The sequence below is a fragment of the Pan paniscus genome, chromosome 17, assembly GCF_029289425.2.
Source record: "Pan paniscus chromosome 17, NHGRI_mPanPan1-v2.0_pri, whole genome shotgun sequence".
Classification (NCBI taxonomy): Eukaryota; Metazoa; Chordata; class Mammalia; order Primates; family Hominidae; genus Pan; species Pan paniscus.
The window spans coordinates 98030588-98102267 of NC_073266.2; the positions used below are offsets into that span (position 1 = coordinate 98030588).

The window sequence follows — 71680 nt, forward strand, 5'->3', positions numbered from 1 at the left end:
ATTTAAATAATTACCATAAAGAAAGAGCTCTTATTAGTTGAAAGAAAATGTAGATTCATGTTTCCTTGGAGACTAGTCTAGTTTCCAAGGATAGACGGCAGTGAGGAGTTGGGCATCTAGATGGAATTTCTGTTGGTTTGGATTCCAGCTCTGCTGCTTACCAGCTTTGTGACCTCAGGCAAACAACTTAACCTCTCCAAGCCTCAATTTCCCCATCTATCTAATGGTGATATTTATAAGTTTCGCCTTATAGGGCCATGGTGGGGATTCCATGAAATAGTGAATGTGAAGTGCTTAGCACAGTGCCTGGCACATACTCAATGCTCTATGCATGTCAGCTAGTACTTAATGATGCTAATAGACATGTTATGTTCCGAAGCACGGGCGGGATCTTGCCTGACGTCCTTCTCTCTGCGTCCTGGTCAGTCTTCACATGGTGGGCATCCTTTATTTCCGGTCACACACGGGTGGTACACAGAACATGCTGTTTCTTTCCTGCCAGAAGGTTCCTGCTGCAGCTCTCCTGCTAGTTTAGCTTAGCCTTCTGGTTTGAGGGATGAGTCACATGTACCATCACTTCCCAGGACCAACAGGACCTTTGAGGAAAGCTATCCCTGCTTACACAGAGAATTGCCCTTGCCTAACACTGAAGCCTGGCAGAGTAACATGAAGTAACCACAGCAATTCTAAAATTAGAATTAGCATGCCTAGAATAACAGGTAGAAGCTTCTCTTGTACTTTATCACTTGCTTCATTTCTGCTCAGCCTAATTTTCACTTGATGTGTAGATTTATTTTTTGTTCACCCATCCAGAAAATGTTGACTGAGGAATTACTCTGTGTTAGGTGCTGTTGTAGGAGCAAGGGATACAATGATGATCAAGGCAGATGCAGCCCTTACCTTCAGGTTGTGGAGTCCGGATACAGACTGGAGGCAGGCAGCTGTAAGATGTGCGACAAATGCTGCGCTGGATCAGCCCATGGTATTAGGAGAGCAGGTAAGGAAGGGTGGGGATGGGAGCGGACAACCTGGAGGAAGAGGCACCTAAGCAGAGTCCGGAAGGCTGAGGAGGAGTCAGCAAGTAAAAGAGAGGGGAATCATGACATGCCATCTCAACTGTAGGGCACGGCTAGCTGGCTGACTTAGCTGCTGTAACACCGGATTTTTGCAAGACTCCCTGAGTATTTCTCGTGGACTTGCGAACAAATCTGAGCAAGAAAACCACGTAATTTCTTTTATGCCCTGCCCAAGAAAGCCACCTGGAGGGGCAAGGGGACCTTAGCAGAAAGAAGCTGGAGGTGGGGGGAGAGCAGGGTGATATTACTCTCCATATGGTGGGGGGTGGACACCTCCCTGTCATATGGCTCGTAATATCCAGCGGGGGAGAGGGGGTTGACTTTCCCCTACGTTATTGGTAATATCACCCCCCTCTCTCCCGCTAAATATTAAGTACAATATCACAGGTGGGGTGTACACCCCCGGCGATGTTTGAAGTAATATCAACTTCTCCCCCTCTGGATGTTAGAAACAATATCACGGGGGTGTACATCCCCCTGCGATCCTGGGAGTAACATCATCCTCTTTCCCCCGGATATTAGGAACAATATCATGGGGAGGGGGGTGCACACCCCCTGCGATATTGAAAGTCATATCATCTTCTTTCTCCCTGGATATTAGGAACAATATCACAGAAGGTGTTTACAACTTTTGCAATGTTGGGAGTAATACCATCCTCTCTCACCCTAGATATTCAGAACAACATGACATGGGAATTGTACCCTTCTGTTTATTGAGAGTAATATCATCCTCTCCCTTTCTGTATATTAGAAACAATATCACAGAGGGCTGTGTACACCCCCAGGAATGTTTTGAGTAATATTATCCTCTCTCTGCCTGGATATTTGGAACAATATGATAGGAGTTGTGTACACCCACTGTGATATTCGGTTTAATATCAACTTCTATCCCCTGGATATTGGGAGTAATATCTATTTTTAGCCCCTGGATACTAGGGACAATATCACAGGAGGGGTGTATACACACGGCGCTATTGGGAGTAATATCATTTTCTCCACCCCTTGATATTAGGTACAATATAACAGTGGGGACGTGTACCCCCTGGGATATTGGGAGTAATATTAATCTCTTCCCCTGTGGATGTTAGGAACAATATCACAGAAGGTGTGTATACCCCCAGCGATATTGGGAGTAAGATCATCCTCTCCCAACTTGGATATTAGGAACAATATCACAGAAGGTGTGTATACCCCCAGCAGATATTGGGAGTAATATCATCCTCTCCCAAAATGGAGATTAGGAACAATATCACAGGAAAGGTGTACACCTCTTCTGATATTTGTGGTAATATCATCTCCTCCCCTCATTGATATTAGGAATGATATCACAAGGTGTGTACAGCCCCTGCGATATTGGGAGTAATATTATTCTCTCTTCCCCTGGATATTAGAAATAATATCACAGGCGGAGTGTACAGCCAACCCCCTGTGATATTGGGGGTAATGTCATCCTCTTTTAACCTGGATATTAGGAACAATATCACAGGGGGCTTGGACATTTCTTTCGATACTGGGAGTAATATCATCCTCTCCACAAGTAAATAGTAGGAAAAATATCAAAGGTGTGTACACCGCTTGTGATATTGGGAGTAATATCATCCTACCTCACCTGGATATTAGAAAAAATATCGGGGGGCATTTACACCACCTGCGATATTGGGAATAATATAATTTTCTACCCCAGTGGATATTTAGAACAATATCACAGGGGCAGTGTACACCCTCTGAGATATTGCGAGTAATATCATTCTCACTCCGCCGCCCCCACCCCAGATATTAGGAACAATATAACAGGCAGATTATACACCTGCTGCAACATTGAAAGTAATATCATCCTTTTCCCCCTGGATATTAGGAACAATATCTTATGGGGGGTTTACAGCCCATTCCATTTTGGGAGTAATATCAACTTCTTCATTGCTGGAAATAAGAAACAATATAGCAGTTCTGGTGTACACACCCTGTGATATGGGCAGTAATATCATAGACTCTCCCCCGGCATACTAGGAACAATATCAAAAAGGGGTGTATACCCACAGCGATTTTGGGATTAATATCATACTCTCCCCCCTGGATATTAGGAGCCATATCAAAGAAGGAGTGTCTACCCCTTGCGATAGTGACAGTAATATCATCCTCTCCCTCCCTGGATATTAAGAACAATACCACAGAATTGGTGTACACCCACTACGATCATGGGAGTAACGTCATCCTCTAACCCCTGGATATGAAAAACAATATCACAGAGGAGGTGTACACCCCTCGCAATATGGCCAGTAATATCATCGTCTCCTCCACTGCGTATTAGGAACAATATCAAAAGGGGTGTGTACACCTCCTGCGCTATTGGGAGTAATGTCATTCTCTTTTCCCCTGAATATGAGGAATAATATCACTGATGGGGTGTACAACTCCTACGATATAGGCAGTAATATCATCCTCTCCCAACCTGGATATTAGGAACAAAATAACAGGACATGTACACCCCCTGCGATACTGGGAATAATATCATCCTCTCTCCCACTTAATATTAGAAACCGTATCCCAGGAAGAGTGTAAACCCTCTGAGATATTGAGAGTAATATCATCCACTCCCTACCTAAATATTAAAAACAATGTCACGGGAGGGGTGTACACCCCTACAATATTGGGAGTAATATCATCCTCTCCCTCCCTAGTTATTAGAAACAATATAAAAGGGGTCACGTACACCCCCTGTGATATTGGGAGTAATATCATTCTAATCCCCCCTGGATATTAGGAAGAATATTATACAGGGGATGTACACCCCTTGACATATTGTGAGTCATATCATTTATCTTCCCTTGGACGTTAGGGACAACATCACGGGGCGGGGGGTGTCCCCTGTTATATTGAAATTATTATCATCCTCTCCCAAACTGAATATTAAAAACAACATCACGGGGGTGTTGTGACCCCAGCAATATGGACAGTGCTATCATTGTCTCCCTCTCTAAATATTAAGAACAGTATCACAAGAGGGGTGTACCCCCCCTGCGATATGGCCAGTAATATCATCGTCTCTACCTTTGGATACTAGGAACAACATCACAGAGGGTGTGTACACCCCCTGCGATATTGGGCGTAATGTTAGCCTCTCTTCCCCTGGATATGAGGAACAATATCCCTGGTCGGGGGAGGTGGAGTACATTAAGAACAATATCTGAAGGAGGTGGGTGTACACCCCCTGAGATATTGGGTGTAGTATCACCCTCTCTTTCCTAGGATATTAAGAACAATATCACAGGAGGGGTGTACAGCCCCTGCGATATTGTGAATAATATCACCCTACCCCCCTCTCGATATAAGGAACAATATCCCGGGGTGGGTGTACATCCCCTGTGATATTGGGCATAATGTCATCATCTCCCAACGTGGATATTGGGAATAATGTCACAGGGGGGTGTACACCTTCTTCGATATTGGGAGTAGTATCGTCCTCTCCCCTCGGGATTGTAGGCAAAATATGGAAGGGGTTTTACAACTCATGCGATATGGGCAGTAATATCATCCTCTCTCCACCTAGATATTAGGAACTATATCACAGGCGGCTGTACACTTGTTACGATATTGGGAGTAATATCATCCTCTCCCATCATGGATATTAAGAACAATATTCCAAAGGAGGTGTACACCCCCTGCGATACTGACAGTAATATTTGGCTCTCCCCTTCGGGATATTAGGAACAATATCGCAGGAGGTGTGTACAACCCCTGTGATATTGGGAGTAATATCGTCTTCTCCCCCGAATATAAGGAACAATGTCACAGGAGGATGTACACCCCCTGGGATATTGGGAGTAATATCATTTTCTCCCCCTCGAGATATTCGGAACAATATCACAGTGGGTGTGTACAGCCGCTGCGACATTGCCACGGGTATCATCCTCTCCCTCACAGGATATAAGGAACAATGTCACAAGGGGTGTACACCCCCTGCGATATTGGGGGTAATATCTTCCCCTCCCCCGCTGGCTATTAGGAACAGTGTCACAGAAGGGGTGTCCACTCCCTGCTATATTGGGAGTGAGATCATCCTCTCTGTCCCCGGATATTAGGAACAATATCCCTAGGGAGTGTACACCTCCTGCAATATTGAGACTAACATCATCCTCTCGCCCCCTGGATATTAGGATCAATATCACAGGGGTGGTGTACATCCCCTGCGAAACTGGAAGAAATATCATCCTCTCCACCTTTGGATGATAGGGACAATATCACGGGGGAAGTCTACGCCCCCTGCGATATTGGGAGTCATATCATCCTCTCCCACCCAGGATATTCGGAAAAAAGATGACCGAAGGGATGTATACCCACTGCGATATTTTTCATAATGTCATCCTCTACTCCCTGGCAATTAGGAATAACATCATAGAGGGGTGTACACTTTCTGTGATATTGGGAGTAACATCCTCTACCCCTCGGATATCGGGAACAATTATATTAAGTATTAATATTCATAAATATAACAATTAATAGAAATCATCGATATAAATAATTACTATAAAGATAGTAAAAGTTAATACGGATTAAAAATATTAATGGTTACTATTAATAATTAATAGCAACCTCACAATAATAACATAATGATATCGGTAATTAATGTTACTTAATTAAATCAATACGTGATGTTGGTAATAAAACAATTAAGATTAATAACTAATATTGAAAAATGACAATACTAATAATTAATTTTAATCATGCATAAACATATTTAAAATAATCATTAATGATTAATAACGTTATACTATTAATTAATATTACCATTGATAATTATTAAGACATGTTTAACAATAATATTATTAAGATTGATGCTTAATAATTAATCGTATTATTTCTCCTAATACCGCAGGGGGTGTACACCTACCCGAGATATTGTTCCTAATATCCAGGGATGGAGAGCATGATATTAGTTTTAATATCTCAGTAGGTGTACACTCACCCTGTGACACTGATCCTAATATCCAGGGGATAGAGTATGACATGACTCCCAACATAGCAATGAATGTACAGCCACCCGGTGATATTGCTCCTAATATTCACGGAAGAAGCGTAGGATATTACTCCCAATATCGCAGGGAGTGTACACCTCTTCTGTGACATTGTTCCTGGTATCCCGCGGGGGAGAGGATGATAATAATTAAAGTATCGCAGGCTGTGTTCACTCACCCTGTGATATTGTTATAAATATCCTGAAAGGGAGAGGATGATATTACTCCCCGTAATAGATAGATATTACTCCCCATAACAGAGCAGGAGGTGTACACCCACCGTGTGATACTGTTCCTAATATTCAGAGGCAGAGAGGTCGATATTACTCTCAATATCGCAGGAAGTGTACACCCCCGTGTGAGATGGTCCTTAATAATATTCCAAGGCAGAGGGGTTGATATTACTACATTTATCGCAGAAAGTGTACACCCCCCCAGGGATGTTGTTCCCATGATCCTGGAGAGAAGAGGATGATATTAGTTTAAATATGACAGAAGGTGTACACGCCCTCACTGATATTGTTTCTAATTTCAGTGTGGGAGAGGAGGATATGACACCCAATATCACAGGGAGTAGAAACACAGCTGTGATACGGTTCTTAATATTCAGGGTGGAAGAGGATATTACTCCCAATACAGACGGGTGTACAACCTCTGCACACCGAGGGTGTACACCCATCTGTCAAACAGCACATAATTTCCAGAGGGGGAGATATTACCCCCAATATAGTAAACAGGCTGTGAGTCCACCGTGGATCGTAATAACTCGGGGGGGAGAGGAGGTGGCTCTTACTCCCCATATCGCGGGGGGTGCCTCACCCCACTGCGAGGTGGATCATAATAGCGAGGGGGGGGAGAAGGGGTGGCTGTTACTCCCCATATCGCGGAGGGTGCCTCACCCCCCTGACATGTGGATCGTAATAAATAGCCGGGGGGGGGGGGAAAGGGGGTGGCTCTTACTCCCCATATCTCAGGGGGTGCCTCACACCCCTGCAATGTGGATCATAATAAATAGCTGGGGGGGAAAGGGGGTGGCCCTTACTCCCCATACCGCGGGAGGTGCCTCACCCCCTGCGATGTGACCTGTGTCCATTGTGAGCATTCTCTTTTTTCCTGCTATTAGGAACAACTTCACAGAGTGTGTGTACACAGCCTGCGATATGAAAACTAATATCCTCTGCACCTCCGCATGTACGGACCATATCACACAATGGGTGCACACTTTTTGCTGGATTTGGGGTCATGTCATCCTGTGTTTCCCTAAATAGTCGGGGAAATATCACAGGCCTATTCGGAGGCACATCCTACTTTTGCTACTGGAAATTAGGAGTAATGTCACAGATGGGGTGTAAAGCCGCTGTCATATTTGAAGTAATATCATGCTCTCCCCCACTAGTTGTGACGCACAGTATCACAGGGGGTATATACCTTCTGCGGTATTGGGAGTAATATCATCATCTCTTCCTTTACATGATAGGAACAACATCAGAGACGGGGTGTACACCCCGTGTGTTTTTGAAAGCAATGTCATTCACTCTTCTTCTAGATTTTACGATTCATATCACAGGCGGGGTGTGCACCCCTTCTTATATTGGGAGTCATCGGATCCTTTTTCAAGCTGTATATTTAGAACAATATCCCATGGGGCTGTACATGTCTTCGATACTGGTCGTAATATCATCTTGTCCTTTCCTGGATACAAGAAAAAATATCACAGACGAGGTGTACACCCCTTGTAATATTGGGAGTAATATCACCTCTCCCCATGTGGTTATTGAGGACAAAATCACAGGGTGGTGTACAGTTCCTACTTTATTGAGAGTAATATCATCCACTCACCCCCCGGATATCAGGAGCCACATCACAGAAGAGTTGTACACCCCTTCGATATTGTCAGCAATATCACCGTCTTCCCACCTAGATATTAGGAACAATACCCCGGGGGGCTTGGGGGTGTACACCCACTGCGAGATCCAGAGTAATATCAGCCTTTTCCCGCTGGATATTAGGAAGTATATCACAGGTGTGTGTGCACCTTCTGCGATATTGGGAGTAATATCAGCCTCTACCCCGCTGCATATTAGGAACAATATACGGGGGGCGTGGGGGTTACGCTCCCTGCGATATTGAGAGTAATGTTATTCTCTTCTCCCTGTACGTTAGGAACTATATCACGGGGTCTGTACACCTTCTGCCATGTTGGGATTAATGTAATCCTCTCCCCCCATTGAATATCAAAAACAATATCACAGAAGGGCGTACACCCTCTGCGATATGGCCAGTAATACCATCGTCTCTACCTTTGGATACTAGGAACAACATCACAGAGGGTGTGTACACCCCCTGCGATATTGGGCGTAATGTTAGCCTCTCTTCCCCTGGATATGAGGAACAATATCCCTGGTCGGGGGAGGTGGAGTACATTAAGAACAATATCTGAAGGAGGTGGGTGTACACCCCCTGAGATATTGGGTGTAGTATCACCCTCTCTTTCCTAGGATATTAAGAACAATATCACAGGAGGGGTGTACAGCCCCTGCGATATTGGGAGTAATATCATCCCCTCCCCCTCTCTATATAAGGAACAATATCCCGGGGTGGGTGTACATCCCCTGCGATACTGGGCGTAATGTCATCATCTCCCAACGTGGATATTGGGAATAATGTCCCAGGGGGGTGTACACCTTCTTCGATATTGGGAGTAGTATCATCCTCTCCCCTCGGGATTGTAGGCAAAATATGGAAGGGGTTTTACAGCTCATGCGATGTGGGCAGTAATATCATCCTCTCTCCACCTAGATATTAGGAACTATATCACAGGCGGCTGTACACTTGTTACGATATTGGGAGTAATATCATCCTCTCCCATCATGGATATTAAGAACAATATTACCAAAGAGGTGTACACCCCCTGCGATATTGACAGTAATATTTGGCTCTCCCCTTCGGGTTATTAGGAACAATGTTGCAGGAGGTGTGCACAACCCCTGCGATATTGGGAGTCATATCATCTTCTCCCCCTGAATATAAGAAACAATATCACAGTGGGTGTGTACAGCCGCTGCGACGTTGCCACCAGTATCATCCTCTCCCTCCCAGGATATAAGGAACAATGTCACAAGGGGGCGCACACCCCCTGCGATATTGGGGGTAATATCTTCCTCTGCCCCGCTGGCTATTAGGAACAATGTCACAGAAGGGGTGTCCACTCCCTGCTATATTGGGAGTGAGATCTTCCTCTCCATCCCTGAATATTAGGAACAATATCCCTAGGGAGTGTACACCTCCTGCAATAGTGAGACTAAGATCATCCTCTCGCCCCCTGGATATTAGGATCAATATCATAGGGGTGGTGTACACCCCCTGCAAAATTGGAAGAAATATCATCCTCTCCACCTTTGGACGTTAGGGACAGTATCACGGGGGAGGTCTACGCCCCCTGGGATATTGGGAGTCATATCATCCGCTCCCACCCAGGACATTAGGAACAAGATGACTGAACGGAGGTACACCCACAGCGATATTTTCAATCATGTCATCCTCTACGCCCTGGCAATTAGGAGAAACATCATAGAGGGGTGTACACTTTCAGCGACATCGGGAGTAATATCCTCTCCCCCACAGATATCGGGAACAGTTATATTAATTATTAATATTAATAAATATATTAATTAATAGTAATCATCGATATTAATAATTGCAATAGAGATAGTAAAAGTTAATACGGATTAAAAATATTAACAATTACTATTAATAATAACAATATCACTATTAATAATAAAATAATGATATTAATCAATGTTACATAAATCAGTCATAAGTGATGTTGGTAATAAAACAATATTAAGATTAATAACTAATATTGAAAAATGACATTAATACAGATAATTTTAATCATGCAATCGTACATTTAAAATAATCATTAATGATTAATAACGTTATACTATTAATTAATATTACCATTGATAATTATTAAGACTGATGTTTAACAATTAATATTATTAAGATTGGTGCTTAATAATTAATCGTATTATTTCTCCTAATACCGCAGGGGGTGTACACCTACCCGAGATATTGTTCCTAATATCCAGGGATGGAGAGCATGATATTAGTTTTAATATCTCAGTAGGTGTACACTCACCCTGTGACACTGATCCTAATATCCAGGGAGTAGAGTATGACATGACTCCCAACATAGCAATGAATGTACAGCCACCCGGTGATATTGCTCCTAATATTCATGGAAGAAGCATAGGATATTACTTCCAAAATCGCAGGGAGTGTACACCTCTTCTGTGACATTGTTCCTGGTATCCCGAGGGGGAGAGGATGATAATAATTCCAGTATCGCAGGCTGTGATCACCCACCCTGTGATATTGTTATTAACATCCTGAAAGGGAGAGGATGATATTACTCCCCGTAATAGATAGATATTACTCCCCATAACAGAGCAGGAGGTGTACACCCACCCTGTGATATTGTTCCTAATATTCAGAGGCTGAGAGGTCGATATTACTCCCAATATGGCAGGAAGTGTACACCCCCGTGTGAGATGGTCCTTAATAATATTCCAAGGTGGAGGGGGAGATATTACTCCCAATATCGCAGAAAGTGTACCCCCCCAGGGATATTGTTCTCATGATCCTGGAGGGAAGAGGATGATGTCACTTTAAATATCACAGAAGGTGTGCACGCCCCCACTGATATCGGTTCTAATTTCCATGTGGGAGAGGAGGATGTGACGCCCAATCACACCTGCAGTAGAAACACAGCTATGATACTGTTCTTAATATTCAGGGAGGAAGACAATGATATTACTCCCAAAACAGACGACTGTACACCCTCTGCACACCAAGGGTGTACCCCCATCTGTGAAATAGTTTATAATTTCCAGAGGGGGAGATGATATCACTCCGAATACCGTAAACAGGCTGTGAGTCCACCGCGGATCCTAAAAACCAGGGAGGGAAGAGGGGCTGGCAATTACTCCCCGCATCGCGGGGGGTGTCTCACCCCCTTGCGATGGGGGTCCTAAGAGCCAGTGGGGGATGAGGGGCTGGCTCTCAGTCACTGCCTTGCGGGTGGTCCTTCCCCCCCTGCGATGGGGGTCCTAAGAGCCAGGGGGGAAGAGGGGCTGGCTCTTACACCCCGCATCAAGGGGGGTCCCGGCGATGGGGGTCCTAAGAGCCACGGGGGAAGAGGGGCTGCCTCTCAGTCCCCGCCTTGTGGGGGGTGCCTCCTCCCCCTGCGATGGGGGTCCTAAGAGCCAGGGGGGGAAAGGAGCTGGCTGTCAGTCCCTGTCTCGCGGGGGTGCCTCCCCGCTCCGGGATGGGGGTCCTAAGAGCCAGTGGGGGATGAGGGGCTGCTTCTCAGTCCCAGCCTCGCGGGGGTGCCTCCCCACCAGGCGATGGGGATCCAAAGAGCCAGGGGGGTAAGAGGGGCAGGCTCTCATTCCCCGCCTCGCGGGGGGTGGCTACCTCCCCTGCGATGGGGGTCCTTAGAGCAAGGAAGGGAAGAGGGGCTGGCTCTCAGTCCCCACCTCGCCAGGGGTGCCTCTCCCCCCCTGCGATAGGTGTCCTAATAGCCAGGGGGGAAGAGGGGCTGGCTCTCAGTCCCCGGCTCACGGGGGATGCCTCCCCGTGCTGCAATGGGGGTCCTAAAAGCCAGGGGGTGAAGAGTGGCTGGCTCTCAGTCCCTGCCTCGCGGGTGGTCTTTCCCCCGCTGCGATGGGGGTCCTAAGAGCAAGTGGGGGAAGTGGGGCTGGCTCTCTGTCCCCGCCTCGCGGGGAGTGCCTCGCACCCTTGCGATGGGGGTCCTAAGAGCCAGGGGGGGAAGCGGGGCTGGCTCTCAGTCACCACAGCATGGGGGGCCTTTCTGTTCTGGTTTTGCCCAAGAGTAAGCTTATTTGCATCTGGTTCTAGCAGGGCAGTTGCTGTGAAGGCCCTCAAAAAGGGGGGCCATCCTTTAGAAACCCTGTCTAGCTGTTTAGAGAGGTAGGCCACCGGCCTCAGCCAGGGCCCCACAGTTTGGGTTTAAAGTCCAGCTGCCATCTTTTCTCTGACGCATACAGTGGAAAAGGCTTTGTGAGATCCGCTAGCCCCTGGGCTGGGGCTTTCAGAAGTTTTTCCTTTAAGTCACGAAAGACTTGCTGTTGTTGGAATCCCCATTCCAAATGTTCCCGGTCCCCGCCCCCTTTGTGACATCATACAAAGGCGTGGCTAATACTGCAAAGTTGGGCTCCACAGTCTACAAAACCCCACAGCTCCTAGGAATTCTCTCACCAGCCTTCTGCCCTTAGGCTCCGGAAGATTGCGAATGACCTGCTTTCTTTCGGATCCCGGGCTGCTTTCGGACACCTGTCGAATAGTAAATCCCAAGTAAGCTACCTGCGGTCGTCGGCAGATCTGAGTTTTCTTCTTGGACACCTAATACCCACAGCCCTCCAGGTCGGTCCTAAGGGTCTTAGAATCCTCGATGGGGGTCATAAGCCAGGGGGGGAAGAGGGAGTGGCTCTCAGTCCCCGCCTCGTGGGGTGTGCCTCCCCCGTGTGATGGGGATCCTCAGAGTTGGGCGAGGAAGAAGGGCTGGCTCTCAGTCACCGCCTCACGGGGGGTGCCTCCTCCCCCTGCCACGGGGGTCCTAAAGGCCAGTGGGGGAAGAGGGGCTGGCTCTGAGACCATGCCTCGCTGGGGGTGCCTCCACTCACTGCGATGGGGGTCCTAAGAGCCAGGGGGGGAAGAGGGGCTGGCTCTCAGTCCCCGCCTCGTGGAGGGTGCCTCCCCCCCTTTCGATGGGGGTCCTAAGAGCCAGGAGCGGAACAGGGGCTGGCTTAGTGTACCCGCCTCGCGCGGGGTGCCTCCCTGCCCTGTGATGGGGGTCTTAAGAGCCAGAAGGCTTAGAGGGGCTGGCTCTTAGTACCCGCCTCACGGGGGGGTGCCTTCTCCCCCTGCGATGGGGGTCCTCAGAGCCAGAGGGGGAAGAGGGGTTGGCTCTCAGTCCCCGCCTCGCCGGGGGTGCCTCCTCCCCCTGCGATGGGGGTCCTAAGGGCCCAGGAGGAAGAGGGGCTGTCTCTCAGTCCCCCGCTTGCGGGGGGTGCCTCCCCTCACTGCGATGGGGGTCCTAAGAGCCAGGGGGGAAAGAGCGGCTGGCTCTCAGTCCCCTCCTCGTGGGGGGCGCCTCGCCCCCCTGCGATGGGGGTCCTGAGAGCCAGGGGCAAAAGAGCGGCTGGCTCTCAGTACACGCCTCGCAGGGGGTGCCTCCCCCTCCTGCGATGGGGGTCCTAAGAGCCTCGGGGGTAAGAGGGTCTGGATCTCAGTCCCCGCCTCGCGGGGAGTGCCATGCTACCCTGCGATGGGGGTTTGAAGAGCCAGGCAGGGAAGAGGGGTTGGCTCCCAGTCCCCGCCGCACCGGGGGTGCATCCCCCCCACAGCGATGGGGGTCCTAAGAGCCATGGGGGGAAGAGGGGATGGCTTTCAGTCCCGGCCGCGCAGGGGGTGCCTCCCCCCCTCGCGATACAGATCCTAAGAGCCAGGGGGGGAACAGGGGCTGGCTCAGTGCCCGCCTCGCGGGTGGTGGCTCGCTCCCCTGAGATGGGCATCCTAAGAGCCAGGGGAGGAAGAGGGGGAGAGGATGATGATAATTTCAGCATCGCAGGCTGTGTTCACCCAGCCTGTTAAATTGTTATTAGTATCCTGAAAGGGAGAGGATGATATTACTCCCCATAACAGACAGATATGACTCCCCATCGTAGAGCACGAGGTGTACACCCGCCCTGTGATTTTCTTCCTCATATTCACAGACCGAGAGGTTGATGTCACTCCCAATATCGGAGGAAGTATACACCCCCGTGTGAGATGTTCCTTAATGATATTCCACGGCGGAGGGGGTGATATGACTACATACATGGCAGAAAGTGGAAACCCCCCAGGGATATTATTCCCACGATACTGGAGGGAAGAAGATGATGTTACTTTCAATATGACAAAAGGTGGATGAAGTGGTGGACTGCCCCTCCACACCTGTGAGTATTTCTAGTTGGGTGGGACGAGAGACTGAGAAAAGAAATAAGACACAGAGAGAAAGTGTAAAGATACAACAGTGGGTCCAGGGGACCGGCGCTCAGCACACCAAGGACCTGCACCGGCACCAGCCTCTGAGTTCCCTCAGTTTCTATTGATTATGATTTTCATGATTTTAGCAGAAAGGAATGTAGTAGGAGAGCAGGGTGATGATAAGGAGAGAGTCAGCAGAAGACATGTGAGCAAAAGAATCCATGTCATAATTAGGTTCAAGGGAAGGTACTATGACTGGACGTGCACGTAAGCCAGATTTGTTTCTCTCCACCCAAACATCTCAGTGGAGTAAAGAAGAACAAGGCAGTGTTACTGCAAACATGTCTCGCCTCCCGCCACAGGGCAGCTTTTCTCCTATCTCAGAGTTGAACGAATGTACAATCGGGTTTTACACCGAGACATTCAGTTCCCAGGGGCAAGCAGGAGACAGTGGCCTTCCTCCATCTCAGCTGCAAGAGGCTTTCCTCTTTTACTAATCCACCTCAGCACAGACCCATTACGGGTGTCGGGCTGGGGGACAGTCAGGTCTTTCTCATCCCATGAGGCTATATTTCAGACTATCAGATGGGGAGAGAGCTTGGACCATACCCTGCTTTCAAGGGCAGAGGTCCCTGCGGCTTTCCACAGTGCATTGTGTCCCCGGTTTATTGAGACTAGAGAATGGCGATGACTTTTACCAAGTATACTGCTGGTAAACATTTCGTTAACAAGGCACGTCCTGCACAGCCCTACATCCCTTGAACTTTGATTTTATACAACACATGTTTTTGTGAGCTCCAGGTTGGGTCAAAGTGGCTGGGGCCAAGCGGCTAGGGCAAAGCTACAAATTAACAACATCTCAGCAAAGCAATTGTTTAAAGGACAGGTCTTTTTCAAAATGGAGTCTCTTATGTCTTTCCTTTCTACATGGACACAGTGACAGTCTGATCTCTCTTTCTTTTCCCTACAGGTGGACACGCCCCCACTGATATTCCTTCTAATTGCAACGTGGGAGAGGAGGATATGACACGCGATATCGCAGGGAGTAGAAACACCCCTGTGATACTGTTCTTCATATTCAGGGAGGAAGAGGATGATATTACTCCCAATACAGACGGGTGTACACCCTCTGTACACCGAGGGTGTACACCCGTCTGTGAAAGAGTTCTTAATCTCCAGAGGGGGAGATGATATTACTCACAATATGGTAAAGAGGCTGTGAGTCCACGGAGGATCCTCAGAGCCAGCGGGGGAAGAGGGGCTGGCTCTCAGTCCCCGCCTCGCGGGGGTGCCTCCCCCCACTGCGATGGGGGTCCTAAGAGCCAGTGGGGGAAGAGGGGCTGGCTCTGAGACCCCGCCTCGCGGGGGGTGCCTCCCCCCCCTGCGATGGGGGTCCTAAGGGCCAGCGGGGGAAGAGGGGCTGGCTCTGAGACCCCGCCTCGCGGGGGGTGCCTCCCCCCCCTGCGATGGGGGTCCTAAGAGCCAGCGGGGGAAGAGGGGCTGGCTCTGAGACCCCGCCTCGCGGGGGGTGCCTCCCCCCCCTGCGACGGGGGTCCTAAGGGCCAGCGGGGGAAGAGGGGCTGGCTCTGAGACCCCGCCTCACGGGGGGTGCCTCCCCCCCCTGCGACGGGGGTCCTAAGGGCCAGTGGGGGAAGAGGGGCTGGCTCTGAGACCCCGCCTCACGGGGGGTGCCTCCCCCCCTGCGATGGGGGTCCTAAGGGCCAGTGGGGGAAGAGGGGCTGGCTCTGAGACCCCGCCTCGTGGGGGTTGCCTCCCCCCCCTGCGATGGGGGTCCTAAGGGCCAGTGGGGAAGAGGGGCTGGCTCTCTGTACCCGCCTCGCGGGGGGTGCCTCCCCCCCCTGTGATGGGGGTCCTTAGAGCCAGGAGCAGAAGAGGGCCTGGCTCTCTGTACCCGCCTCGCGGGGGGTGCCTCCCCCCCCGCGATGGGGGTCCGAAGAGCCAGAAGGCTTAGAGGGGCTGGCTCTGAGTCCCCGCCTCGTGGGGGGTGCCTCCTCTCCCTGCGACGGGGTTCCTAAAGGCCAGTGGGGGAAGAGGGTCTGGCTCTGAGACCACGCCTCGCTGGGGTGCCTCCCCCCACTGCGATGGGGGTCCTAAGGGCCAGTGGGGGAAGAGGGGCTGGCTCTGAGACCCCGCCTCGCTGGGGGTGCCTCCTCCCCCTGCGACGGGGGTCCTAAGAGCCAGGGGGGGAAGAGGGGCTGGCTCTCAGTCCCCGCCTCGCGGGGAGTGCCTCCCCTTCCTGCGATGGGGGTCCTAAGAGCCAGGTGGGGAAGAGGGGCTGGCTTTCAGTCACCACAGCTTGGGGGGCCTTTATGTTCTGGTTTTACCCAAGAGTCAGCTGATTTGCTTCTTGTACTAGCAGGGCAGTTGCTGCCAAGGCCCTCAAACAGGGGGGCCATCCTTTAGAAACCCTGTCTAGCTGTTTAGAGAGGTAGGCCACCGGCCTCAGCCAGGGCCCCACAGTTTGGGTTTAAAGTCCAGCTGCCATCTTTTCTCTGACGCATACAGTGGAAAAGGCTTTGTGAGATCCGCTAGCCCCTGGGCTGGGGCTTTCAGAAGTTTTTCCTTTAAGTCATGAAAGACTTGCTGTTGTTGGAATCCCCATTCCAAAAGTTGCCGGTCCCCGCCCCCCTTTGTGACGTCATACAAAGGCGTGGCTAAGACTGCAAAGTTGGGCTCCGCAGTCTACAAAACCCCACAGCTCCTAGGAATTCTCTCACCAGCCTTCCGCCCTTAGGCTCCGGAAGATTGCGAATGACCTGCTTTCTTTCGGATCCCGGGCTGCTTTCGGACACCTGTCGAATAGTAAATCCCAAGTAAGCTACCTGCGGTCGTCGGCAGATCTGAGTTTTCTTCTTGGACACCTAATACCCACAGCCCTCCAGGTCAGTCCTAAGGATCTTAGAATCCTCGATGGGGGTCATAAGCCGGGGGGGAAGAGGGACTGGCTCTCAGTCCCCGCCTCACGGGGTGTGCCTCCCCCGTGTGATGGGGATCCTGAGAGTTGGGCGAGGAAGAAGGGCTGGCTGTCAGTCACCGCCTCGCGGGGGGTGCCTCCCCTCCCTGCGATGGGGGTCCTAAGAGCCAGGGGGGAAAGAGCGGCTGGCTCTCAGTCCCCGCCTCGCGGGGGGTGCCTCCCCCCCTGCGATGGGGGTCCTAAGAGAAATGGAGGGAAGAGGGGCTGGCTCTCAGTCCCCGCCACGAGGGGGTGCCTCCCCCCCTGCGATGGGGGTCCCAAGAGCCAGGGGGGGCAGAGCGGCTGGCTCTAAGTCCGCGCCTCGCCAAGGGTGCATCCCCCCACTGCGATGGGGTTCCTAAGAGCCAGGGGGGGAAGAAGGGCTGACTCTCAGTCCCCGCCTCGCGGGGCGTGCCTTGCTACCCTGCGATGGGGGTCCTAAGAGCCAGGCAGGGAAGAGGGGTTGGCTCCCAGTCCCCGCCGCGCGGGGGGTGCCTCCCCCCCACAGCGATGGGGGTCCTAAGAGCCGTGGGGGGAAGAGGGGCTGGCTCTCAGTCCCCGCCGCGCGGGGGGTGCCTCCCCCCCTCGCGATACGGATCCTAAGGGCCAGGGGGGGAACAGGGGCTGGCTCAGTCCCCGCCTCGCGGGGGGTGGCTCGCTCCGCTGAGATGGGCATCCTAAGAGCCAGGGGAGGAAGAGGGGGAGAGGATGATAATAATTTCAGCATCGCAGGCTGTGTTCACCCAGCCTGTTAAACTGTTATTAGTATCCTGAAAGGGAGAGGATGATATTACTCCCCATAACAGACAGATATGACTCCCCATCGTAGAGCACGAGGTGTACACCCGCCCTGTGATTTTCTTCCTCATATTCAGAGACCGAGAGGTTGATGTCACTCCCAATATCGGAGGAAGTATACACCCCCGTGTGAGATGTTCCTTAATGATATTCCACGGCGGAGGGGGTGATATGACTACATACATGGCAGAAAGTGGAAACCCCCCAGGGATATTATTCCCACGATCCTGGAGGGAAGAAGATGATGTTACTTTCAATATGACAGAAGGTGGATGAAGTGGTGGACTGCCCCTCCACACCTGTGAGTATTTCTAGTTGGGTGGGACGAGAGACTGAGAAAAGAAATAAGACACAGAGAGAAAGTGTAAAGATACAACAGTGGGTCCAGGGGACCGGCGCTCAGCACACCAAGGACCTGCACCCGCACCAGCCTCTGAGTTCCCTCAGTTGTTATTGATTATGATTTTCATGATTTTAGCAGAAAGGAATGTAGTAGGAGAGCAGGGTGATGATAAGGAGAGAGTCAGCAGAAGACACGTGAGCAAAAGAATCTATGTCATAATTAGGTTCAAGGGAAGGTACTATGACTGGACGTGCACGTAAGCCAGATTTGTTTCTCTGCACCCAAACATCTCAGTGGAGTAAAGAAGAACAAGGCAGTGTTACTGCAAACATGTCTCGCCTCCCGCCACAGGGCAGCTTTTCTCCTATCTCAGAGTTGAACGAATGTACAATCGGGTTTTACACCGAGACATTCAGTTCCCAGGGGCAAGCAGGAGACAGTGGCCTTCCTCCATCTCAGCTGCAAGAGGCTTTCCTCTTTTACTAATCCACCTCAGCACAGACCCATTACGGGTGTCGGGCTGGGGGACAGTCAGGTCTTTCTCATCCCATGAGGCTATATTTCAGACTATCAGATGGGGAGAGAGCTTGGACCATACCCTGCTTTCAAGGGCAGAGGTCCCTGCGGCTTTCCACAGTGCATTGTGTCCCCGGTTTATTGAGACTAGAGAATGGCGATGACTTTTACCAAGTATACTGCTGGTAAACATTTCGTTAACAAGGCACGTCCTGCACAGCCCTACATCCCTTGAACTTTGATTTTATACAACACATGTTTTTGTGAGCTCCAGGTTGGGTCAAAGTGGCTGGGGCCAAGCGGCTAGGGCAAAGCTACAAATTAACAACATCTCAGCAAAGCAATTGTTTAAAGGACAGGTCTTTTTCAAAATGGAGTCTCTTATGTCTTTCCTTTCTACATGGACACAGTGACAGTCTGATCTCTCTTTCTTTTCCCTACAGGTGGACACGCCCCCACTGATATTCCTTCTAATTGCAACGTGGGAGAGGAGGATATGACACGCGATATCGCAGGGAGTAGAAACACCCCTGTGATACTGTTCTTCATATTCAGGGAGGAAGAGGATGATATTACTCCCAATACAGACGGGTGTACACCCTCTGTACACCGAGGGTGTACACCCGTCTGTGAAAGAGTTCTTAATCTCCAGAGGGGGAGATGATATTACTCACAATATGGTAAAGAGGCTGTGAGTCCACGGAGGATCCTCAGAGCCAGCGGGGGAAGAGGGGCTGGCTCTCAGTCCCCGCCTCGCGGGGGTGCCTCCCCCCACTGCGATGGGGGTCCTAAGAGCCAGTGGGGGAAGAGGGGCTGGCTCTGAGACCCCGCCTCGCGGGGGGTGCCTCCCCCCCCTGCGATGGGGGTCCTAAGGGCCAGCGGGGGAAGAGGGGCTGGCTCTGAGACCCCGCCTCGCGGGGGGTGCCTCCCCCCCCTGCGATGGGGGTCCTAAGAGCCAGCGGGGGAAGAGGGGCTGGCTCTGAGACCCCGCCTCGCGGGGGGTGCCTCCCCCCCCTGCGACGGGGGTCCTAAGGGCCAGCGGGGGAAGAGGGGCTGGCTCTGAGACCCCGCCTCACGGGGGGTGCCTCCCCCCCCTGCGACGGGGGTCCTAAGGGCCAGTGGGGGAAGAGGGGCTGGCTCTGAGACCCCGCCTCACGGGGGGTGCCTCCCCCCCTGCGATGGGGGTCCTAAGGGCCAGTGGGGGAAGAGGGGCTGGCTCTGAGACCCCGCCTCGTGGGGGTTGCCTCCCCCCCCTGCGATGGGGGTCCTAAGGGCCAGTGGGGAAGAGGGGCTGGCTCTCTGTACCCGCCTCGCGGGGGGTGCCTCCCCCCCCTGTGATGGGGGTCCTTAGAGCCAGGAGCAGAAGAGGGCCTGGCTCTCTGTACCCGCCTCGCGGGGGGTGCCTCCCCCCCCGCGATGGGGGTCCGAAGAGCCAGAAGGCTTAGAGGGGCTGGCTCTGAGTCCCCGCCTCGTGGGGGGTGCCTCCTCTCCCTGCGACGGGGTTCCTAAAGGCCAGTGGGGGAAGAGGGTCTGGCTCTGAGACCACGCCTCGCTGGGGTGCCTCCCCCCACTGCGATGGGGGTCCTAAGGGCCAGTGGGGGAAGAGGGGCTGGCTCTGAGACCCCGCCTCGCTGGGGGTGCCTCCTCCCCCTGCGACGGGGGTCCTAAGAGCCAGGGGGGGAAGAGGGGCTGGCTCTCAGTCCCCGCCTCGCGGGGAGTGCCTCCCCTTCCTGCGATGGGGGTCCTAAGAGCCAGGTGGGGAAGAGGGGCTGGCTTTCAGTCACCACAGCTTGGGGGGCCTTTATGTTCTGGTTTTACCCAAGAGTCAGCTGATTTGCTTCTTGTACTAGCAGGGCAGTTGCTGCCAAGGCCCTCAAACAGGGGGGCCATCCTTTAGAAACCCTGTCTAGCTGTTTAGAGAGGTAGGCCACCGGCCTCAGCCAGGGCCCCACAGTTTGGGTTTAAAGTCCAGCTGCCATCTTTTCTCTGACGCATACAGTGGAAAAGGCTTTGTGAGATCCGCTAGCCCCTGGGCTGGGGCTTTCAGAAGTTTTTCCTTTAAGTCATGAAAGACTTGCTGTTGTTGGAATCCCCATTCCAAAAGTTGCCGGTCCCCGCCCCCCTTTGTGACGTCATACAAAGGCGTGGCTAAGACTGCAAAGTTGGGCTCCGCAGTCTACAAAACCCCACAGCTCCTAGGAATTCTCTCACCAGCCTTCTGCCCTTAGGCTCCGGAAGATTGCGAATGACCTGCTTTCTTTCGGATCCCGGGCTGCTTTCGGACACCTGTCGAATAGTAAATCCCAAGTAAGCTACCTGCGGTCGTCGGCAGATCTGAGTTTTCTTCTTGGACACCTAATACCCACAGCCCTCCAGGTCAGTCCTAAGGATCTTAGAATCCTCGATGGGGGTCATAAGCCGGGGGGGAAGAGGGACTGGCTCTCAGTCCCCGCCTCACGGGGTGTGCCTCCCCCGTGTGATGGGGATCCTGAGAGTTGGGCGAGGAAGAAGGGCTGGCTGTCAGTCACCGCCTCGCGGGGGGTGCCTCCCCTCCCTGCGATGGGGGTCCTAAGAGCCAGGGGGGAAAGAGCGGCTGGCTGTCAGTCCCCGCCTCGCGGGGGGTGCCTCCCCCCCTGCGATGGGGGTCCTAAGAGAAATGGAGGGAAGAGGGGCTGGCTCTCAGTCCCCGCCACGAGGGGGTGCCTCCCCCCCTGCGATGGGGGTCCCAAGAGCCAGGGGGGGCAGAGCGGCTGGCTCTAAGTCCGCGCCTCGCCAAGGGTGCATCCCCCCACTGCGATGGGGTTCCTAAGAGCCAGGGGGGGAAGAAGGGCTGACTCTCAGTCCCCGCCTCGCGGGGCGTGCCTTGCTACCCTGCGATGGGGGTCCTAAGAGCCAGGCAGGGAAGAGGGGTTGGCTCCCAGTCCCCGCCGCGCGGGGGGTGCCTCCCCCCCACAGCGATGGGGGTCCTAAGAGCCGTGGGGGGAAGAGGGGCTGGCTCTCAGTCCCCGCCGCGCGGGGGGTGCCTCCCCCCCTCGCGATACGGATCCTAAGGGCCAGGGGGGGAACAGGGGCTGGCTCAGTCCCCGCCTCGCGGGGGGTGGCTCGCTCCGCTGAGATGGGCATCCTAAGAGCCAGGGGAGGAAGAGGGGGAGAGGATGATAATAATTTCAGCATCGCAGGCTGTGTTCACCCAGCCTGTTAAACTGTTATTAGTATCCTGAAAGGGAGAGGATGATACTACTCCCCATAACAGACAGATATGACTCCCCATCGTAGAGCACGAGGTGTACACCCGCCCTGTGATTTTCTTCCTCATATTCAGAGACCGAGAGGTTGATGTCACTCCCAATATCGGAGGAAGTATACACCCCCGTGTGAGATGTTCCTTAATGATATTCCACGGCGGAGGGGGTGATATGACTACATACATGGCAGAAAGTGGAAACCCCCCAGGGATATTATTCCCACGATCCTGGAGGGAAGAAGATGATGTTACTTTCAATATGACAGAAGGTGGATGAAGTGGTGGACTGCCCCTCCACACCTGTGAGTATTTCTAGTTGGGTGGGACGAGAGACTGAGAAAAGAAATAAGACACAGAGACAAAGTGTAAAGATACAACAGTGGGTCCAGGGGACCGGCGCTCAGCACACCAAGGACCTGCACCCGCACCAGCCTCTGAGTTCCCTCAGTTGTTATTGATTATGATTTTCATGATTTTAGCAGAAAGGAATGTAGTAGGAGAGCAGGGTGATGATAAGGAGAGAGTCAGCAGAAGACACGTGAGCAAAAGAATCTATGTCATAATTAGGTTCAAGGGAAGGTACTATGACTGGACGTGCACGTAAGCCAGATTTGTTTCTCTCCACCCAAACATCTCAGTGGAGTAAAGAAGAACAAGGCAGTGTTACTGCAAACATGTCTCGCCTCCCGCCACAGGGCAGCTTTTCTCCTATCTCAGAGTTGAACGAATGTACAATCGGGTTTTACACCGAGACATTCAGTTCCCAGGGGCAAGCAGGAGACAGTGGCCTTCCTCCATCTCAGCTGCAAGAGGCTTTCCTCTTTTACTAATCCACCTCAGCACAGACCCATTACGGGTGTCGGGCTGGGGGACAGTCAGGTCTTTCTCATCCCATGAGGCTATATTTCAGACTATCAGATGGGGAGAGAGCTTGGACCATACCCTGCTTTCAAGGGCAGAGGTCCCTGCGGCTTTCCACAGTGCATTGTGTCCCCGGTTTATTGAGACTAGAGAATGGCGATGACTTTTACCAAGTATACTGCTGGTAAACATTTCGTTAACAAGGCACGTCCTGCACAGCCCTACATCCCTTGAACTTTGATTTTATACAACACATGTTTTTGTGAGCTCCAGGTTGGGTCAAAGTGGCTGGGGCCAAGCGGCTAGGGCAAAGCTACAAATTAACAACATCTCAGCAAAGCAATTGTTTAAAGGACAGGTCTTTTTCAAAATGGAGTCTCTTATGTCTTTCCTTTCTACATGGACACAGTGACAGTCTGATCTCTCTTTCTTTTCCCTACAGGTGGACACGCCCCCACTGATATTCCTTCTAATTGCAACGTGGGAGAGGAGGATATGACACGCGATATCGCAGGGAGTAGAAACACCCCTGTGATACTGTTCTTCATATTCAGGGAGGAAGAGGATGATATTACTCCCAATACAGACGGGTGTACACCCTCTGTACACCGAGGGTGTACACCCGTCTGTGAAAGAGTTCTTAATCTCCAGAGGGGGAGATGATATTACTCACAATATGGTAAAGAGGCTGTGAGTCCACGGAGGATCCTCAGAGCCAGCGGGGGAAGAGGGGCTGGCTCTCAGTCCCCGCCTCGCGGGGGTGCCTCCCCCCACTGCGATGGGGGTCCTAAGAGCCAGTGGGGGAAGAGGGGCTGGCTCTGAGACCCCGCCTCGCGGGGGGTGCCTCCCCCCCCTGCGATGGGGGTCCTAAGGGCCAGCGGGGGAAGAGGGGCTGGCTCTGAGACCCCGCCTCGCGGGGGGTGCCTCCCCCCCCTGCGATGGGGGTCCTAAGAGCCAGCGGGGGAAGAGGGGCTGGCTCTGAGACCCCGCCTCGCGGGGGGTGCCTCCCCCCCCTGCGACGGGGGTCCTAAGGGCCAGCGGGGGAAGAGGGGCTGGCTCTGAGACCCCGCCTCACGGGGGGTGCCTCCCCCCCCTGCGACGGGGGTCCTAAGGGCCAGTGGGGGAAGAGGGGCTGGCTCTGAGACCCCGCCTCACGGGGGGTGCCTCCCCCCCTGCGATGGGGGTCCTAAGGGCCAGTGGGGGAAGAGGGGCTGGCTCTGAGACCCCGCCTCGTGGGGGTTGCCTCCCCCCCCTGCGATGGGGGTCCTAAGGGCCAGTGGGGAAGAGGGGCTGGCTCTCTGTACCCGCCTCGCGGGGGGTGCCTCCCCCCCCTGTGATGGGGGTCCTTAGAGCCAGGAGCAGAAGAGGGCCTGGCTCTCTGTACCCGCCTCGCGGGGGGTGCCTCCCCCCCCGCGATGGGGGTCCGAAGAGCCAGAAGGCTTAGAGGGGCTGGCTCTGAGTCCCCGCCTCGTGGGGGGTGCCTCCTCTCCCTGCGACGGGGTTCCTAAAGGCCAGTGGGGGAAGAGGGTCTGGCTCTGAGACCACGCCTCGCTGGGGTGCCTCCCCCCACTGCGATGGGGGTCCTAAGGGCCAGTGGGGGAAGAGGGGCTGGCTCTGAGACCCCGCCTCGCTGGGGGTGCCTCCTCCCCCTGCGACGGGGGTCCTAAGAGCCAGGGGGGGAAGAGGGGCTGGCTCTCAGTCCCCGCCTCGCGGGGAGTGCCTCCCCTTCCTGCGATGGGGGTCCTAAGAGCCAGGTGGGGAAGAGGGGCTGGCTTTCAGTCACCACAGCTTGGGGGGCCTTTATGTTCTGGTTTTACCCAAGAGTCAGCTGATTTGCTTCTTGTACTAGCAGGGCAGTTGCTGCCAAGGCCCTCAAACAGGGGGGCCATCCTTTAGAAACCCTGTCTAGCTGTTTAGAGAGGTAGGCCACCGGCCTCAGCCAGGGCCCCACAGTTTGGGTTTAAAGTCCAGCTGCCATCTTTTCTCTGACGCATACAGTGGAAAAGGCTTTGTGAGATCCGCTAGCCCCTGGGCTGGGGCTTTCAGAAGTTTTTCCTTTAAGTCATGAAAGACTTGCTGTTGTTGGAATCCCCATTCCAAAAGTTGCCGGTCCCCGCCCCCCTTTGTGACGTCATACAAAGGCGTGGCTAAGACTGCAAAGTTGGGCTCCGCAGTCTACAAAACCCCACAGCTCCTAGGAATTCTCTCACCAGCCTTCTGCCCTTAGGCTCCGGAAGATTGCGAATGACCTGCTTTCTTTCGGATCCCGGGCTGCTTTCGGACACCTGTCGAATAGTAAATCCCAAGTAAGCTACCTGCGGTCGTCGGCAGATCTGAGTTTTCTTCTTGGACACCTAATACCCACAGCCCTCCAGGTCAGTCCTAAGGATCTTAGAATCCTCGATGGGGGTCATAAGCCGGGGGGGAAGAGGGACTGGCTCTCAGTCCCCGCCTCACGGGGTGTGCCTCCCCCGTGTGATGGGGATCCTGAGAGTTGGGCGAGGAAGAAGGGCTGGCTGTCAGTCACCGCCTCGCGGGGGGTGCCTCCCCTCCCTGCGATGGGGGTCCTAAGAGCCAGGGGGGAAAGAGCGGCTGGCTGTCAGTCCCCGCCTCGCGGGGGGTGCCTCCCCCCCTGCGATGGGGGTCCTAAGAGAAATGGAGGGAAGAGGGGCTGGCTCTCAGTCCCCGCCACGAGGGGGTGCCTCCCCCCCTGCGATGGGGGTCCCAAGAGCCAGGGGGGGCAGAGCGGCTGGCTCTAAGTCCGCGCCTCGCCAAGGGTGCATCCCCCCACTGCGATGGGGTTCCTAAGAGCCAGGGGGGGAAGAAGGGCTGACTCTCAGTCCCCGCCTCGCGGGGCGTGCCTTGCTACCCTGCGATGGGGGTCCTAAGAGCCAGGCAGGGAAGAGGGGTTGGCTCCCAGTCCCCGCCGCGCAGGGGGTGCCTCCCCCCCACAGCGATGGGGGTCCTAAGAGCCGTGGGGGGAAGAGGGGCTGGCTCTCAGTCCCCGCCGCGCGGGGGGTGCCTCCCCCCCTCGCGATACGGATCCTAAGGGCCAGGGGGGGAACAGGGGCTGGCTCAGTCCCCACCTCGCGGGGGGTGGCTCGCTCCGCTGAGATGGGCACCCTAAGAGCCAGGGGAGGAAGAGGGGGAGAGGATGATAATAATTTCAGCATCGCAGGCTGTGTTCACCCAGCCTGTTAAACTGTTATTAGTATCCTGAAAGGGAGAGGATGATATTACTCCCCATAACAGACAGATATGACTCCCCATCGTAGAGCACGAGGTGTACACCCGCCCTGTGATTTTCTTCCTCATATTCAGAGACCGAGAGGTTGATGTCACTCCCAATATCGGAGGAAGTATACACCCCCGTGTGAGATGTTCCTTAATGATATTCCACGGCGGAGGGGGTGATATGACTACATACATGGCAGAAAGTGGAAACCCCCCAGGGATATTATTCCCACGATCCTGGAGGGAAGAAGATGATGTTACTTTCAATATGACAGAAGGTGGATGAAGTGGTGGACTGCCCCTCCACACCTGTGAGTATTTCTAGTTGGGTGGGACGAGAGACTGAGAAAAGAAATAAGACACAGAGAGAAAGTGTAAAGATACAACAGTGGGTCCAGGGGACCGGCGCTCAGCACACCAAGGACCTGCACCGGCACCAGCCTCTGAGTTCCCTCAGTTGTTATTGATTATGATTTTCATGATTTTAGCAGAAAGGAATGTAGTAGGAGAGCAGGGTGATGATAAGGAGAGAGTCAGCAGAAGACATGTGAGCAAAAGAATCCATGTCATAATTAGGTTCAAGGGAAGGTACTATGACTGGACGTGCACGTAAGCCAGATTTGTTTCTCTGCACCCAAACATCTCAGTGGAGTAAAGAAGAACAAGGCAGTGTTACTGCAAACATGTCTCGCCTCCCGCCACAGGGCAGCTTTTCTCCTATCTCAGAGTTGAACGAATGTACAATCGGGTTTTACACCGAGACATTCAGTTCCCAGGGGCAAGCAGGAGATAGTGGCCTTCCTCCATCTCAGCTGCAAGAGGCTTTCCTCTTTTACTAATCCACCTCAGCACAGACCCATTACGGGTGTCGGGCTGGGGGACAGTCAGGTCTTTCTCATCCCATGAGGCTATATTTCAGACTATCAGATGGGGAGAGAGCTTGGACAATACCCTGCTTTCAAGGGCAGAGGTCCCTGCGGCTTTCCACAGTGCATTGTGTCCCCGGTTTATTGAGACTAGAGAATGGCGATGACTTTTACCAAGTATACTGCTGGTAAACATTTCGTTAACAAGGCACGTCCTGCACAGCCCTGCATCCCTTGAACTTTGATTTTATACAACACATGTTTTTGTGAGCTCCAGGTTGGGTCAAAGTGGCTGGGGCCAAGCGGCTAGGGCAAAGCTACAAATTAACAACATCTCAGCAAAGCAATTGTTTAAAGGACAGGTCTTTTTCAAAATGGAGTCTCTTATGTCTTTCCTTTCTACATGGACACAGTGACAGTCTGATCTCTCTTTCTTTTCCCTACAGGTGGACACGCCCCCACTGATATTCCTTCTAATTGCAGCGTGGGAGAGGAGGATATGACACGCGATATCGCAGGGAGTAGAAACACCCCTGTGATACTGTTCTTCATATTCAGGGAGGAAGAGGATGATATTACTCCCAATACAGACGGGTGTACACCCTCTGTACACCGAGGGTGTACACCCGTCTGTGAAAGAGTTCGTAATCTCCAGAGGGGGAGATGATATTACTCACAATATGGTAAAGAGGCTGTGAGTCCACGGAGGATCCTCAGAGCCAGCGGGGGAAGAGGGGCTGGCTCTCAGTCCCCGCCTCGCGGGGGTGCCTCCCCCCACTGCGATGGGGGTCCTAAGAGCCAGTGGGGGAAGAGGGGCTGGCTCTGAGACCCCGCCTCGCGGGGGGTGCCTCCCCCCCCTGCGATGGGGTTCCTAAGAGCCAGTGGTGGAAGAGGGGCTGGCTCTGAGACCCCGCCTCGCGGGGGGTGCCTCCCCCCACTGCGATGGGGTTCCTAAGAGCCAGTGGGGGAAGAGGGGCTGGCTCTGAGACCCCGCCTCGCGGGGGGTGCCTCCCCCCCCTGCGAAGGGGTTCCTAAGAGCCAGTGGGGGAAGAGGGGCTGGCTCTGAGACCCCGCCTCGCTGGGGGTGCCTCCCCCCCCTTCGATGGGGGTCCTAAGAGCCAGTGGGGGAAGAGGGGCTGGCTCTGAGACCCCGCCTCACGGGGGGTGCCTCCCCCCCCTGCGATGGGGGTCCTAAGGGCCAGTGGGGGAAGAGGGGCTGGCTCTGAGACCCCGCCTCGCGGGGGGTGCCTCCCCCCCCTGCGATGGGGTTCCTAAGGGCCAGTGGGGGAAGAGGGGCTGGCTCTTTGTACCCGCCTCGCGGGGGGTGCCTCCCCCCCTGTGATGGGGGTCCTTAGAGCCAGGAGCAGAAGAGGGGCTGGCTCTCTGTACCCGCCTCGCGGGGGGTGCCTCCCCCCCTGCGATGGGGGTCCTAAGGGCCAGTGGGGGAAGAGGGGCTGGCTCTCTGTACCCGCCTTGCGGGGGGTGCCTCCCCCCCTGTGATGGGGGTCCTAAGAGCCAGGAGCAGAAGAGGGGCTGGCTCTCTATACCCGCCTCGCGGGGGGTGCCTCCCCCCCTGCGATGGGGGTCCTAAGGGCCAGTGGGGGAAGAGGGGCTGACTCTGAGACCCCGCCTCGCTGGAGGTGCCTCCTCCCCCTGCGATGTGGGTCCTAAGAGCCAGGGGGGGATGAGGGGCTGGCTCTCAGTGCCCGCCTCTCGGGGAGTGCCTCCCCTTCCTGTGATGGGGGTCCTAAGAGCCAGGAGGGGAAGAGGGGCTGGCTTTCAGTCACCACAGCTTGGGGGGCCTTTATGTTCTGGTTTTTCCCAAGAGTCAGCTGATTTGCTTCTTGTACTAGCAGGGCAGTTGCTGCCAAGGCCCTCAAACAGGGGGGCCATCCTTTAGAAACCCTGTCTAGCTGTTTAGAGAGGTAGGCCACCGGCCTCAGCCATGGCCCCACAGTTTGGGTTTAAAGTCCAGCTGCCATCTTTTCTCTGACGCATACAGTGGAAAAGGCTTTGTGAGATCCGCTAGCCCCTGGGCTGGGGCTTTCAGAAGTTTTTCCTTTAAGTCATGAAAGACTTGCTGTTGTTGGAATCCCCATTCCAAATGTTCCCGGTCCCCGCCCCCTTTGTGGTGTCATACAAAGGCGTGGCTAATACTGCAAAGTTGGGCTCCGCAGTCTACAAAACCCCACAGCTCCTAGGAATTCTCTCACCAGCCTTCTGCCCTTAGGCTCCGGAAGATTGCAAATGACCTGCTTTCTTTCGGATCCCGGGCTGCTTTCGGACACCTGTCGAATAGTAAATCCCAAGTAAGCTACCTGCGGTCGTCGGCAGATCTGAGTTTTCTTCTTGGACACCTAATACCCACAGCCCTCCAGGTTGGTCCTAAGGGTCTTAGAATCCTCGATGGGGGTCATAAGCCAGGGGGGGAAGAGGGACTGGCTCTCAGTCCCCACCTCGCGGGGTGTGCCTCCCCCGTGTGATGGGGATCCTCAGAGTTGGGCGAGGAAGAAGGGCTGGCTCTCAGTCCCCGCCTCGCGGGGCGTGCCTCCCCCGTGTGATGGGGATCCTCAGAGTTGGGCGAGGAAGAAGGGCTGGCTCTCAGTCACCGCCTCGCGGGGGGTGCCTCCCCTCCCTGCGATGGGGGTCCTAAGAGCCAGGGGGGAAAGAGCGGCTGGCTCTCAGTCCCCTCCTCGCGGGGGGTGCCTCCCCCCCTGCGATGGGGGTCCTAAGAGAAATGGAGGGAAGAGGGGCTGGCTCTCAGTGCCTGCCATGAGGGGGTGCCTCCCCCCCTGCGATGGGGGTCCCAAGAGCCGGGGGGGAAGAGCGGCTGGCTCTAAGTCCGCGCCTCGCCAGGGGTGCATCCCCCCACTGCGATGGGGGTCCTAAGAGCCAGGGGGGAAGAGGGGCTGGCTCAGTCCCCGCCTCGCGGGGGGTGGCTCGCTCCGCTGAGATGGGCATCCTAAGAGCCAGGGGAGAAAGAGGGGCAGAGGATGATAATTTCAGCATCGCAGGCTGTGTTCACCCAGCCTGTTAAATTGTTATTAGTATCCTGAAAGGGAGAGGATGATATTACTCCCCATAACAGACAGATATGACTCCCCATCATAGAGCACGAGGTGTACACCCGCCCTGTGATTTTCTTCCTCATATTCAGAGACCGAGAGGTTGATGTCACTCCCAATATCGGAGGAAGTATACAGCCCCGTGTGAGATGTTCCTTAATGATATTCCACGGCGGAGGGGGTGATATGAGTACATACATGGCAGAAAGTGGAAACCCCCCAGGGATATTATTCCCACGATCCTGGAGGGAAGAAGATGATGTTACTTTCAATATGACAGAAGGTGGATGAAGTGGTGGACTGCCCCTCCACACCTGTGAGTATTTCTAGTTGGGTGGGACGAGAGACTGAGAAAAGAAATAAGACACAGAGAGAAAGTGTAAAGATACAACAGTGGGTCCAGGGGACCGGCGCTCAGCACACCAAGGACCTGCACCGGCACCAGCCTCTGAGTTCCCTCAGTTGTTATTGATTATGATTTTCATGACTTTAGCAGAAAGGAATGTAGTAGGAGAGCAGGGTGATGATAAGGAGAGAGTCAGCAGAAGACATGTGAGCAAAAGAATCTATGTCATAATTAGGTTCAAGGGAAGGTACTATGACTGGACGTGCACGTAAGCCAGATTTGTTTCTCTGCACCCAAACATCTCAGTGGAGTAAAGAAGAACAAGGCAGTGTTACTGCAAACATGTCTCGCCTCCCGCCACAGGGCAGCTTTTCTCCTATCTCAGAGTTGAACGAATGTACAATCGGGTTTTACACCGAGACATTCAGTTCCCAGGGGCAAGCAGGAGATAGTGGCCTTCCTCCATCTCAGCTGCAAGAGGCTTTCCTCTTTTACTAATCCACCTCAGCACAGACCCATTACGGGTGTCGGGCTGGGGGACAGTCAGGTCTTTCTCATCCCATGAGGCTATATTTCAGACTATCAGATGGGGAGAGAGCTTGGACAATACCCTGCTTTCAAGGGCAGAGGTCCCTGCGGCTTTCCACAGTGCATTGTGTCCCCGGTTTATTGAGACTAGAGAATGGCGATGACTTTTACCAAGTATACTGCTGGTAAACATTTCGTTAACAAGGCACGTCCTGCACAGCCCTGCATCCCTTGAACTTTGATTTTATACAACACATGTTTTTGTGAGCTCCAGGTTGGGTCAAAGTGGCTGGGGCCAAGCGGCTAGGGCAAAGCTACAAATTAACAACATCTCAGCAAAGCAATTGTTTAAAGGACAGGTCTTTTTCAAAATGGAGTCTCTTATGTCTTTCCTTTCTACATGGACACAGTGACAGTCTGATCTCTCTTTCTTTTCCCTACAGGTGGACACGCCCCCACTGATATTCCTTCTAATTGCAACGTGGGAGAGGAGGATATGACACGCGATATCGCAGGGAGTAGAAACACCCCTGTGATACTGTTCTTCATATTCAGGGAGGAAGAGGATGATATTACTCCCAATACAGACGGGTGTACACCCTCTGTACACCGAGGGTGTACACCCGTCTGTGAAAGAGTTCGTAATCTCCAGAGGGGGAGATGATATTACTCACAATATGGTAAAGAGGCTGTGAGTCCACGGAGGATCCTCAGAGCCAGCGGGGGAAGAGGGGCTGGCTCTCAGTCCCCGCCTCGCGGGGGTGCCTCCCCCCACTGCGATGGGGGTCCTAAGAGCCAGTGGGGGAAGAGGGGCTGGCTCTGAGACCCCGCCTCGCGGGGGGTGCCTCCCCCCCCTGCGATGGGGTTCCTAAGAGCCAGTGGTGGAAGAGGGGCTGGCTCTGAGACCCCGCCTCGCGGGGGGTGCCTCCCCCCACTGCGATGGGGTTCCTAAGAGCCAGTGGGGGAAGAGGGGCTGGCTCTGAGACCCCGCCTCGCGGGGGGTGCCTCCCCCCCCTGCGAAGGGGTTCCTAAGAGCCAGTGGGGGAAGAGGGGCTGGCTCTGAGACCCCGCCTCGCTGGGGGTGCCTCCCCCCCCTTCGATGGGGGTCCTAAGAGCCAGTGGGGGAAGAGGGGCTGGCTCTGAGACCCCACCTCACGGGGGGTGCCTCCCCCCCCTGCGATGGGGGTCCTAAGGGCCAGTGGGGGAAGAGGGGCTGGCTCTGAGACCCCGCCTCGCGGGGGGTGCCTCCCCCCCCTGCGATGGGGTTCCTAAGGGCCAGTGGGGGAAGAGGGGCTGGCTCTGAGAGCCCGCCTCGCTGAGGGTGCCTCACCCCCTTGCGATGGGGGTCCTAAGAGCCAGTGGGGGAAGAGGGGCTGGCTCTGAGACCCCGCCTCGCTGGGATTGCCTTCCCCCCGTGCGATGGGGGTCCTAAGGGCTAGTGGGGGAAGAGGGGCTGGCTCTGAGACCCCGCCTCGCTGGGTTTGCCTCCCCCCTCGTGATGGGGATCCTAAGGGCCAGTGGGGGAAGAGGGGCTGGCTCTGAGACCCCGCCTCGCGGGAGGTGCCTCCTCCCCCTGCGATGGGGGTCCTAAGAGCCATTGGGGGAAGAGGGGCTGGCTCTGAGACCCCGCCTCGCTGGGGCTGCCTCCCCCCCCTGCGATGGGGTTCCTAAGGGCCAGTGGGGGAAGAGGGGCTGGCTCTGAGACCCCGCCTCACTTGGGTTCCTCCCCCCACTGCGATGGGGGCCCTAAGAGCCAGTGGGGAAGAGGGGCTGGCTCTGAGACCACGCCTCGCGAGGTGCCTCCCCACCTTGCGATCGGAGTCCCAAGAGCCACGCGGGAAGAGGGGCTGGCTCTCTTTGTGTATGATTCTTTTTCCATTCTCATGCAGTTTTCTTTTTTCTTTCTTTTTTTTTTTGAGACTGAGTCTTGCTCAGTTGCCCATGCTTTGCTGGATCTCGGGTGACTGCAACCACTGCCTCCCAGGTTCAAGAGATCCTCCTGCCTCAGCCTCCTGAGTAGCTGGGACTAGAGGTGTGTGTCACCACACCCAGCTAATTTTTGTATTTTTAGTAGAGATGGGGTTTCACCATGTTTGCCAGGATGGTCTCTGTCTCCTGACCTCGTTATCCACCCACCTCACCCTCCCAAAGTGCTGGAATTGCAGGTATGAGCCACTGGGTCCACCCTCTCAGGTGATTTTCATACCTGCGTACTCTGATCACTACTCTGTTAAACAGTCAAGGAGGGTAAGTATTATCTTCAGATTTCCAGAGCTCTGTCTCTGTACAGCCCTCTCCTCCTCAATATTCTGCCCTATGAATTCTAGCCACATTGGCCTTCCCAGAGTCATAGTTCTGTCCTCTCAACTCAGGAAGATCTCTGAGCTCCATCTGCATTCTTTCTTCCTGTGCTGTGGCCTGGAAAGTTTTCTAAGGTGTTTGGGAAGTCAATTGTGGGGCTAGCATCATTCGTTTCTCATTTCTTGAGGATCACTGCCTTTTGATGCTTGATTCCAGTGATTGATTCCCTTTGTTGCTTGAGGGCCATAGTTTCATATATTTTGTCCAGTATTTTTGTTGTTTTAGGTCAGAAAGTAATTTTGGTCTCTGTTACTCCATCTTGGCCAGAAGTGTAAGACCTAAGCATTTACACATCCAAATACTGCACACATAATTTTAGTTTAAGCTACTTTTTAAAAAATCTCCTTCATTTTCCATTTAGCATTGTATTTAGGGTATTACATTGGTTTTTTTGAAATTCTGTTATTGGCAGTTTCTATTGCCTATCAATCCCATTTAAAGATAGTGCATAGGGTATTCTAAAATAGCTGTTAAGCAAAGAGAAAATTGGGCCTGATGGGGTGAGAATCACAGCTCTAATACCTAGAGTGACCTTATAATGTATTGTCCAAAGGAGTTATTTTTGACAGTGAAAGAAGGTGTTGTTAGTAATTATATCAGGACTATGGCCTAAACCAGGACTATCCCAGGCAGCCTGGGACATATTTGTACCCCATCTTTATTTAATGCCTTTATACAATTCTTTACTTAATTCTACCAGCCTTTATTGAGCCTGCTTTCTTTGTCTAGCTGAGTGCCACGTGCTGACATCACTAAGTTCAATACAGCAAACTCTGAAAGATGGACAGAGAGACAGGAGATGGTCCTTTATAATGCAGTGTGATCTGTGCTGCAATAGAGGTGAGCACAAGGGCCTTACGAAGGCTCAATGAAGAGCATGCTTGACTGCAGGGGAGGGTACTTAGGTTAGAAAAGATGAATCAAAGTATGTTCATAGGGAGCATGGGAGGAGAGGTGGTGGGAAAGGTGTTCCAGACAGTGTGTGTCAAGGCCAAGAGCCAGGGGAACACAGGTGGGGCTTCTTTTTTTTTCTTCTAAGATGGAAGAGTGTTCTGATCGGCTGGAAAACAACGCACATGGGAAGCTGTACAGAAATGAGTGGGGAAAGGTAATACTTAACAGCAATAGCAGTTAATATTTAGTGCCCACTTACGACATGCTGGACACAGTTCCGGGTACTCTGAACATATTCACTCATTTAATCTTTACAACAACCCTATGAGGTAGGTACTATTATTATCCCCATTTTCAGGTGAGGAATCTGAGGCACAGAGAGAGTAAGTATGTTGTCCAGGGCCATGCACCAAGTATGTGGTAGGTCCTGGAGTTGAATGCAGAGCCCCTCCACTCTAAACTCCTGAAAGCCAGATGCTACGAGGCGTTGTTATTCCAAGTGGAGGAATGCTAAGGACAGCATCCTGCAGGTGACCAGGAAACCCTGAAGCATTCAAAGCAGGGGAATGGCTTAAAACAAGGTGGTATAAGAAAGTGCTCCCAGAGCAGCATGAAAGCCTGGTGTAGTGGAGGTCTCCGCTAGCCACAAGAGGTGGTAAGAGGCTGAGCTGAAGCAGCTGCAGCAGGGATGCAGAGGATACATTCCCCAAACCCTTATGGGCAGAGTCCTTTGGCTTCAGTGACCACGGCCAAGGGTGCAGAGGAGAAGCCCAAGAAGATGCCAGGTGTCTGGCTTATGCCCCTGTGTGAACGTGAAGCCTCTCATTGACATGCAGGTTACAGGAGGAAAAGCAGGTTTATTTGGGAAGGAGGCTTCTAGACCATGACTTCCATTTTAGCCATGTAGTTTTTGAAGTGCTTGTACAAGTTCTAGGTGGAAATGTCCAGGAGCCAGTGGGGAACTCAAAGTAGATCTCAGGAGAGAGGCTTAGGCCAGAGGGCTTGGGGAATCATCAGCATGGGGGTGGGAGGAGAGCTGGTATTTGGATGAGATTGCAGTGGAGCATGAACAGAGTGGGAAAAGGTGGTGATGAACCCAGGGACTCCAGTATGCGGTAGCTGGCTGTGAGATTAGGAAGCAATGAAGGAGGCCGAGAAGGATGTGGGGGAGAAGCATCAATAAGGAATAAATGAGTTGCACGTGCTCCAGAGAGGCCAAATAAAGACTGGATTTGGCTCTCGCAGGTCATACACGAAAGAATCTTGGAACCAAAAGGAAAACGGTGGTGGTTTAAAGGGTATATTCAGTTTCTAGGTCTGCTGTCACAAAATACCAGAAACTGGGTGTCTTGTTAAAACAACAGAAATTTTTTCTCTCACAGTTTTGGAAGCTAGAAGTTCAAAATGAGGTGTTGGCAGCACCATGCTCTCTCTGAAGATGCTAGGAAGAATCTGCTCCATGCCTTTCCATTCGCTTCTGGGGTTTCCTGCAAGCCCTGACATTCCTTGGCTTGTAGATGCATCACCCCAGTTTCCGCCCCCATCATCACATGGCCTCCTCTCTGTGTGTGCCTCTGCGTTCCCTCTGTTCTTCTTCTAAGGACACCGACACCAGTCATAGTGGATTAAGGGTCCACTCCTAACTAATTACATCTGCAACAACCCTATTTCCAAATAAAGTCACATTCTAAGATTCCTAGGGAGAACATGAATTTTTGGGGGTGTGTGGATACTGTTCAACCTGGGCCATGGAGTAAATAAATGGCAAGGAAGATTACAGATGACTTTAAGCTAAAGAGGGAGATAGGGTTAAATGTAGGACTTTTTTTTTTTTTTTCCAGGACGGGAGAGGTTTAAACATGTTACTACATTGAATAAATGAAATAACCATGAACATGGAGTGGCTAAAGATTCTGAACTAAGTGCAAGTAATTGATAGCGCAAGCTCCCAAGGGGCTGGGGCCTGGAGCGCAGATGGATGGATCCACTGTGGGCAGAACTGGGGCGTGGGAGGGGTGTGCCGATGCAGATGTGTTTGAGTGTGGGGGGCCAGAAGCTGATTGGGGTGAAGCGTGACAGTGCAGCTCCAAGCCCGCTGGAGGTGTTCACCAAGCAACTCAAGAGCAGATGGCAGAACGAGCAGCTGAAATAACAGCTTGTGAAATCAACCCTACTTTGTGGGGAGAGGATTGGTTAAGGATTCTAGCCATGAGAACCAAGAAGAGGAGGATAATCTGTTCATGCCTATTATGGGGCTTTGGGGGAGCAGTTTCAGCCTCAACCTGGAGAATGTTTTAGAAGGCCAGAGAAAGGAACCCTGCAAATCACGTGAGCTGGCCCCTCACTTTGAGATGAAGTGTCCATACAGCAGTAACGCCACCCTCTGTAGTGGTTCCAGAGTGTGGCAATCTGGAGGGGTCATTATGGAAAAGGGCTGAAGCATAAGAATGTAGGCCCAATACTGAGATAGAGGATTCTCTGAGATGACTTAGGCAGGGTGATGGTGGTGGAGGTGGGTGTAAGAAGCCCTCTGCTGCCTCAGCCCGAGCATGGAATTCAATTGGTCAAGAGCAGAGCCAATCACCATTTAGGCCCCCTTGTTAGCCTTAATTTATTCCTCAGGTATGGAGAATACTCCTCAAGATGCATTCAGAGTGTAAGCTACCTCTTCCTCAGCAGAGGACTGCCCTGCAGGTTTGCAGTTCTGTCATTTGGAAACTCCCTGATGTGTCCCTTGGCTCTTCCCATTCTTTTGCTTCAACACATTTCAAGACCAGGCACCTTAACTGCAGAAACAGCATGAAAAACAAGTAGGTTTCAGGAAAAATTATCCCAAGTGGAGTCTCTACTGTGCTCTGTTTATCAGATGTAAAGCTTAAAACAGTGTAAGAGTTTTTACAGAGTGTATTCATATCACACCAGCTTTGGGTCCATAGACAGGGGCTTTTTCTAGATCAAACCGTTCAATTGTCCTGTTGATCCTGGCCTAAAATCTGAGTGGATAAAAAATATTTTAGGAGAGATGAGATTCTAACCCTCAATGGCAAAAAGCAGGGCTGAGCCCTAAGCCCACGTTTTTACACATATTTTACAATTGAATGTGTTGCACTACCGCTAGAACACTAGTTCTCAACCAGGGGCGATTTTGCTTTCCAGGGGACATTGGCAATGTCTGGAGACATTTTTTTTCCATTTTCAAAAATTGTGGCAAAGCACAAACATAAAATTAGCCATTTGAACCATTTTCATGTGTATAGTTCAGTGGCACTAAGCACCTTCACACTGATGTGCAACCATCACCATCATCCATCCATAGAACTCTTTTCATTTTGCAAAACTGCAACTCTGTACCCATTAAACACTAACTCGCCATTTCCCTCTTCTCCCAGCCCCTGACAACCATCATTTGACTTTCTGTCTCCATGATTTTGACTACTCTAGGTACCTCAAATAAGTAGAATCATACTGTTGAGGGATTTTTGATGGTCACAACTTGGGATGGGGTGCTGCTGGTGTCTAGTGGGTAAAGGCTAGGGAGGCCACTTAACATCCTGCAATGCACAGGATGGTCCCCACAAGAAAGCAATAACTAACCCCAAACGTCAATCCTACCAAAATTGAGAAACTCTGAGCTAGAAAAATCCCATGAGTAATCTTACACCATGGAGTATCAGTCAATAGAGACTAGTTATGTTGCAATAAGAAACCACCTCCAAATTTCTGTGGTTTAAAACAACTTATATTTTTGCTCTAACATGGAGCATCCTTAATCAGCAATCCAGGCTGGTGGGAGTTCCATCCTGACCTGGGCTTCTACGATGACTGAAGCAGAACAAGGATCAGTGATAAATTGTGCACTGGCTTTTAAAGCTCCCATTGGAAGTGTCCAGGTCGTTTTCGGTCACACTTTCTTGGCCAGATCAAATCACAGGTCCACATCTCACTTCAAAGGGAGGAAGGAAGTGCATTTTTACTCTGAGGAAATACAACCACCACACCTAGCAATTAAAAATAAACCTCATAGTGTTATCACCTGCTTGAAGTGCTGATATCAGAGCAAGCCTACCAGTAGGAGTGGTGCAGGCTGCAGGTTTTTGGTTTTGTCTTGTTTTGTTTTGTTTTGTTTTTGGAGACTGCACTCCAGCCTTAGTCTGTCATGCAGGCTGGAGTACAGTGGTGTCATCACAGCTTATTGCAGCCTTGACCTCCCCACACAAGCGATCCTCCCACTTCAGCCTCCTGAATAGTTGAGACTACAGGCCCGTGCCACCACGCCTGGTGAATTTTTTGTATTTTTTTGTAGAGATGGGGTTTCACTATGTCGCCTAGACTGGTATTGAACTCCTGGATGCAAGTGATCCACTTGCCTCGGCCTCCCAAAGTGCTGGGATTACAGGTGTGAGCCGCCATGCCTGGCCTAGAAGCTCATTCTTATTGGCCAGAAGCTAGAGAGTGATCTAAAGGCTCCAAGCCAGGCCAGACTGGTTTCAAGCCTTAGGGCTAGTGTATTAATGAATGAGGTTCGAGCTTCTATGGCATGGGAACTGAGGGGCACCACAACACTCAGCTTACTCAAGGGACCAATTCTAGCAGCCTTCGAAGGAGTCTGAAAAAGGTAGACTTGAATTAGTTTCCAGATGAAAAATATTTGCCCCAATTGAAGCAAGTACTACTAGTGACTGCCTCTGCTATGGAAGCAGGGGTTACCTGCTTACCTGTGAGCAATAGGATTTCTTGGGGTTGATTTTGCAGGAACATGTACCTCCATGTGGCCAAACAAGCAGGCTTGCTTAGATTTGCACCACAGGATATTAAAGTGGAAAGGAATCTTAAACATCTAATTGAGGGATGGCAAATTGGGTTCATTGTAAGGGTCACCTCTGACCCTTTGGTTGTGGCTGCTAGGAGCACTGGGTGGGAAGAATTCTGTAGTTTTTTCCAGAGAGAGACAGCCACGCTTCATTAGAGAGTCTAGTGGGCATGGAAGGGAGGAGGTGAGTTGTTGTGCCTGTAACAGGATTTTGCCATCCCTAGTTCTAATCTAACACTTTGAGAGCTGAGGCTCAGCTCCACGAGTGATTTATAGAGGTCCTTCCTTTATTGCTTTTATGTCACCACATCTAGAATTAGATCTTCTGCTTCCAAGAAAGTCAGCTGCCTCATTACCATGTAGCATAGTTAGATTCCCCATTTCACCTAGAAAATAAATATTTATTGAGGGCTGGCCAAGAGCGGTGGCTCACGCCTGTAATCCCCGCATTTTGGGAGGCCAAGGTGGATGGATCATTTGAGGTCAGGAGTTCGAGACCAGCCTGGCCAACATGGTGAAACCCTGTTTCTACTAAAAATACAAAAATTAGCCAGAAATCCCTTGAACCCAGGAGACGGAGGTTGCAGCGAGCCAAGATTGCACCACTGCACTCCAGCCTGGGTGGAAGAAAGAGATTCCGTCTCAAAAAATAAATAAATAAATAAATAAATTCACAAAAATATTTATTGAGGGCCCACTTGGTTTTTAGCACTGAAATAGGAGCCGAACATAGAGCAGTGAATGAATAGGCCAAGTCCCTGCTCTTCTTGGCCTTACATTTTGGGGGAGGAGACAGATTAGTAATTATTAGGAGAATTATTAGTAATTATTAGGAGAAAGCAGGAAATTTCTGCTTTCATGGGTGGGATACCAGAAGGTAAATCATTATGCAAGGATATTTTGGGACAAGTTTCTATAGCATAGATGTATTTTAGGATGATTGGGGCTGTGTGTTGTGAGCACGGGATCTCTGAGGCAGTCAAAGGGCACCAGGAACCTCATCTCTTAAGACATGCATGCACCGTAGGCTGCCGTTTGTGTCCCTCACTCTGGCCAAGCTCCCTTCTTCATCATGGCCTTTGCACTTGCTGTTCTCTGTCTGGGGAAGAATGCTCTTTCCCTAGAGATCCAAATGGCTCACTCCTTCAGTGTCTTCAAATCTCTGTCAAATATCACCTAAACAGAGAGGCTTTCCCTGGCCTCTAGAGGACAAAGTAGCACATTTTCTCACCCACGTACCCTGCTCATCCTTCTTTATAGCACCTCTCACCACCTGCTGTATTATTTGTTTATCGTTCAGCTTTCTCTCTAAAATGGAAGATCTATGAGAACAAGAACCTGTCTGCTCATTGAGGTGTTACTCTAGAAAAATGTCTGGCCCATAGCAGGTGCTTAATCAACAATTTTTGAAGGAAAAGTGGAGGAAAAAAGATAGGAGAAAGCAAACTCATGAAGAAGAGTGCTTGGGTGGGGTGGGAGGAGAAGAGGGCAATGGATCCAGGCCCTACAGGGATTCACTGTTCAAGCAGAAAGTCCAGGGAAAGCCACATGGCCTCCTTCAATCGGATGAGCTGGAGCTGCTGACATCCCCTGCAACCTGGGAGCCAATGCATGCAATGCTCCAGCTGGGTCTAAGGACAGAAGGAGGCTAATGAACAGCCACCTTCTGAGCAACAGGGTCACTTCAGTCCTCCCTGTTTACTTCCAAGCTGCTGGGAGTCTTATGCACATTTCCTCTTCTCACTTGCCTCTTCACATCCCTAGCTGCCGCAGGAATTTATGGCTTAATTAAAGTGGGAAGCAGGGTTTATAAATGTTTATATAAAGTTATATTTTCCTCCACCTCTTTGTTGGAAGAAAACTCAAATGTTAAAATTCTTAGGAGCCCAGGAGTTCGAGACTAGCCTGGGAAACATTGCAACCCCATCTCTACAAAGAATAAAAAAATTAGCTGGGAGTGGTGGTCCCAGCTACTTGGGAGGCTGAGGCAGGAGAATCATTTGAGCCCAGGAGGTTGAGGCTGCAGTGAGCCATGTTAGTGCCATTGCACTCCAGCCTGGGTGAGAGAGTGAGATCTTGTTTAAAAATAAAGAAAGAAAGAAACACCTAGAAAGGACACTAGAGATAAATCTAGTTCATGCTCCTTGTTTTCTATGGGAGGACACTGAGGTCCAGGGTCACAAAACTCACAAATGGCCAGCCTATGGAAACCCTGTAAGAGGCAGAGTGTGAGGAAAAGACAGGCACTTGTGATAACCCCACTGGTGGGCAGGAGCTAAGCCTCCATAGGTGGGGAAGGGAATTAACAGCAGGACACAGGCTGCAGTCTGGGGGCTTGAGATGCTCAGGGGACACCAGTTAGAACTAAGGCAGGAGGCCAAGGCAGAAGCTGTGCTCCTCTGCCTGGATGTATGAGGGCAGCAGAGGAAGAAGAGTTGGCAAAGCAGCCCAGAAACACATGAAGAGGAGGAGTGAATGTAAGTAGAGCATGCCAGAGATGGCAGATCAAGGCAGGGAGTTAAATTGAAGGAGGAGGCGGCCGCGGCCAAGGGTGCACAGTGATTCAAAGTTACAGTTGGTTATGGGCTGAGGAAACAGCTTTCTGTTTCACTGCTGTGAGAGGCAACCAGGTTGCAAGGAAAGGAGGGGAAGAGGGAGGCGTTAACATGGAGGAGTGAATGTAGACAGAACCTTCCAGATGTTGGCTGAAGATAGAAAGGAGAGGGAGGAGGGGTTCTGGAGGGAGAAAGAAGTTAAAGAGTATTTTTTTATATGGGGAGATATGGGAGTTTTGGGTTTTATTTTTGGCTTGTGAGAATGAGCTAATCTTGTATAAAGGGATTAAAGATTTTTTAAAAAATTTATCTCTGAGCCTTAGGTCTTTCAACTTTAAAACGAAGATAAAAAATCTATGTCTTTGGCTTATGAGGATTAAAATGTGAAAACACATTACTCCAGTGCCTGGCACATTATAAACACATAATACATGGTAGCTATTTTAAACATTTTATTATAAACTTATGTAGTGCTCATCTGGAGGCCTAGGAAAGTGTTATTGAAAGTATTTTAAATGTTAGTATCTTATATTTATCATTTATAGGGTATAGTAGGTTAAGAAATACTTCACGTATTTTGAAAGATTGGGCTGGAAACATACCCGAAGAAGCATTCTTTTTATCTCTCATGTACATGTGGACATTATACATTTTAATTAAGTGTTATTATATGAGCCAAATTCCCTCCTCATGGGTGTTAGTAGGAGTTGACCTCGAAGGAGGGAGGATTTGGTTGTGGATTTATGACTCACATCTGCGAAAGGAGTAAGGGCAAATAAGAACAGGAAACTCTCTGATAAGCAATTTTACTATGTTTTCATTTTTATCTGAAACTCTGTAATCCAAGACTGGGGTAACTTTTCATATTTTTTAAAAATACTTTTTAATAGGCTGGAGTGATCTTGTGTAAGCAAGGATAAATCATAGACGTTAGAGAGACGTTTGTCTCTGTGCTGTTTGGTGCAAATTCCATGAAAAAGAGCCAAGGCAGGGGGTGGGGGTGGTTGTCAGGAAACCAAGGGATGAGATGTTTTTCTTTTTCAAAGATGACACCTGTGATGCCAACTAGTGAACATGGGCGAACAGAGCGGAAAGGAATTCGTTACAGTCCTAAAGAGGGATAAATGCATCTGGTGTCAGATTAACTCCAGCCAACAGCCTCACTCAGTCCTAAATACTGACTCAAAAGCATGTTGATTTCAGTGTGAGAAACAGATGTGTAAAGGTGACTTCTCATGAGGTAAAATATAAAGCAACATGCCTAGGTCTTAAAATCATGATGTTGAGTGCAACTGTAAGAAAAAAATGGGCTTACTGATATAATGTTATTATGTAATTTAAAGCCACATTTGCATATCAAACAACCTTGCCTATTTCTACAGAGATAGTTGTTTTTTCTTTCTTTTTTCTCTTGTGACAGGGTCTCACTCTGTTGCCCAGCCTGGAGTGCAGTGGCGCCATCTCAGCTTACTGCAGTCTTGACCTCCCAGGCCCAAGTGATCCTCCCGCCTCAGCCTCCCGAGTAGCTAGGATTACAGGCACAGGCCACCATACCTGGCTAAATTTTTTTGTTTTTTATTTTTAGTAAAGATGAAATCTTACTATGTTGCCCAGGCTGATCTCAAACTCCTGGGCTGAAGTGATAGACCCACCTCCATCTCCCAAAGTGCTGAGATGACAGCCACCGCGCCTCCGGCCAAGATAGAAAGTTTAAGGACACATATCAAACATACTAGAGAGGTTGCTGATGGGATAGGGAGGATGAGTGTGAGCATCACAGACGAGGGAAAAAGCAAAATGAGAGAGCGGCTTTGCCCAGATGGACAATGAAAATGTGCTATGAGTTAAAGAGCATGATTTTTAAAAGGAGAGAAATCTTTTAGTCATCGGTCTTCTCTTTGTTCTGGCTTAATGAATCTGCTGCAAAGGCAAATAGCTTTCAGGCACACTTGCTGTCCTAGTGGTAACATTGGCTTCAAGGACTCCTCGAGTGGTTTGGGATGGCTTCCTGAGGGTGACAAAGAGGAGCTGTGTTTTCAGCCAAATATCAGAACCAGGGCCACTGCCTGTCGCCAAACCCCAGCGGGCACCCCTACTTTGTGTTTATCTGTGGTGGCTATGCTTGCCCACCTGGGTGGGAACCCCAAGAATGACTCCAGACTTTTCCAGGGACTGCATGCCAGGGTATTTTTACAATATATGTGTAGACTTTGTTCGGGTGGAAAAGTTATTTTATGAAGACGAAACAAGCAATTGGGGTACCTACCTTATGGCATTTTTTACATTGAGAGTGTTAAAAATACCCCTCCCCTAACCAAAACCCTGACAAATAGAGCCAGGGAAGGCCATGCAAAAAAGGATTCTTGGGCTTGTATGCCTGATAACAAAAACTTATCACAGAAGACTGCAAAAAACACAATCTTGCACAAAGCCCATTGCAACTTTGCACACAACAATGCTTCTGAAGGATATTTGCCCAACAACTGCCTGTCCAACCTGGGCCTGGCATCACCTTTGTTATTGATCTTTGTAGCCAAGGATAATCATTTCAAAATGATCATATAATCTTCCTCATTTTTTCTTTTGTCTTCCTTTACCTCCGTGAATATGCATATAGTTTACTCTGGCTTGCCTATTTGTATTGCAAGGCTCTGTTTCCAAACGAATATCTTTTTCTTGTGGAGAGCCTCTCTCTGTTTGTTATTTAGGTTGATAAGAGAAATGTGAACATTTGAGAGATCAGGTAAAAGGCCTTAGTCTACAGTAAAACTTTTTTGCACCCTTAGATGCTTACTTCCACTACAACTTGCAGGTGGGCCTTGAAAAGTTCTTGGAATAAGTTTGAGCTTTGATCTTGTCCGGTTCATTTAGCATAGATTCTCAAAATGTGGTCCCTGGACCCACAGCATCAGCATCGCCTGGAGATTGTTAGAAATGCAAATCATCGGGCCTCATTCCAGACCCTCAGCTGGAAACTCTAGGGGCATGGCCAGACCCTCTGTAGCTGAACAAGCCATCCAGGTGGTTTTGATGCAGCTAAAGTTCTGGAACAACTAATGTAGCCCCATTTGGAAAACTTGGCTGTACAGGCCTCCCTAGCTGGTAAGCTGCTAGCATTTTTTGTTTGTTTGTTTGTTTGTTTTGATACAGGGTCTTGCTCTGTTGACCAGACTGTGACCTCCTGGGTTCAAGCGAGGACTCAGCCTCCTGAGTAGCCGGGACTACAGGTGTGTGCCACCACCATGCCCAACTACTTTTTGTATTTTTTTTTTGTAGGGATGGGGTTTTAGCCCAGGCTAGTCTCAAACTCCTGGACTCAAGCAATCTGCCCACTTTGGCCCACGAAGTGCTGGGATTATAGGCATGAGCCACTGTGCCCGGCCCTGCCAGCTTTGTATAAGCTGAGGAGTTTTTAAAAATACCTAGACTCAGGGCAAACCCCAGACACTTAAATCAGATTCTCTGGGAGGTGAAGCCCAGGCACTGGTATTTTTAAAGTCTCTACAGATGGTTCTAATGTGCTGCTAAGTTAGAGAACTGCTGATCTAGACCAGGCCTTTTCAAACTTAATGTGCACATGAATTGCCTGGACCTTGTTAAAATGCAGATTCAGTCTGCATAGGCCTGGGGTGGAGCCTGAGCTTCTGCATTTTTAACAAGTCTCTAGAGGATGCTGCTGCATCTGGGCTACTAACTACACTTGGAGATAGGAGGTTCTGGAGAGCAGAGGAAAGAGCATGAACCATAACCTAGGGGCTGGTAGTCCTGACTTCTGAGCCAAGGTTTGCCTTTATGTGGCTGGCAACTTGCTTGGACTCCTACCTCAATTCTTTGGGCCCAAGGTTTGTCCTGCCTCAGAAGGATGTCAAGAAAATTGAGTGAGTAATGCAGAATTGTTTCTTAAAGTGTGTGCAGATGCTCCATGAATTTAGAGAGTATGTGGATGCACATTACTAAATTTTAATAGTTGTGAACATGTTGTTATGAGTACTTAGAACAAGTAATAATGGCTTTTGATGTATAGTAGTAAGAAAGCTTCCTTTTAAAAGGCATGTATTTAAGTTTCAAAAGTGGGGCTATTTAAAAATATATGAAATAAATAATAGTAGAGGTAATTGACAGAGCAAAATTATGAAGGCAGGATGAGAATGACTCAAGTTTGGGAAATGCTGAGAAAGCAGATGCCCAAGGGCTATGAAAACTTAAAAAAATAGGTAGCACTTGATTTTGATTGGCTGAATGAGATGATGTGTTTGATCATTTATGGGGTTGGCATTTGGCAACATGCACTGGGTGGCTGGGATCACTGTTTATTAAAAAATATTTGAGTCTCTACTTTGCACTAGATACTCTTTTAGTCTCTTGGAAAAGGGATTGGGGGGGCAGGCAGGATAAAAACAAATCATTTATGCCCACAAGAAAATTGCAGGAAGATAAAAGTCATGAAATAAACTCTGTGCTTCTAATTTAATATTTTTTTATAGATTATGAGGAAAAAGTTTTGCTCACTATCAGCTAGGAAAGCTGTCTTAGCACAACCATTCATTCTTGCACAAATCAAAATCAAGATGAGCCAGAAGTCTCCATTCTGACAGCTTCTAATGGAGAAGCTACATTTACTGGACATGGGGAAAGTTGCTGGGCTCTAAGGACTGTGCTCATTTCTTGAACTAGATAAATGGTCTTGGTGTAGCATAATACCAAAACTTCTTGTCGCAGCCCGTAAGGACAGAACTCAATCAGCCTGAAAAGGAAGTCAGTGACTCCGACTCAACACAGGAATGTTCTGTGATTCCTAAAGAAGGATGTAGGAGCGTGGCTCAATTCAACCACAGTCTGTGGCCCTGTGCCTCTGCCTTGACATGAGTGGGATTTCCCAGCTGGTCATTTTCTTCTTATCTAAGACATTGGGAACAAATTACTTGACCTCCTCTGGGCTTCAGTACTCCCAGTCATCAAATTAGAGGACTGGGCAGTCGCTAGGCTCTCTTTAGGCATCATATTTTAGTTTCTGTGATTTTAAATTTGAGAAGGGGTGTCTAAGGGAGAATACATAGGGGAGGGGGAAAGGCTTATTAAAAGTGTAGTTAGACACTGCATTTTTAAGAATTGCATTTTGTAATAATACCTTTACCTAATCAGGACTGACAATCTTACCTGATGATAGCACCTGGAGGAATGGCTGCATTCAAAAATAAAAATGAAATAAAACAAGAACTTATTTGAACTTAGCAATAATGCTGATTCCTCTTTTTGATTTGAGGAGGTTATAGCTGTTGTAAATGCTTGAATTGGGTCTGCCCAGGCAAAACGGAGTCAAGAGTCCATGTCTGATGAATTTTAACAATGTAGACAATAAAAAGGGTTGCTTAAACTGCCCCTCTTTTACCAAAACACATTTACAAATGAAAGAACAACACTTCCATTTTTTAAAAACATTTTTTGAGATGAAGTCTTGCTTTGTCACCCAGAGTGGAGTGCAGTGGTGCGATCTTGGCTCACTGCAAACTTTGCCTCCCGGGTTCAAGTGATTCTCCTGCCTCATCCTCCCGAGTAGCTGGGACTACAGGCGCCCACCACCATTCCTAGCTAATTTTTGTATTTTTAGTAGAGACAGGGTTTCACCATGTTGGCCAGGCTGGTCTCGAACTCCTGACCCCAGGTGATCCGCCGACCTCGGCCTCCGAAAGTGCTGGGATTACAGGCGTGAGCCAACATGCGTGGCCAAAAAATTTCCATTTTTAATTGCAGGGTCTGGGGAATTAAAATGCATCCATAATTTCTTGCATCTCTCCGCTTGGGCTTGCATGAATGCAGAGGGATGGGGAGGACTTCTTGAGGCAAGCATCCCCCTCTTGTCGCCTGCCATCTGAAGAGAGAGGGCTGTGATTTATCTCACTTTAATCAGGAAGGACCCGATGGGTGGATGGAGAGGTCGGATGGCTTTGTTGCTCCATGTGGGAAAGAAACGGACAGAGTGAATTTGTGTATGATCCCTAAGGAGAAAGCGTCTTTGTGCTCTATTTCTTTTTGACCTGGAGCCCCTGAAAGCAAGCTAGTTACAAGTTGAAATAGGCCGTTTCTAAAGTGTGATTTTGTTTGTGTATGAGCCTTGATTACAAAGGGGAAAAAAACCCGCTTAATTTACATACAGCAGATGTAGTGCAGGATCCCCTGGGCTGTCTTTTCAGGTATCAGGAAACTTTGATGAAAGTCGCTTGTCTCATCTAGGAGTCATTTCATATTGTTTAGCAGAGCCTGGTATTAACATTTCCTTCCAACTGTTTACTGGAATCTGTGTGTTCCCTTCAAGTGATGCATACTAGGTGCACAGGCTTCCTGCCACTGTCATCCTAATCTTTCCGTGCAGACAGGAGCAGAGGGGAGAGCGCTGAGCCAGGCCCCAGCTTGCTTTTCTTTCCTGACTCAGCCCGGCTCCGCTGCACTTCTCAGCTCTTGCTGTAGGTGGTGCTGTTTGACCATTTTCCTCATGTGACCCTCCACTTGGTAATATAAATTCATTCGGAGGATGACCTGATATCAAAAAAAATTCCTTTTGATTAGTAGAATCAACTTGTTTCTTCACACGATACTCTTCCCACTGAGACACATGGAGACAATTCTGACTCCAGGTTTGCAACCTTGAGATTTCTCTCAGATGCAATAAAAAAAACAAAAAAGCATTTTGAGTGGCACAGTGATGCCTAGTGCATGATCATGTTTGTCTGCTCAAACATAAAAGGGAAACTGGTGGGTTTGAGGATGCCCAGCAGCACGACAGCTGCCAATGTAAATGAGCGGTGTAGAGAGAGAGGGGGCGGGAGGGGACTACAAACTTCAGAATATGAGCTGATCGTTTATAAGTTTAAAAAAAAAAAAAACAAGTCAAAAGGGAGCCCAGGATGGTGCAGGAAAAAGGAGAAAGGAAGATTTTCCTTGCAGCTAATCAGGAGAGTTCATAAGGGCTGATTACATGTGTGGAAGCCTTAAGTTCTTTTTTTTAAAAAATGTGAAAGTTTGCATGTATGTATGTATGTATGTATGTATAGCTTCGTGTATTACCATTATTATTGCAATCAGCAAATGGATTTACTTCCTTTATCTCATGGGCTCCTTCCCACTCACTTCTGGCAGCACATTTTCCTTTCTCCTTCATCCCAGAACACCAAAGAACAGATGCGCTTCCTAACCCTGGCTCCAGGGGACTTTATACAATGTAAACAGTGCACCTCTAACGTGGTTCACCGCTTAGAGAACGTGTGTCCCATTTTAAAACTGTGACTCCTGTATATTTTGCAGTGCTTATTTTAATAAGAGACATTGGACTTGTGACTTATTTTTCATGGAGGAGTGAGCTTAATGGTTGAAAGTAATCGATAAACTTGTTTTTCCTCTGATGCCATCAGCCAAGATCCTATGGCAATAGTAAGAGGATGACACTGGGCTGGCACCACCTCCATAACATATTTGGACCATTTTTTCCCCCCAGAATGCACATGCAATAGCTTTGGTTTGGTAAGAGAGAGATGGTGTACTTGGTTTCCTTCTGTCACACTTTTGGTGAAATGAATTAGACTTTTAAATCAGGAAATTCAGCGAGATGAGTTAGATTTTTACACAAGAGCAGTGGAGGACTTCCAGCTGGTTGGGGGAATGATACGGAAATATCTTGCTAAATCAGGGTCTGGTGGAATGCTGCTCCCCTGGCAGGCTCCTCTTCACAGGGAGCAATCTCTGGGTTGCTTATAGAACAGAGCGAGCAGGAGGCATAGCATGGTCTTGCTCGTGGGAAGACCCGGTGTTCAGATGTTTGTCATTAGGAACTGGGTGTGGGCTTTTTCAAGCTAAACTGAAGCAGCAGTTCTATTAGGAAGAGCCTCCCAGATCAGCATCTTCTGTTTCTGGATACTCTCCCTTTGAAAAGCCAGATTTCAGCAAAAAGCTTTGCTAATGGTGAAATTGCACAACTGAAACCCTATGGGAGCAATGGGAAAGATGGAGAAAGAGGTGGTTATATCATGTACTTCAACAGTTTATTTAGAGGCTGTTGATGTTAGAATAACAAGCCAAGACAAACAAAAATACTCATTTTGGATGAAAATATTGTCTTTTCATGTTATTATAGATAGCTGAGTCCTAAGACTTATACAGAAACATATTTTCCTAATGAGTGGCTGATTTTTCTGGTTGTGCAAGTAATATCCAAATTATTGTACAAATTTTTGGCTCAGGAGCAAACATTGTATTGCATATTGAGCTAATCATTTGCCCTTTCTAAGGTAAGCCCTTACCTCTGCTTTCCCTTCATCTTGTCATTTCTGTTTGTTGGGTACAGGTTTCCTGTTGGTTCTTTCTGTTAGCTCTGATGTAACATGAATGAAGTTCTTAACATCCTTTCAGACATAAACACAACTTAGCTCATTGTTTCTGAGTTCCTATAGAGGTTTTCTTGCCCCTGAGACTTTCGTGTCAGACAGCTGGATGTTGCTGTGTTCAAGGCTCTATATGTTGATTTTGTATCCTGCAACTTTACTGATTTCACCTATCAGTTCAGTTCTAACAGTTTTCAAATTTTATTTATTTGTTTTTGTTTTTTAAATATTGTATGTTTCATTTTAGAGTCAGGAGGGTAGATGTACAGGTTTCTTACACAGGTATATTGCATGGTGCTGAGGTTTGGGCTTCTAATGATCCCACCACCCAAGCAGTGAGCATAGTAATCGATAGGTAGTTTTTCAACCCTTGCTCCCACCATCCTTCCCTCCCACCTTTGGAGTCCCCTAGTGTCTATTGTTCCCTTCTTTGTGTTGAGTTCTAACCTTTTTTTAGTGAAGTTTGTGGGGTTTTCTATATATAACAAGATCATGCTGTCAGTAGAGACAATTTCACTTCTTCCTTTCCTATTAGGATGCCTTTTATTTCTTTCTATTGCCTAATTACCCTGAGAAGTGGTGTCTGTGGGCATCCTTGTCTTGTTCCTGATGGTAGAGGAAAAGTTTCAACTTTTCACCATTGATTATGGTGTTAGCTATGGGTTTGTCATATATGGCCTTTATTTTGTTGGGATACAGTCCCTCAATACGTGATCTGTTGGGTGTTTTTTTTTTTTAACCATGAAAGGGTTTCGAATTTTGTCAAAAGCTTTTTCTATATCTATTGAGATGGCCATATAGTTTCTATCCTTTATTTTTCTAATATGGTATATTATATGTATTGATTTGCTTATGTTGAACCATGACATGATCATGGTGAATGGTTCTTTCAATGTGCTATTGAATTTGGTTTGCTAGGATTTTGTTGAGGATTTTTGCATCTATGTAGATCAAGGATATTGGCCTGTCATTTTCCTTTCTTGTAGTGTTCTTGTCTGGCTTTGGAAACAGGGTAATGCTGGCCCTGTAAGATGAGTTTGGAAGTATTCCCTCCACTTCAGCTTTTTGGAAGAGTTTGAGAAGGACTGGTATTAGTTCTTCTTAAAATATTTGGTAGAATTAATCTGGGAAGCCATCTGGTTTTGGGTTTTTCATTGATAGGAGACATTTTCTTACTGATTCAACCTCCTTGCTTGCTATTAGTCTGTTCAGATTTTTTAATTTCTTCATGAGTCAATCTTGGTAGGTTTTATGTGTCTGGGAATTTATCCATTTCTTCTAGATGATCCAGTTAGTTAGTGTGTAATTATACCTAGCAGTTTCTTAGGATCCTTTGTATTTCTGTGATATTGGCTATGATGTTTCATCTTTCATTTCTGATTTTATGCTCTATTGAAAACATGAGGCATAGCAGGTAGGGGGCACTGGTCAGGACTTGGGGTATAAACTGGCAGATGTTAAGGTGGGTGATTCTGGTTAACTCAGAAACTCCGAAGTCCCGTGTGGAAGAATTAACTGCCTGTACTCACCTAGTAATGTATATCCTTGGTCAAAAAAAGATCCAGCTGAGAATGTTGGATGAAGGGACCAAATCAATATTCATCATTATATTGAAAACAAGTCAGATTGGCTGTGGTCTTTTGACAGCAGGTCAGTGGCTAAGTCTATTTGAACAAAGTTAGGGCAGGTTCAAGGGAGAATCCTGAGATCGGTATTCTTTGTTCCATACAAAGTTGCCTTTCAGTTTCTTCTCCCCATGCCTCCAGGATGTCCCTGCACAGCCCGTAGGGGCCCCTCCTTCAGTACCTTGCCTTACAAAGGGGAGAAAATGAGTTTTCCAATGTTAGCATATATTTAGCCTTCCAAAATTTCTATTTCTATTTTAGGGGAGCTCTAGGAAAACAGCAGATTACTCTAAATCCCCAGGTAAAAATCTGAAATGGTGGAATTTCATATGACCAGGAGACATATTTTGGGGCAAGTGGGCTTTTCACAATCACTTGGACATGAAGGCATCTGCTTCTTCTATGCCTAAAATATTCCTTCAATTTAGTAGTTTAATTCCTCTTCCTCTTTTTCAAATTTCAAGACAATACATGTAGTGACTGAACAATTTGGATCCAAGTTTCGCTATTTAACTGCCAGTGTGACCTTGGGCGAGTCACTTAATCTTTTCAAGGCTCAATTTCATCATGTAAAGTAGAAGTACAAACAATCCCTGACTTACAATATTTTGACTTATGATTTTTCAACTTTAAGATAGTTTGAAAGCAATACACATTCAGCAGAAGCTGTACTTTGAGTACCCATACAACCATTCTGTTTTCCACTTTCAGTACAGTATTCATTATATTACATGAGATATTCAAAGCCCACTTTATTATAAAATGGGCTTTCTGTTAGATGATTTTGCCTAACTGTAGGTTAATGTGAGTGTTTAAGGTAGGCCGAGCTAAGCTATGATGTTTAGTAGGTTAAGTGTATTAAATGCATTTTCAGCTTACAATATTTTCATAAGTTTATTGGAATATAACCCCATTGTAAATTGAGGGGTATTTGTAATAATGATATCTCTTCAAGGAGACTTTGTGAGCCTCTCATAGGAAAATGCATACACAGATGCGTATAAATATATAATCTTTCTTTTCCATACATATGATATTCTTTAAGGATATTCAAAAATCTGGAAACAGTTGCCTCCAGGGAGATAAATGGTAGTGGGTTGGGAAACTTTTAACTGTATACGCTTTTGTACCTTTTGCATTTTGAATCAGATGAATGTATAATCTACATAAAATATTAAGATTAAAACATCACCGAATAACTTATCAGGAGTTTGGTGAACATAAGGGAAGGACACCTATGGTGGCTGTATTTTATTCAGTGTTGGTCACTGTTGGGCACTTCATAGAGCTTATTTCATTTCATCCTCACAAGCGCCATAGGAGGAAGGGGCCCCAGAGGGATTCATGGTTAGAATAGCAGAGTAGGAGCATTTGGCAGCTATATTCTGTGTAGGTGATAACTTTAAAGATATTTTTGTTATAAAATGTTTCAAATATACAAAAAATATAGAGAAGCAGTTTTCTATAGTTATTAAATATTCTTAATGGGTAGTCACAGAAATTATCATCCAAAGTGGGATATTCTTGTGAGAAAAAGGAGGTTCTATTTATAATTATGGTGGGATAACAAACTTAAGATGAACAGCTCTAGACAAACTGGGTTGTATGGTTCCTGGAAAACAAGGATTACTGTAAATGTGAGTCCCGCCTTGTGCTTCTCTCTGTCCCACCAAGAAAATATGATCTTGATACAGATGTTCATTGTGTCAAGGCAACCATGGCAACCATGATCTAGATACACTGTTTAAGTTTTATGCTGATCCTACCTATATATGTCTCAGGAACTTTCCAGAGTTTCCTTTGAGTGCTTCTAAATTTTGCATAAATGGTATGTTGTCCCTTGTCTCTTTTTAAAACCAGTAAGCCATTTTCCCTTATTTTCCTGGAAAATTAAAGGAACAAAGACCAGGAAATAACAATGTATTAGCTAAGGTTCTGTTGATTGAAAGCAACAGAACCTAATTCTGGCTAGCTTAAACCATGCTAGGATTTAATGAAGAATACTGCAGAATCTTAGATATCTTATGACTGGGAAAGAGGAGGTTCAGGCAGTTCCTGGGATGTCAGCAACAGGTAGCTGTCAATTAACTGCCCCCACACCACCCACTGCTGCTGTCATCAATATAGCACACCACAATGGCTCCCAGCCTCTGTACGTCTGGGTTCCGGTGTTCAAATTCTAGAGACAGCAAGAGAAATCCCATTGAGTCAGGGATCCTTCCCTGGGTCACACTCCCTGCCTACGGTCAGAAATGCAGGATTATGTAGTAAAGACACAGCTAAAGAGGACCCACTTCACTGTTTTGGGACCATTTGCAGGGGAGGCAAAATTATGAGCTACGCACTTAAAGAGGTGATAACCATAAGTTTGCAGGAAAAAAAATATTGGAGAAGAGAAGGATAACACTATGCTACAGTTTCTTCTGAAAATGGACGAAGGGAACAGCATTTCCATTTGGAAATTCTCTCCTGGCATTTCAATATTTATGGATTCTGAATTCTGAGAAAAATCAGTTGAGAAATTAGGAAAATGGGAAGGAACATTCTAATTTTCCTGTGAAAATTACAGCTTAAGAGTCAGTATAGAGAACTTACTGGCTTGAAGAAATGCACTGACTTCAAGTCAAGCAAGATGAGGAAGCACTGACATGTGGAGATGAAAGTTAAGGTGAACAGGACAGGAGCAGTAAAGGAGCCTCAGTCAGACTTTCTTGTATCTGTTGCTGTGTTATAAGTGTGTGTTCATGGCCTTGTCCACTGCTAACAGTGAACCATTTCTGCAAATAAATATTAATGTGTTCATAGGCATAGTATATGTTTTACAAATCCTATGAGAGGTTTTCTAAGAAATGCCAAGTTTTAGAAACAAAATATGCCCTTAAATCGGCAATTTTGACAGTTGCTTCTTTCTAGTGCTGTTCATCTTGCCAGGAGATCAGAATGTTACGTTATTTAAATGGTATTGGAGGGGATGATTGATGCCTTGTTTAACAATGTCAGGTAAACAATGATTAAAGCATTAAGTATTTGTGGTGTTACCTTTCAATCTTTAAAGGACTTTTCTTTAGCATTTATTTTGTGATAATATTCATTTCTTTTTAATGTTTTCTCTATTAATGCTATTGGATTTTATAATCTTGTTACAATATGTTGGCTCATAATAATAATAAATCATCATTTGTTATCATATCTTTTTAAAACAGAAGACTACTAAAACTTTTCATGTAATCCTGTTACAGAAAAAAACGACTATTTGCTTGTTATTATAGTCACTTATTATTTTTCAAAAACTTGTAAGTGAAGTGTTATGAAAATCATATGAATTTGGGAATTCCCAAGCATTCTCAGAAATTCTATTTCCTTGTTCCCAAATCCCAATGATTAATATCTGCCAGGAGTCGGAAAACAGTGAAAGGAAGTAACATCCTATGTTGGATACCTGGTAGGGTTAGTGAAGAAACGTTATTGCTGAGCTCTGTGTTACGCTCACGAATGATGCCATTGAGGAAGTCACACTTGTTGAAAGGAACGCAGATACACAAAGAGTTTTGCTGCTGTCTGTTGGATAAGAACCCCCTGGTCGATTTCAGCTCCTACTGCAAGATACAAAAATCAATCCAATGATAAATGAAAAGTGCCCAGTGTGCTGGGAAATAACTTATTTTTTGGCTTCAGAGGAAATTTTAGAAACAGTGCCAAGTGAAACGTAAAAACAAACTACGAAGATGTTCATGAATTTCCCTCTGAAGCTGACAGCCGTATTTTAGCAGATGGAACTCCTACTATTAGCCCAACTCTTGGGTTGAAACAGTGTGTCCAGGAAACCCTATGTTAAAACGCAATGTGTTGGGGATATTGTTCCTCTATTTGCTTGAGTTAATTTTCAAATTAGTGTACTCTTGCTTAGCTGTGCTCTGAGGGAATGAACAAAAGATTGGTAAACTCTGATGGAGAACACTGGTCAGGCAGGGCACATAGAATCCCTGGGGATGGTGGTTCCTGACAAATGGGGGAGGAGGACCTGAGCCAGGCTTGGGCTGGGCTGGAGGAACATGAAGATGGGATCTACTCACAACCTCCAAAACTGAGGGGTCCTGATAACACATTATTTCACCCTCAGCCATGCAAATTCATTATTTTTATGGATAAAATAGCTTTAAAAAACTAATTTACATTGAAATGTTAAAATATTTATGTAGAGATTAGAAATATTTATATAGAGATTATTGGGAATCCCCTCCTAAAGCCCAAACATAAAAACTACCAAAAAAAAAAAAAATTCCGTGTAGGCTAAGATTGCAAATGACTGATGGAATGTAATTTAAATTAAACATGGAAAATATATTTCCTCTTTAATAAAGATCTAAATTCTATTCTTTTTAGGAGCCTTCAGAAATGAAATTCAACTATAAAAAAAAGTATAGAGAAGCCTTTAGAAAAGAAACTTTTCTTTTGCTGTATTATATAATAAAGAACTTTGATGAGAATAGTTCTAAAGTGTTTAATAATCGATTACACTGATGTTTCTAGGTATTGTGGGGAACACCTAGAAATTAAATCTTCATCTTTGGCAGATCAGAGGCCTATTATTTTTAGGTAAAACAATTAAAATCTGCTTTTAATAAATCACAAATTTTGCAAGTTAGCCATTAATAGTAAGTGCTTTTCAAAGTTGGGCCCAATACATGAAAAAGCCAGAAAAACATACCTGCATTAGTTTTGCCCATCACCTTCTTATGCTGGCCTCAGGAGATTTATTAACAGCATTCAATATTTTAGGTAGGCTGGATGTGGTGGCTCATGCATGTAATCCCAGCACTTTGGGAGACTGAGGTGGGAGGATGGCTTGAGGCCAGGAGTTCAAGACCAGCCTGGTCAACCTAGTGAGCCCCTCGGTCTCTCTGAAAAGAAAAAAAAATTTAGGTATCCTGTGGCTACCTCCAAAAACAAACTCCAGAGGAACTGAATTTTTTTTTTATTTCATGTGTTGGGATAATGGCTTCTTTTGCAGTTACTTATGAAGAATTTAAGGGTCAGTAAAAATATTTTTTCATCCTTAATAACATGAATTCTCTAATTTGTATGTGATATAATGCTAGATATTGTGCCAAAACGGTTACATAGACATAATCCATGCCCATTTTCAAAGATAATACTAATATAGAGAATAAGAATCATTATTATTGTAGTAATTATTATTTTAGTAATAGTAGTAATAATCAAAACAATTACATCAAACACTTATTAAACCCTTATTATGTGACAGGTAGTGTGTAAGCAATTTCCACATATTAGCTCCTTAAATGTGATCACTAACCCCATGAGGTAGGTAGCATTATGTCCATTTTATAGATGCAGAAACTGAGCTTTGAAGAGGGAAAGCAACTTGCCCAAGGCCATGCAGGCAGTCATTGATAAGGGTGGGGAGCGAGAAGTTGAAGTCTGAGATGTAAGTTCACAGACACGAGTACGCAAACATGTACAAGATACTCGTATGACATGTGGGGTTGCTTGAAATATGTAATTGACTTTCCCCAGCACAAGAAAGTGTTTGGACAGATTTCAAAGGGATCTAACACTTCCTTAGAGGACTGCCCTACGACATTTTTCCGTGTGCTTTTCTGCCTCTTGTCCTATACTTTTGGCATTTCTTCTGCTCTTAGAGGCAGTGAGTCAACAGCATATTTTTAGCACCTCCTGTGTGCATAGAAGTGGCCCCTGACTCAATGGGAGTGTATAACTACCATGGGCCAAATCAGTGTGCTTTCCTGTCAGCCAGGGGATTATAGAAGAACACGCTCCCCTGATTCCAACAGAACTTGCTGCCACTCTGATGTCTTCATTGTAAGGCCTCTAAATGAATGTTCAAGAAATTCATGTTAAAGGCATGTGTCATATGTGTAACTTGTAAACATTTGTGTACTTGTCTCCGTGTCCTTACACCTCAGGCTTCAACTCTTGTTTTTACCTTTATCAATGACTACCTGTGTGCTGTGTGGCTTTGGACCAATTGCTCACCCCCTCTAAAGCTCAGTTTCTGCATCTGTAAAATGGATATAATGCCATATATACATAGATATAGATAGACATACACAAATATATATACACACATATATATGTGTGTATATACATATATATATAATATACAAACTGAAATATATAGTTATATAAATATTTCAGTTTAAGTTTCAAAAATCACTGGAGGGTATTTTTATAATACCCTTCGGCAATTTTACCTGCTGCCTTTGCACATTCTGGTGAATTTCTAAATGGAAGTCTGATAGAGATTAATCTTTTAATGCATCATAAATAAAAAAGAAAATCACAGAATGATGTAGCTGGAGAGGACCCTGGGGATCTAAAGTGTTTCATGAAAGATTAATGTCCTTGATCTGTTTGTAAGTGTTTTGGAAAAATCTTCCATGGTCAAATAAAACTTGGCAATGTTGGATTAAAGTTAAATAGGTTTTTTTTTCCTGCAGAACTTCATAGTCTTTAATATGCTAATGTGTTTTGTGAATCTACAAGGAATGAAGTGTTTCAATACTTATTTTACCCAGATTCTCATTTTGGGACAGGCTGGTCAAGCTGAGTCAGCTAGTATATTCTCTAGATGGAGATGATGGCTGATGCCTTTTTGAGAGCAAGAGAGTCCCCAGGGGAAGCAAGGGTATATCAGTTGCTCCTATTTCATGCCAAGGATCCTCAGTCTTTAGAGGCTCAGAGAAGGCTGAAAGGCTACTCTAGGCTATCAGGGCTATCATTCATTGTGACCCATGCTACAGAGAAGCTTTGAGCTCAGTGCAAAGGAGTGACCAGCCCTTGAGAATCAGGAAAATTTATTTATTCCTGACCTAGTCCACTGAGGACATACAAGGAATGGGGCAGGGGAGTGTCACCAGCTATGGTTACAAGCTAGTCTGATTCTCTTTCATTAAGAAAACTGGTCCTTGTGAGTTTAGATTGGGAAGCACCAGGTTAAAAAACTTTTAGACCAGGAGTGGTGGCCACTGTACTCCAGCCTGGGTGACAGAGTGAGAATCTGTCTTAAAAAAAAAAAAAAAAAGTTAAGTGATGTCTTCTGTTGAGGACCTCTCAGAACTTTTAATATGAATGTGTGCATTGTGAAGAATGGGAGTAGAGTGTACAGGAGTTTTAAAGCTACTTGGTCATGAAACTCTTGCTTTGTGCAGGATTCAAGGGGCACTAACATTCTGAGGAAAATATTTTGGGAAACATTGATCTAATCCAAACTTCTCATTTTACCAGCAAACAACTGTGGGGCCCTCTAAGTTTCCTTTCTCCATCATTGTGACAAATTCATTGGAATTAATTCAATTAAACCTGGGGTCAGCTTTGAAGAGATTTATTTAGCAGGTAAATCTGTTTTGTACGTTTTGAGGGAGTTCTGAGTTTCCATAGTCAAAAACCACAGATCAATTTAACCAACCTTTATGGAATATCACCTATGGCCCAAAGACCCTTTAGCTACAGTGATGGTCTACAAAAATATAAACTGTAATTCTTGCAATACAGGAGATTAGTAATAATGGTAAATATAATGATGATGACACCATGAATAGCTAATATTTATTGAATGCCTTTCTATTAGTCAGGCACTTTACTAAGTATTTTAATCCTCCCAACAATTTATGAGGTAGGGATTATAATAATTCCCATCTTATAGTGAGGACACTGAGGTTAGGAAATTATCCTAGCCTAAATGTTAAGTATAAGCATGAATAGAAAGGTGTTATCAGCCTATAAGACATTCCTTTATGAGTGATACAAAGTCCTATATAAATTCAGAGAAAAGAAAAGTGGTTTTAGAAATCCTTGATCAGTGAGTGTGAAGCACGTGGTGGCCCGGTTACTGTTTGGTTGCCCATCTGTCCTCCCTCTGGGGATCAGCACCCCCTTACTTTGGAAGAATTGTTTTCCTTTTCACTGTAAGGTTCTTTCTGGCTATGTGGTAGGGCACATTGCCTCAAACTAGCCCTGTTCCTGTCTTTGAGAACCTTGAAATTGGAACCAAGGGAAGAGGATTGCCTCTTGAATGGTAATTCTCTAAAATCTAGTCTGAGGTGCTGGTGCCTAATCCCTGGGTCTGTGGAAGGAGCTGGGCTGTGAGAGGGGAGAATGATGTTGATGTCAAGAGAGAGGCAGGTGCTAGGAGCAGAGAGATGGAGGCCTGGAGGGTTTCTGGGATTCTCTGAGGCTTAGGGTTTGGATCATTGTCTTCGTTACTGGAACAAAGGATTTACCATACCTGCTCTTCTGGGAATGAAACTGTCCTGCTTTGCAAAATGAAGCGTCATTAGAAAGAGATCTTAAAAACCCCACACCATAGACAGGTGCACAGATCCCTAGAAGTGTTAAAGTTCTGTCTGTTGGATGCTAAGCCAAGACTCTTAAGTATGTTCTAAAGAGAAACTGGTGTGTGTAGGCTGTGCACTCCCAGGGAGATAAAAAGTTAGGAACTTTATGGGTTGGGCTTGGTGGCTCCCACCTGTAATCCCAGCACTGTGGGAGGCTAAAGTGGGCAGATTGATTGAGCTGAGGAGTTCGAGACCAGCCTAGGCAACATGGTGAAACCCCATGTCTACAAAAACTACAAAAATTAGCTGGGCGTGGTGGCATGTACCTGTAGGCGGGAGGATTGCTTGAGCCCAAGAGGGAGAGGGTGCAGTGAGCCATGATTGTGCCACTGCACTCCACCTGGGTGACAGGAACTTTATGGGGAATGGGATCTTGGAGACTGAGTACAGACTAGAGGAAAAAAAAAAAACCTACCTCCCTGACTGGCCACACTATTCTTTTAAAAAAATGTTAATTGACAAATTAAAATTCTATGTATTTACGGAGGTATAATGTGATGTTATGATATATGTGTACATTGTGGAATAATTAAATCCAGAGAATTAATAGATTCATCACCTCAAAACCTATCTTTTTTGTGGTGAGAACATTTGAAATTTATTGTCTTAGCAATTTTGAAATACACAATACTTCATTGTTAACTACAGTCACCATGCTGTGCTGTAGACCTCAACAAAATGTATTCTTCCTGTCTCAACTAAAACATTGTACTCTTTGACAACATTTCCCCATTCCTCTCACCCCCTCCAAAAACACCCATTCTTTATGTTGAAGAGAATGGCTAAAAAGTCCCAGCAGGTTTCAACTGATGGCTTCAGTGGTTTTCCCATCACACTTCAATGTTATTAATAGAAAGGGGAGGGGCAATACATAATTCGGACAGGCGGAAAGTACCATTGTAACCACTTTCTTGACTTCACAGAAAAAGTCCTCTTGTTTTCATCTGTAAAATGGGAACTGCGTGAATACCATTCTTCTTTTCTTCAGCCTCCAAAGAAGAAACAGATGCAAAGCCTTTTATCAATTGCAAAACACAGTATACAATGTGTGTTATTACTCACAGTTGTCTTACTGTGACCAAACACTTTATAAGCCTGCGGCAAGTCAGCCTTACTCTCAGGAAGTGGACAATATTTGGGGAAGGAGAAGCAGCAGGATCTTTCAGGACAGTAGCCTTGGTGGGTCCAAAAATTCCTTGAGAGAAATGGGAGACAGAACTTTCTTCCTGCTTTGGGTTTTATCCTGTTAGTCTTTTCTCTCTTCACTCCTATTTTCTATGGAGAATTTCCTGGTTTTGGAGTTTGGGTGCGTTTTATGGAGAGGAGGCCGAACATCTTTAGCTCCAGCAGAATGAAAGGATCCATGCAAAGGAAACTAGCACAGCATCTGGTACCCAGTTCTCCTTTAACTTGGCTTTATTCATTCACTCCTGGTAGGGCATTAATAAGGGATTTAGCCCCCTCCTATTGAAAACGATTAATTCAGGGAAGAGTTCAGACAGTGTGGACAGATACAGTGTAGGCCAAGCCTGTTTCTAAGGCAGGAGCTGGGTAGGGAGGGTGAGAAGGGCGAGAAGAATAGGGAAATATGTGTCGTCTGTGTTGCTGCTGTTGCAACCACCACAACAAACAAATAAGTGAAAAAAAAAAAAAAAAAGAATTGTCCATACCGGAAACTGTGCTGTTTTGGAGGAGGCTGGGGAAAGTGTGGATGGCTCGAGTGGGTCCTGTTGGATTGAAGTCTGACAGTGGTGATTCCCTTCAACAAATGGTCGGGGTGGGAGGGTACACACACACACACACACACACACACACACACACCCCACACGCAGCGCCCAGCCTCCGATTTCAGCGCTGGCAGGAGATAACCATTCTTAGCTCGCCTTTCCAGGGTTATTTTTGGCTGAGGCTGTTTGCTGATGGCAAAAGGTTTCAGCCCCCTCCCGAATCCCTCCCCGTGCTTGTTCTAAAGAGAAACTGGTGCGTGTAGGCTGCGCACTCCCAGGGAGACAGGCCTGGCGCCGGAGAGGAACCCGGACTCTGCCCAAAGTCTCGCCGCCCGCCGGCTGTTTTCTGGCGGAGGGTGTGCCCGGGAGGGCGGCGATCGCGCGTGAAGGCTGGGGCCAGGCGCGGGTGCAGGCGTCACCAGGGTCGGGCTAGCAGGCCCTGGAATCAGGCTTTTGGGACACACCGAAAGTGAGTCCAACTTGGGGAGAAACTGAGGGCACCTCGGGCGGTCTGGCAGCGGAGAAGGTGGGCGGGAGAAAACTTTACAGGAAGGCAGAAGCAATCTCCGCCGAGGGAGTCAGCGAGCGGCCGCGCGGAGAGGAGGGGCGGGCGGTCCCCAGGCGGGCGGGCGCAGGGCGCAGGGTGCCGACCTGCCGGAGAGGGGTCCCGGGCGCGAGGTGGAGTCCCGGCGCGCGGCCAGGCTGGTGGAGGCCCCCGGCAGGCTGCAGATTCCCTCCGGCCCCGTGAGTCGCAGCAGGACCGGCCAGGAGGCACCACGGAGGGGAGCCCCATCCCGGTGCTGACAGTGCCCACCGTGCCCTACGAGGACTCGCGGCAGGCCGGCGGCGGGGGTCTGCGGCGACCTACCGGCCTCTTCGAGGGCCAGCGCAACTACCTGCCCGACTTTATCCAGAGCGTGCTGTCGTCCATCGACCTGCGCGACGGTCAGGGCTGCACCACGGTGGTGGGCAGCGACGGCAGGTGCTTTAGCAGGACGGCCATCGAGATCGTGGTGCTGATTGCCGCTGGCCAAGGGGGTGAGTGTCCGGATGCCCCTCGCTTCCCGCCGCGCTGCCGCCATGCCCTCTCCTAGCCCTTGTCCCCCTGCTGCCTCCGGGCCCAGCTGGGAGGCCCCTGCCCGTCCCCGGCTTTGCTTCCTCACTCCCGCGTCCTCACCCTCCAGCGCCCCACTCCCGCCGCGCTCGCAGCCTCCCCGGCGCACCCCGGACACTGGGTTCTATTAGTACCCACCGCCCCCAAAAGCCTTGAGGGGTGTCCGTCGTTCCTGGAGCCACTCCGGGCGCCCTGGACTCTTCTCCGATTCTGCACACATCCCGCACCTGCTCATTTTTCTTTCGGACATTCTCTTTCCCGGCCCTGTAGATTCCAAGGCAGCTCCCAGTTTTCCATATTGTTCCCAACGCGTTCACTGCCCACAGTCCCCACACAAACTTCTTTCCCAGGCTCACAACATAGTCCCTCTGCCCCGTGCCCTTTTTGCAATAATCTGCCAGTCCCCTAAGTCTTAGCTCTGCCTATTTAACATTAGTGATGTCTCAGAACACACACACACACACACACACACACACACACACACACACACACACACACACACGATCCCTGACATATTTGGCAAGAGTAGGCCCTGAAGGTTTTTAATATTTTGGTTCTTTAACCCAGTGGAATTACTGAATGATTTATTTAATTAGGGTAGGGATGGAGTGGATCCATTTGTTTGATGCTAAACAGCCTGAGCTCGCAGTTCCCAGGGGGCATATCTCTAAATGGTCTGAAACGAGATTTGCAGTGGTTTTCTTAATGCAATTCCCAACTTCTCTCCAAATGCCTTTTGACATTTGACAACATTTCATGCCTCTTCCCCTTTCGCTTTTCATCCTTGTTTTCTCTCCCTTCTCCCACGACCTCGGTAGTCTTCTGCAATCCAGATTCTCAGACTTCGGCTTTTTCTCCCTCTGCCCCTTTCCTCTCTGTCCTGTAACTAGAAGCACCTTTTGGCATTGACCCGTATCCCAGTTTCCTCTTTCCCAGGTCCAGCAGCATCTCAAGGACATCTACAAGAGGGATACCTAACTTCAGGGGTCTCTGAATGATATGTGGGAAACATCGTCTAAAAAAGTAATTTTATCCTTATTCATGCAACCAGACCCACACTCATAGAACTTTTCTTTAAGGGGTGTGTCTTGCAGATGTATAAATGAGTGTTAACATCTTTAAAGGCGAAACTGAACAATTCCCTGGCATTTGAATTCCCTCCTTCCTTCCCAACCTTCTCCTTTTCATTTTCTCATTTATTATTAAAAACATTTTTAAAGGATCTCCATGCTTCATATTCATCTACTATAATTCCTCCTTCTCGGTGTTGCAGGGATGGGGAAAGAGGATTTTTTAAAAAACACAATAAAAAGCAATTGGGAGAAACAGGGCCAGTGGTGTTGGGGTGGGTAGTGGAATTGTGATTTTTGACTCCAGTAGACAATGATGCTGGATATATGGGGTTTGATTTCTCTCTGGCTTCTCACTTGAGATTGATGAAGTTTGGCTAGAATCAGGGAGTTGAAGAGAGGTTGACAAATGGTCTTTCACTTTTCTCTGACAGGCTGTTCCTGTGGAGTAATGGAGAATAATGAGCCTTGAGAGAGCTATGGGAGCTCTCATACTCCTTCCCGAGCCAATTTTTTAGGGAGTGAGAGAAACATGGCCTGTCCAATACTTGTTGTGGGTCAGGATATTTTTGAAGCTACGGTTGTTGATTTGCATGGGAAAATTATTATGTCTTATTATTTCTTGTCCCACTTTACCATAAGGGCTCCTCAGCTTCTTACTTCAATGGGTCTTCCATGACAAACACACTTTATTAACTCTAAGAGTGGAATTTATTTTAACAGATAATTAGCATAGGTCAATATATGCTTAAAATAGAGTCAAATTAAACCTACTAGCTGTTATAAAGGACAGATGACAAAATCCACATAGAAGCATCGACTCTTAAATAATCTGAAAGTACTACTTCTAAGAGGGGCGGGCATGGGTGAAGGGAATGGTGGACATGTTTCAGAATTTCAAACGCCAACTTTAACCAATCGTTTCCTCATTTTGTTCACCTTCTTGGGGGCTTATGCTAAAGTGAAGTGAATAGCCATAAGGCTGGCTTCAGGAGAAAGGTGGTCTAAAAGAACTGGATAATTATAAGCAAAATTCGTCTCGAATGATTGAAAATTGATGAGAATGTGCTTGTCTCCTGATTTGGCATCCTGAGTTAGACTCAGGAATACTGAACATGGATCCCAAAGGCTTTGGTCTTTTTTGATATCCTATTGGATAATCATAAGCAGGCTAGAAAAATAGGAAACTAGAATTTATTCTCTTTGAACTGACAAATCTGACCAGTGGGCTGCATTCTCTATGTCTGAAAAATCTTGGTTTTGATTGAAAAAGTGAATTTTACAAAGCAATTTTCTTTTTTTAAATTAAATTTCATTTTTTTTGAGACAGGGTCTCACTTTGTTGCCCAGGCTGGAGTGCAATGGTACAGTCTTGGCTCACTGTAGCCTTGACCTCCCCAGATTCAGGTGATCTTCCCACCTCAGCCTCCTGAGTAGCTGGGGCTATAGGTGCACGCCACTACGCACAGCTGATTTTTGTGTTTTTACTACTCATAGGGTTTCTCTGTGTTGCCCAGTCTAGTCTCAAACTCCTGATCTCAAGAGATCTGCCTGCCTTGGCCTCCTAAAGTGTAATGAACCACCATGCCCAGCCTACAAAGCAATGTTCTAGGAAAAACTACAGTTACTCTTTGATTATGTAATTGCTGGAGAAGAAAAGCATGGCATTTCTAAAATGATGAACTATATTACTTATATTTTAATATCTCATAAAGTTTGAAATAGACATTTCAAACATAAACGTGTAAAAATTTTTATAAATTAAAATATAAAATCAAAAACATTTTACAATTATTTTATTATAAAATTATTATAGAATCAAAAACATTATAAATTTAAACAACTTTTTAAAAAATTTATTTTGGGATTTCCCATGGAGTGATGGAGAATAATGAGCCTTGGGAGAGCTATGGCAGCTCTCATACTCCTTCCTGGGCCAACTTTTTAGGAAATGGGAGAAATATACCCTGTTCAATGTTTATTGTGGGTCAGGATATTTTTGAAGCTATAGTTGTTGATTTGCTTCAAACTTTAAAAAAATTATTATAAAATTATGGGATGTAAAAAAATTTATTATAAAACTTTGAAATTTTCAAACTTTCAGAAAAGCAGAGAGATGAGATTAGTGGCACTCACAGGCAAGCATAGAACATAGATTGTAAACATTTTGCTATATTTGTGTCATGACTACTTTTTGCTTGTGTTTGAAAGTATATTAAAGAAAATGATATTTTACCCCTAAATTCTTTAGTACAGATTTCTAAAAAAATAAGAACATTTTCCTGTATAGTTACAAAATCATCTTTTCAAACAAAATAAAAAATGGCTTTTTTATATCATTTATTACCCAGTCCACATTCAGATTTCCTCAATTATTATGAAATGTCCTTTTATTTTTTGAGACAAAGTCTTGCTCTTTCACACAGCCTGAAGTGCAGTGAAACAATCATAGCTCATTGCAGCCTCAAACTCCTGGGCTCAAGTGATCTTCCTGCCTCAGCTTCCTGAGTAGCTAGGACTATAGGTGCACACCACCATGCTCAGCTAATTTATTGTTTTTGTAGAGATGGAGGTCTTACTACGTTGCCCGGGCTGGTCTCAAACTCCTGGCCTCAAGTGATCCTTCCAGCTTGGTCTCCCTGAAATATCTTTTGTGGCTGGTTTGTTCAAATTAGTTTCTTCTAATCAAGGGACACACATTGCACTTGATTATTTAGCTCAAGACTTTTTTAACCTGGAAAATACCCATACTCTTTGTTTATGTATTTATTTAGTGAAATTGACTTGTTGAAAAACTAGTCAGTTGTCCTGTAGAATATTTCCCCTTCTGGAATTTTCTGGTTGCTTTTTATGGTGTCATTTAACTTTTCACTCTGTTTTTTCCTGGTTAACTGGAAGTTAGTTCTAAAGGCTTTTAGGCCTGCTATAACAAAATACCAAAAACTGGATGACTTATAAGGAACAGAAATTTATTTCTCACAGTTCTAGAGGCTAGCAAGTTTAAGATCAAGGAGCATGTGGTTTTGATATCTGGTTAGGACCAACTTTCTGGTTCATAGATTGGCCTTCTTGCTGGGCCCTCACATAGTGGGAGAGACTAGCTAGCTCTCTGGGGCCTCTTTTATAAGGGCACTAATTCCAATCATGAAGCCTCTGTCCTTATGATCTAATGACCCCCTAAAGGCCCCACCTTTTAATACCAGCACCTTTGGGGTTAGGATGTCAACATATTAATTTTGGGAAGACATACACGTTCAGCCCATTGCAAGGTTTAGTTAGATTCAGGTTCAACTTCTTTTTTTAAAGACTATTTCATAGGCAATAATGTGTATTCACATCCCATCATTAGTGATGGTGAGATGATCGCAAGGTTAGGGTGATCACTGCCTATCTCCTCTGCTATATTCCTCCTTGGGTCAAGCCAGTAGTCTGTGACGTGAACTTTGTACCATGTGTATATTCAGTTATATTCTGTATCAATAGTTACTTGATTGTTTTAGCATTTATTAATGATCCTTGCTTGAGTTGATTATTTCATTAGGGGTTTCAAAATGGTGAATTTCTATTTCTCTAATTCTATCTACATGCTTTAGCTGGCATTTTTCTATAAGCAGACCATTTTCTTCACAACTGGGTTATTTGGCTACCCTGAAACATAGTTCCTTCCGGGAAGGCAGAACATATGTTTATTTCTGTCTTTTAAAAATTACTGGTGTTTGGAGTGAAGATTAGGTGAGCTAACTACCTCCACAGGTGACAAATGAATTTTGTTTTGTCTCACTTTTGCTTTTTTGAATATCACTGTGGCTGCTTGGATTTTTATATTTAATTTGAATGGATTAGGGAATAAATGAGAAGATAGGTTTTATCTGTTTCTGTAGTTTTTATGTGGCTGTGTGAACTTACTTTTAAAAATTCCCAGAAATATTTTAATTCCCCTTTAAAGATATAAACTATGTCATACTATAAAGCAAAAGAAAAACCAATCATGTGAAGAGTAAATAGTATCGTTTAAACGAATTGTGGTTAAGCTTAGTTTGTAACTAATTAGTTTTTTATTTTCTTTCTACTTTTATCTGCTTCAGAGCCTCTTCCGTGGTTTAGATCTTCTATGTGTCAAATTATTCTAATCTCTTAAAAAGTTTAAGAGCTAAAATACAACACAATGACTACAAGAATGCCTTTGTCCTTTACTGGGTAGGTACACCTAAGGCAACTTCTTTTTCTCTTCTTTGTTCTCTTCTTCTTTCTTATTCTTAAATCATCTTCAATATTGGACAGATGACAGCACTATGCCTGCCTCAAGATGTTTCTGACTTTTTCTTTTTCTTTTTTCTTTTTTTTTTTTTTTGAGATGGAGTCTTGCTCTGTCACCCAGGCTAGAGTGCAGTGGCACAATCTTGGCTCACTACAACTTCTGTCTCCTGGGTTCCAGTGATTCTCCCAACTCAGCCTCCTGAGTAGCTGGGGTTACAGGCATGCACCACCACGCCTAGCTAATTTTTTGTATTTTTACTAGAGACGGGGTTTCACTATGTCGGCCAGGCTGGTCTTGAACTCCTGACCTCAAGAGATCTGCCTGCCTTGGCCTCCCAAAGTGCTGGGATTACACGTGTGAGCCACTGCGCCCGGCCGTTTCTGACTTTTTCTAAAGTCTTCTTTCTCTGGAGATGACATTATATAATAGCACTGCTCAATAGAAGTTTCTTTGATGATGGAACTGTTCTATAATCTGCATTGTCCCAGCCACTAGCCATATGTGACTACTGTAACACTTGAAATGTGGCTAGAGCAACTGAAGAACTGAATTTTGCATTTTACTTAATTTTAATTAATTAACATAGAAATGCAAATAACCATAAGTGGTTAGTAGCTACCATACTGGACAGCAAAGATCTGTAATTCAGCATTTAAAATCGATTTTGTTTTGTTTTCAAAAATGGAGTCAGACTGTTACAACCCAAAAGAACTGTAGGTTAAATTAAGGTAAATCACCAAATACTACATACACATTTGGGAAATCCAAACCAGATTTTTTCATGTGATAACCACACCCTCTTTTGTCTTTAGCCTTGGAGGTAATGGAGTATGGCAGAAAAAACCCTGTATCAGCAGCTGGAAGACTCACCTTCTTTTCCTAGCTCTGCCATATATTGACCAAAAGAGTCAAAGTCCATTCAGATGGTTGAGGGGCCTTGGAATTTTGTTTTTGGTTTTCACATACAAGTTGGAGGGCAGATGCGTTAGCCTCTTGAAATACCCAGAAACCACTTGTTTCCTCATCTAAAAATCAGGTATGACAGGATCATTTAATTATCCTGGAAATCAGATGAAGCACTGCATATGAAAGCACTTTGTAACATCGATAGCACTGGGAAATGTAAAGACCTTTTACTGAAATATAAAGGTGTATGGTCAACTGAATATATCTCAGATAGTTATGATTTGACTGTATATATTGAATATAACCTGTAGTGGGCCCCTTGGTAAACAGCTTACAGTTTTGTTGCAAGTTTTAGCCAAGAGAAAATTTATTTGTTGACTAGTCATGCCCTTTATTGGCCACATGATGAGCAGCAAAGATATTAACACACAGTGCACCTTGCAGAATTCAAGAATGTCTCAGTGTCTTGTGAACTAGGAAGCTGAAATGCAGTGGTATGCAGAAGGCTGGCTCAGTAGGAGCCTTGGGAGTGTCCTCCAGATAGATGTTTGTGCAGGTTGTATTTGATTCCAGTTGGCCATGAAAAGCTGGTTGCTCTAAAGAATGAGAATATACTTGGTTTTGCATTTACTAGAACTATCTGGGGAACAAATCTTGGGGTGGAATAAAGAAGGGAGGGAGGGAAAGCTGTGCTTCAATACCTAGGGCTTCTTTCCTGGAATGGATCTGAGAATCTGGGATTGGGTGGCTAATAGCTCATCTCTAGAAGGGAGAAAGAACTGGGTGGTGATGGCTTTGTATTTTCTATTGGAGTTCACTACAGAATAGGTGAATGGAATGGGCTGCTATGATCCAGACATTAGGGAGGACAGGTTTGTGATACATTAGAAAACTTGAATGAGCCCTTCTATGATTCTCTCTTCCCTCTTTCTGCTTCCCGTTCCGAATCACCATCCGCAGGTTGTGGAATTAGCAAATCTATTATGTGAGCAATAGCAAACTTACAGGAGCCCTTGGCTCCATCTATCTCCCTGTTTGTGTCAGTTCCTTCTGGATGCTTTTAGTCTGTGGTCTTCATTCACTCTTTTTATGGGGAAGTAAAAGGAGTGGGACAGATTATGAGAACAGCTGGGTCCTCCCAGTTGCTGGGGTGGTTATTTTAAGCTTTGTTTAATGTGTCCAGAGACCCAGATGGCATTTTTAACTAAGCTGCTTTATTAAATCTTGTGATAAAGCATAGTGATGTTTATTGAAAAGGCAGACACGCATCAGCAACATTATGCGTGAAACTTGCTCTAAGAATTTTCTATAAAACATCTGTTCTCTTTGAGCCTTTTGTGAACTCTGGAAGTTTGCTAGTTTCTATACAGACTTGAGGACAAGAAGTTGGAACCCACTTTTGGAGATGTCCAAGCGTAGGTATTGGAATCATTAATCCTAACCCTCTCAGTTTTAAGGCCCCGGATACCCTTCTGTTAGACAACAGTAACATGAGCAAGCACTGTAATAACCTTTAAACAAGATTATTTGGAAATAATGGACAAGAAAAATTTGTATAAATTGTTTGGGGATTTTAAAATTAAAGATAAAAAGCTAGGGCTTCAATGACCTGTGCCAGCCTATAGCCTTAAGAGTCAATTTGCAAACACTCAAGATTTGGCCAATATGCCTCTACTACTTCTACTTAACACAGTCAAAGGGAAATTTTTAGATTCTTTCATCTGATTTGACTCTCTTAGTTATGAATAAGAGGATATCTAGAATATATATGTGACTTGTTAAAATGAAAATCCACCTTCTCTGAGTCTTCAAATATCTTTCATATCTTACATTTTTAGTCACATCAACTTTTGAAGTCATGTCCGTAGTTGTATGAAAAGAAAAATTTCAGGAACATTCAACCTCAAAAGTTATTTTTCTTAGTCTGAAGTCGTAGAAGCATTTGACTTTTACTTTCTCTTTTTAAGTTTGTACTAGTAGGTATTTTGTATAAATATAATATTTAGTTATTGCCTTTGTATTCTTTTTCTCTAGTAAACATCCTGGTTTTTAGCTATCAATATGTAGTTTTACATTTAGGGATTTCTAATGGAAAGAGAAAGGAATCTGAAATCAGAGGACGAGAGTTTATTCTACTTGACCAAACACATACAAAATACTGGAAGGAGAGTTTTACAACAAATATTTAATATCTATGACATGTAAAACGTTTTTTGAAATCAAGAAAATTCAAACAATTCAATACAAATATCATCAATAATAAGACATGAACAGGTGGCCAACCTTATTAATAACCAGAGAAATATAAATTAAAACAATCCATCAACTTGTAAAAAAGATGAAATTACCCAGAGTTGGTGTAGGTGATGGAAAATTGTCATGTTTGTATACAGTTCATAGAAGTTAAGTTGACATAACTTTTTGGTCAGGCAATTTGGAAGTATATATCTAAATTAATAGAGTAGTTTTCTAATAACCTGGGAATCTCTTAATCTAAGAATCTTTACTGTAGATTTTTCTAGAACAAATGTACAAACATCTGTGTACAAGGGTACTCACTGCAGCATTTTGCTAAGGAAAAACTCAGAAAAAATCTATATGTTCAACAGAGAACAAGTACATAATTTATGACACAACTGCACTATACACCACTAAAATAAAGGATATAAATTTATATGTAGTATGAAAAAGATGT

General features: G+C 47.2%; 1 protein-coding gene and 3 long non-coding RNA genes across 5 annotated transcripts; all 4 read left to right on the top strand.

Annotated features, from left to right (window-relative positions):
• Positions 1 to 17177: 17177 nt before the first annotated feature.
• LOC134729270 (putative uncharacterized protein FLJ45355) lies at positions 17178 to 23746 on the top strand (the record flags this gene model as incomplete). The annotated part of the gene is made up of 6 exons (XM_063597391.1): positions 17178 to 17284; positions 19529 to 19569; positions 19891 to 20017; positions 20414 to 21147; positions 22094 to 22317; positions 23319 to 23746. Coding segments are annotated over 4 exons (381 nt in total), but the record flags the coding sequence as incomplete, so codon positions are not given.
• Positions 23747 to 24075: 329 nt separating this feature from the next.
• On the top strand, positions 24076 to 27835 carry LOC129394578 (uncharacterized). The gene is made up of 3 exons (XR_008621869.2): positions 24076 to 25251; positions 26198 to 26421; positions 27423 to 27835. It is a non-coding gene; the product is annotated as an uncharacterized LOC129394578 (long non-coding RNA).
• Positions 27836 to 29114: 1279 nt separating this feature from the next.
• On the top strand, positions 29115 to 31771 carry LOC134729271 (uncharacterized). Its single transcript, XR_010110185.1, has 3 exons — positions 29115 to 29354; positions 30134 to 30357; positions 31359 to 31771. It is a non-coding gene; the product is annotated as an uncharacterized LOC134729271 (long non-coding RNA).
• Positions 31772 to 32200: 429 nt separating this feature from the next.
• LOC129394579 (uncharacterized) lies at positions 32201 to 35863 on the top strand. 2 transcript variants are annotated; one of them, XR_008621870.2, is made up of 4 exons: positions 32201 to 32947; positions 34006 to 34116; positions 34316 to 34384; positions 35553 to 35863. It is a non-coding gene; the product is annotated as an uncharacterized LOC129394579 (long non-coding RNA). The 2 variants fall into 2 exon arrangements; XR_008621872.2 differs by having other exon boundaries at positions 32519 to 34116.
• Positions 35864 to 71680: the final 35817 nt, after the last annotated feature.